Source organism: Argiope bruennichi, chromosome X2 (genome assembly GCF_947563725.1).
Source record: "Argiope bruennichi chromosome X2, qqArgBrue1.1, whole genome shotgun sequence".
Taxonomy (NCBI): Eukaryota; Metazoa; Arthropoda; class Arachnida; order Araneae; family Araneidae; genus Argiope; species Argiope bruennichi.
This window is the reverse complement of record NC_079163.1, coordinates 31,500,837-31,572,925: the sequence shown is the minus strand read 5'-3', so window position 1 is coordinate 31,572,925 and position 72,089 is coordinate 31,500,837. Positions and strand designations below refer to the sequence as shown.

The window sequence follows — 72,089 nt, the reverse complement described above, 5'->3', positions numbered from 1 at the left end:
TTACAAGAATATTACATTGATAGTATTAATATTTTTAAGATTTATTTTGGCTATATTCGACCAAAAAATATTGAACTTCAACAGAGGATTAAGTTCTGACTTTTGACAATAAATCCATTGTGAATTTGCAAAAAAAAAAAAAAAAAAAAAAAAAAAAAAAAAAAGGTTAGTAAATATGTTTCATTAAAAAGAGATGCGTTTTTTTCAAACTATGCAACATATTCTTTTAATCCCTTAGTTTTGGGATATTTGTTTTCCTAAATTAAATAAATCACTACGAAATTGACTCTAATAGAAAAATAATCAATCTCTTTATTTTTAACCATAAATGTGTGAGTTTAATTCTTCAATATAATTAAACATTTTATTGCTCATGAAAGTATACTCAATTTTGACTATTTAATGAGCTAATTAATAAGTATATTAATGTTAAATTTAATTTAAATCTTATATTTTAACAAAAATATACGAATTTTTCGCTATAATGTAATGAGACAATTTTCATATTTCTTTTAAAGATGTATTTTTAAAAAAATAATAAACCTTATTTAAAAACATAAATCTTATTAAAAACCAATTTAAACATAAATGTAGAAAAGAGTTCAAATATCTTTTTCATCTTCTTTACAATGCATTAGTACACATTTTTAATCAAAAACCACATTTTTAACTTCCTTTCTGACCTTCTTACTGGCAATTTCGTCATAAGAAGAGCGACCATTATAATATTGAAGTTTTAGGAATTTTTTTGCATTCTTTCCAGGCGGCGGTGTTACCTGTTTCTTTCCAGTTAACACAAATTGGGTTTTCTATCTATTCCTATATTTCACAGCGGTCGTCTCCACATTTGATACATTTGAACTTAATTCTGCAGTTCCTGGTCGTGTGGTAGAAATCTACCTAGAAGTAAATAGTGACAGATGATTTTTTCTTATATGTTTCGATTTGGATTCTTAGGTAGTTGATATATTTTTCGTTGTAGATGTTGGAAACATTGGTTGTTTTCTTCGACTCTAGCAAGAAAATCGGATAAAGGGTTTTCTCTCGGTAGTTTCTCAGCTGAGTAATTCTATTTTCTGAGCATTTTCTTGTAGTTAATTCACTTACAATGTGTTCTTTGACAGCATCTGCCTGTAGTTCCTTGATAATTACTTTAAAGGGTAATTCTTCTGGGTTTCATGAGATGACAAATTCCTCTTTCCTATCGTTTAGAATTTCAATTATTTTTAGTCTGTCTTCCTCTGTTTTAGTTTGGATATTGACCATTTTCCTGGTGACTTCATTTTTAGCATCTGGGACTTTTCTGTGGATTTGATGTAGGACAATATTAAAATTGCTGCATAATTTCATGTTGATGGCAGATGGTTTCTTAATGCTGCTGTCAATACTGGGCTTATTTGATACAGAATCTCGAATTTAATCGGTGTTTCTATAGATTTTCTCCTTTTTCCGTTATCTGTACTTGGTTACGTTTTTGGACAATACTTCCTGGGAATTCTCATTTTCTTTGTATTCTAAAGTTCTTCTTTTAGCATTATTAATGTCTATTTCCAAGTCATTCTGGATTTCTTCATACCGGTTTTGTTCTATTTCCATTGGGGAAATGCTCTGTTCAATCCTATCGGTTCAGATGTTACTCTTTTTCGTTAAGTTTTTGTATCGGGTTTATGGCAATAGATGGTGCTGCATGGCTACTCAGAGAAGCTTTTTTGGTTGTGGAAACGTTAGGATTTTAATATCGATTTTTTTTTAAGTTGGGATATAATTGAGATGTTGTATAATAGTCAGAAATTTGACTTCTCGTACTGTCACTGCTATGGGTCTTTTCCAACTATTATAAGTCTACTGAAGTCCCACACTGAGCTTCAGAGATGTTTACAACATCAATCGGTCTCTCCTCATTACTAGAGGATGCGACAGAACCTGGCCTGTTATGGTTCCCCTGTAAGAGATTGTTAACTCTCCAGTTGCATGTCCCGAGGATTCCGCGGGTTGTCAATCAGTCCATTTTCTGTTGCATCCCGCGTTTTTCGCAGTTTCGAGTGTTTATTTTTACGATTACAAATTTTTAATATGTTATATTATTATCGTGTAACATATAGTATCAGTTCACTTCCTTTGAAAAATATTTGAACTCTTTTGCAAATATCGCATCTAAATAGCGATTTTAAAGAATTACGCAGCCAGAGGGTTTAAGTTTCGGTAATTACCGTAAGAGCCCCTTGGGCTATGTTTTCTTCTTCCAGGGCCGGGAGTCCGCTGTCCTCTGCTTTGTAATTTCCCCAGTGTACTAGCCACTTTAAGTAGATCGTGTTTCGGCGTATTTTCGAGCATGCTCAGTAAGTGTTCTAGATCTCAATACATGTTTAGTTCTGATTAATTTAAATGGGAAAGTTATTTCAAATCCTTTGGCCGTTACACTTCGATTGAGCTAATAATAGTGATTCAAGTTTTTTCACGTAAATTGCATTTTCTTTACAAAACTTTTAACATTTACTGATAATGATCTCCAATGACATTAATGTTTTTGAAAATGTAAATAAATTCATGTTAAAGGTTTTTTTTTTTTTTTTTTTTTTTTTGCTGGAAACGTTACAACTCCAGGAGACAAGAACGAGAGCACGCACTATTGGTGCGCTCTGGCGTCTCACTTCCTGGAGTTGGTCGCTTCTTGTCTGGTAATGCGATTTTGAAAATCATGCACTACGCAGTGGGCAATTCTCTACTTTCTTTTAAAATACTTTTCAATGAATAGCACTGAATCACAGCCTTACTGCAATAAATAATTACAGTAGGATTAATATTAGGATCAAATTTGTGTTCCGTATCAACCAATATTTTTTAGCTCTCCATTAATATTTTTTTAATAAACACTTAAAATTCATTTCATCGCCTAGTATAATATTCAGTTTTGTTTGACAAACCTGTTGAAGATACATACAATTTAATTCTGTGTTGAAATTTTAAAATCGTATTAGTTATCATTTAATTTAAAAAAGAATGTGGTTGTAAAAGATTGCAAATACTATAGCGAATAGCCGGGAAACAGAAATTCTACTACGTTCCTTATCACAGGAATTACATTCAGCGCAATTTACAAATATATCGAAAGATCATGATTCATTCTTTAAACCGTCCCAATAACTGGATTTAATGACCCATCCATTTAAAAAAACCTTTAATTGAAAACTAATAAACAGCTACTATCCCCCTCCTCTCCTATATCGGCAACAACAAAACGTGATGTTTCAGAGTTCTGCGAGGTGACAAAGGGGTCACAAGAAACCTCCACATAGAATTTGGAATAGCAACTTATAATTTGTGGATTTGATGGAAAGATTAAATTTAATTGAACTAGTTTAGACGAGCGCATAAAGCTCTGATGTCATGATTCGTAGAGGGTTTTTTCCCAATCAAATTTAATAATAAAACAATATTTAGACTATTTATGAGCGATGGTGAACTTTAATTGAATTATGATGCTCGCGCCTTTCTATTGAAGACAGTTTTTTTTTTTTTTTTTTTTTTTTTTTTTTTTTTTTTTTAAATTTTGCTTATTTAAGTTTGAAAGATTTCTAGAAATTTCAGGCTTGTATTAAGAAATAGTTATCTAGTTACGAAACAGGAATAGTTTTGAAAAAACTTTAATTTTTCAGATTGGCAATAGTGCAGCTAATCATTTGTCTTCTTAACGACGGGAAATTAAGATATATGTTGTCAATTTCAACTCTTGTCCTAGAGCTAGGAGCAGTTGGATCTTAGGGTGGTCTTTAAAGCAACTGGTTGCGAATCTGAGGTATTTTTTCAAAGAAATTAATTGACGTTCTCCTAATAAATTTCGGAACAGGTTCAATTTGAAGTCATTATGTAGTAATCCTTCTCAGGTACAGGAAGCATTAACAATCGGCATCATTTTTTTGTTTTTTGTTTTGAAAACTTGCAACTTCTTAATGTTGCTGGCAGAAATGCCTCCCCAAATTTGTGGACAATACGCCATAGCAAGTCTTATAAAATTGCTTTGTAGAGCAGAAGCTTGAGTCTAATCGATAGTTTACTCCATCGAGTAACTAAACTTTTGAGTTTAACAATCGTATATATAGCTTTGACAAGGACGTCTTTAATAGACTATTAAAGGTTAATGTTGCATCATTTGTATTCATTTACACAGGGGATGGGCGCTGGCAGATAATTTGGATTGATCTGAGATCAGGCATTGTCATTTTTTGGGTAAAAATAAGGCACGCGCATTTATTTCGGTTTACTTTTATTTTCCAGTTGATGAGCCAGAAATGTAAAAAGGTTACCTAATGTTGTTGAGTTTCTACAATTGTAATTTTTTTTTGTATTGTTTGGGAATGGCGGTATCGTCTGCAAATATTGCTAAGTAACAATTATCTATTATTACCATTGACATAAATGTTGAACACAGCGTATGTACGCTGTTCAAATTTTATGGCAATATAAACAGAGGTCGCGACAAAGGTTTGCCAACGGGGATAAGCCAAATCCAACAGGGGGTAGCACAGTTCCTCTAATTTGTCTTTAAAATAACTCATAATAATTATATTTTCATTTAATTAGAAATTAAGTATTATTTAGCTTCTTTTTTTAAATTCAGATACTGACTCTTTCTTTTCATTGTTAAAAATTTACAAAGATTTTGTTAAAAAATATTCTCACTTTTACTGGCAATCAAAAGATTGTCAATATTTGCGTCTATTATTTAAGACTCTTGAGATTTAATCGCACTGAGATCAAAATTTCGGAAAAAAAATATAGTTGTATTTCATTTAAGTTTGTAGTATATAGATAGAAACACAGAATGATGTATCATGTTAAATGAACAAATGTGTGCTGTTATCATGGAACCTATATAAAATTAATGTAGAAAAAAATTCAAAAAGTTTTATAAAAGAGTTTTTAGAAATCAAGAATAATAAGTAAAAAATATTGGATGTTTTCTCCAAAAATCGATTTTTTTAGCGTAGTCACCTACCTAAAATAATTTTTACAGGAATTGCAACAATGAGCAGGAATTCAGATGTATTTCGAATCTAAGGTGAATAAGCACATGTGCACAACAGAAATTTACTATAGTTCGGACAAGAACAATATAGAATATGGAAGAGAAACAAAGATGGTGATTCTTAAGAAAATGTGGGAAAATACTTTGTAAATATATGTATAAACTTGCTATTTTATGTAAGATATGAAAAATGTATTTGTGAAACATAGATTACTTAAACATTAGGTTTCGTATGTATTTATTTTTCAGTGTATATTTAGGATTAAAAAACTAATGCATTTTATTAAAAAAACAACATAGATCTTGTATATGAACTCCACTGTCTTCTTTTTAGATACGTGTTCTTGTAATTAAATACCTTTTTCCCCTCGAACTACAGCAAGCTAATATTCTTTCAAAAAATAGAGTTTTATCCCCTCAGCTGCATGCTTTGGTTATTCTTAACCCCCTCGTATACAATGACAAGGTTGAATTGAGTATGAAATTACAAAATTTTTAATTTTTAATATGCAATTAAGTGAAAATATTAAATAATTTAAAATGCAAAGATCACTTGAAACACATCATTACCTCTCATGCCTTTATATTATTCTAGGGACAAAAATAATAATAATTATCACAAATAAGATGAACCAATTAGAAAGTCAATTCGTATGTCAAGGGATTAATGTATTATATATTGTTACGTATTTTTCTACTTCCGCCGCCGGGTTCGTTTAGATAGTAGTAGTGATATGGTGTGAAAACACCATCAGCAGGCGACAATAGAAAACAACGATGTTTATTTACACGAAGAACACGAGTGCAAAGAAGACGAATACACAGACAACAAATATTTGCAGCTGAGACCAACACAGGATAACACACAGCAGCATACTACAGATGACAGTATCCCTCAAGTAGCAATCGTCCACAGTACACAAAGCGGCTAGACAGAATCCAGCAAGAGAGGTGATCCTGGGAACTTCGCTCTACCATCTGTCCAACTGCTGAACTTCTCTCGCTTTAGCTGCCGACTCACTACTTCTCAGAACTGGCTACACACGATATACGACGCTGCCTCCACAGTAGACAACAGGATTCGGCACACAGCAGATCAGTACTCGCCCCACACAACGCTGGTAATTCGCCGTTGTTTCGCTATTCTCTGGAAGACTCGTTACTTGTCGGCGACTCCGACTGCTCGACACCACAATGCAGCTTGAGAGTGCCGGTCTTTTATAGTTCCGGGAGGCGAGGCTAGAATCTTCTAGACCAATCTGGGTGTATCTCGGTTCCTTAGTGGATGGATCGTGAAAATTCTTGAACTTTCGAGTATTATCCATTTTGTCGCCAAAGTCGCCAAATGGTTACCAAGTTTGCCGCCAAGCTCTGGGACCACTGGCTCGGCATCCGACAGCATCTAATACGGATGACTGTAAATCAGTCTTTCTTATGATGACACTATCGGTGCTGGGAAGCCAAATTACACGTTTGTAACAATATGAATAACAATCTTAATCATCTTTTTATCAAGACATCCAAAGTTTATTAAAAATTTAGAACACCTGAAATTATATAGATTTTGTCTCGAAGAATAATTGAAAAGAAAAATGAAAAAGAAGATTTTTAAAAATACGTTTCCCGATAATATAGTTGTAATACTGAATACAGAATCTGAAGAATTAATTTAGTGCAAACTTGGATAGCTTTTTTAGTGTACTTAAAAGGCTATTATACCACATATGTTCATTTTTTGGTCGTCAATCGAAGTCGGTAATATTTCTTTAGTTAATAAATTCAGCCTATCAATAACATTGCAAGAAACATATATTTTACTCTTAAATAACTTTAATTTACACCTATACAATTTACTTATTCCAGTGATTTATAATGAATTCACATAATCTGTCAACAGCAAAGTAATTCTTTTTAGCATGCATATTGCACAAGAATGCTGAGAAAAAAATGTTTTATTAAATTTAGTTTAACTATTAACTAGATTTTAGTTAGAGAATTCTCACGATGAAATAAATAAAATAAATTTATCAATTCGTTACCGAAGAAGTAGCAATTAAATGAATAAAATGACGATTAATTTTAGAATTACTATTCATTGAATAAAAGGGGAAACAACTCTATCGCCGTATTCATGTATAATAGAAAAGTATATTTCCGAAATACTCGATGAAATTAATTTTTTTCTCATAACCTATGATAACATCTTAGCCGAAAGACAAAGATTACCGACAAAAATGCGACATCTTATTCACTTGCCAGATTGTTAATTATTCTGCTAAATATAGTGCAAATTATAAATTGAATGAATGACAGTTAAATCAGATGTGTGAAAACCTGCGGGCTTAACATCGTGAGTTCTTAGTCGACCGATCAAAAATTTTGACAGAATGCGATATCTTATTCGCTTTGTCGGATATATTATCAAACGTATTCCAAATTATGAGCTTGGTGAACGCCATTTCAATCAAAAGCTTGAAAATCTGCGGATTTAATTCCTTTGTGGTGAAACTAATGCCTCCAAGCGACTGCTTACCTTTGCGCATGCGCAAGTAATAGAGTCGCCAGATGAGAGCGGATGTTTGAGGGATTTCCTGTTTGAGGAGAATACGCTCAGACGATATAAGACGCAAGGTGTAAATAAAAGTGTGTGGATTTTAATCGGAATGATTTCTTCGTGTTTTATTTCTGAAGATAGAATTTTAGCAACCTTCTGATAACTGCAATTTATTTCCCATACCTTCGACATCCATCGCATTACGTTCTTAGTCGGCTGATCAAAAATTGTTCGCAAAATATGGCCTCTTATTGATTTGCCATCTCATCAATTATTTTTTCCAAATCCAGTTAAACCTCTTTAACCGTTACTGGATATTTCAAATGTTTACAATAAAGCTTTAAAGTAGTTTTTAAATTATTATATTGGAAACTGTGCAGATATCTCTCCTCAGCCATCCTGAAGTGGTGAAAAGGTTTGCCGACGAATCTCTCAATCTCTCGCCTACACGGGTGGGCAAGCGATCGCCGACAGGGGGCAGTTGCCCCCCCCCTGGTAACGACTCCTCTGAATATAAATCTAGGTAGAAGATTTTTAAACATACGATTTCTAATTTGAGCTAATCCAGGCGACTCGTTCGTCTTAAGAGTTTTCATAAACTCCATAATTTCAATCAGTCCAACAGGAATTAGGTTAGTTGCCTATATCGTTGAAAGGGAACTCTCCAATTGAAAACTTTATTGAACTGAACAAAGGAAACATGTTGAAACATGAATCAAAGTACACTTCAAATTGTTTCTTTGTCTTGGTTATCAGCCAAGACATCCGCTTTCACAAGGGGGGGGGGTGTAAATCTACCTAGGGCCTGCCTTCTGGGGGGTGAGGCGGGTGCTATGCACCCGGGCCCCGCGACTGAGGGGGGCCTCGCCGTGATTAAGAATTAAAATAGTGTTCTGAGCAATAATAGCGTTTACACGTACTGAAAGTATACAAGTTTGTTTCCACGTGGGTGGGTGGGCGTCGACTGACGCTGTTATTAGGCAATGATCGCAGTGATACCTATAAAAAAAGGGGGGGGGTTGATTTATGAATAAAGAAATCCCCTTCAGATATGTTAAGACAGAGCGGCGACAAGAATGAGTCTGGGTTCAAATGGACTTGCAAATCATCAGCTATATGGTTTTTTTTCTGCAACTAATGTAATATTTCTTATGCGTGCAAGCATGTATGTTTGTTTATATTAAGTTGCTCAAACCAAAAGTAAAACGAAGATAAATTAAACGATCAACTCCTAGCAATGCACATTGCATTACTACTTTACCGGCCATGAACGGAATGAAAAGAATCAAGGAAGAAGTTTAAATACAGCAGTCGGTGGATTTGGATATATTCGAAGTTCATAGTATATATTATAGGCGAGTGCAAGTACGCAAAATACTGTTAATATAAGGTAAGTAGATTTACAATACTTATCTAACCTAGTAGGTAATAGCTTATAATATAGCATATAATAATTTGATAATTCATTCTATAAACTGCTTAATACTGTTAGACATAACCATTTCCACGCCAAGGAAATATCCCTCTGGATGTCAAAAAAGAAAATTATCAGAAAAGAAAAGCTAAACTTCAAGAAGTCACAAGTATATCTACTTTTTTGGCTACGAAGTAATTCTGACAAAGGAATTGCTTCAACTTCCGAAATTACAATTCAAACTTCAACTGGGGAAAAAAATTCCGCTCAAATTACATAGTCTTGCCATGAAAATGTTGAAGAATCGTGTGTTTATACAAATGTGACCAAGCCGGAAAATAATGACGAAAATGACAATAACAAATATGATCACGAAAGTATAAATGAACCTGATTTATGGTCAAGTATTATAATTGATAAAGTTAGAATGTTTTGTGCTAAAATCGGACCTGTGCAACACAAAGGAGTTTTTGCTAAAAATGCTGAAGGTGCTAAAAAACTGAATGCTCCATTACATACATTTAAAAAAAATGCCAACTGGTGAAACTTAACTTCGCAGCTGGTTAATTTATTCAAAGACGCAAGACTCCGTATTTTGTTTTTGTTGTATATTGTTTTCCAAAAGAAGAAACGATCAAACTACACGATTTATAGGTGACTATAATAACTGGAGAATGCTGTCAAATGTAATCCAAGATAATGAACGCTCTAGTTGTCATATTAATTCGTTTATTGCTTGGAAAGAATTATTAAAACGACTAAATTTATGTTCTACTAGTGACAAAACAAATCAAGTTGATATAAGTAAGGAAACGGCACGACTTAAATTACTATTTCGAAGAATTGTAGATATGATTCTATTTTTAGCGTGTAATAATCTTCCGCTTCGAGGAATCCACGAAATAATAGGTAAGCCTAATAATGGAATTTTTTAAAGTTTAATCGAATTTTTAAGTAAATACGATCCTGTGCTAATAGATCATATAAGCAAAATAATAAATTCTAAAATATAATTGTGCATCATTTAGCACAAAGGTCACAAGAACAAATTATTTCTGCGTTAGGAAATGAAGTCCTTAACAAAATTAAACACGACATAAAATCAGCTATGTAATATCCAAATGGATTGTACTCCTGATATTTCCCATAAGGAACAAACTTCAGTCATTATTAGATATGTAAATTTTGAAGAGAAAAGGTTAACTATAAATAAGTCATTTACAGGGTTTATTGAAGTAACTGATCTGACTGGTGAATGACTTGCAAAAACTCTATTGGAAAGATTAAGCGAACTTGATTTAGATATTATGAATTGTAGAGGGCAAACGTACGACAACGGTAGCAACATGAAAGGGGAATATAAAGGTGTGCAGTCTAGAATACTTTCTCTAAACCTGCATTCAATTTATGCCTTTATAACACTCCTTTAATTTATTAATTTGTGGTGCCACTTCCGGCAGTATATATTGTAATAAAATTTTGGGGATATTGCAACGCTTATTTTGCTTATTTTCTACATCTTTAAAAAGATGTGAAATTCTACAAAAGCATTTAAACATTACTCTTAAACCATTATTTTACTCTCGTAGGGAAGCCAAAATAGATTCGGTAAAATCTGTGTATACACAGTTTGAAGAAACTTGTAATGCCCTAGAAGAATTTATTGATGCAAATAACGATAATACAGCGGTATCTGAAGCTAAAGTTTATTAAATGAAGTACAAGAAATGTCATTTATTTTATGTTTATAGTATTGTTTGATATATTTTCCAAAATTAACACTATCAATTAACTATTTCAAACAAAAACAATTCTTCTTGACCCGGCATTCAATTTAATTAATAAAATTAAAACTGAAATTCAAAATTTAGCACATTTTTAGACGAAGCAAAAGTATTAGCACATAATTTGAACATTTTCCTGTGAAACAAATTCGAAAAAGGAAAAGATTTTATTCCGATTTAGCAAAAGACGAAGTTACAAAGACCCTTTATTTTTTTAACACTGTAATTGATAGTATTATTGTACAAATAGAAGATAGATTTAAAAGTTTACCAAATAACATTTCTCATTTTAAATTAGTCACTGATATAAATATTTTAGAAAAGCATAAATTAGAGAAATGTTCCAAAAACTTTGTCAAGTTTTATAACAAAGATATAGATGAAAACCTAATCCAGGAAATGGGGTCAATTCACGGTCACGTGTCAGGTACCAAACAAACCGTTTCCGTTCAATTTTCAACCCTTCTGCGCATGTCGGGATGTCTGCTGATAACGTTGATAAAACCATAAATTTAGTAAATGCTACGCTAGCCGATCAATTATTAAAAACTTATGATTTTTTTTTAAAGATATTATTTTGAATTATTTTCTTCACATTTTCGTAGTTATATAATTTTATTTCTTATATTAAAATTTTAATTAGTATTTTCCATGGAATTATTGTTTTTGCATAATTAATTAACGTCGCTTTTTAATTCGTTCTTTATTCTTTCCTTTCCCTCCCCCTTTTTTTATCCAAAGGATACATTTTGCCAAATGACTATGGAAGTGTTTTTGAAAAATTACATATGTTCTTTTTTTACATATTATTTAAATATTATTGAATTATAAATCTTATAAATATAGTTCTTTTTTAAAATAAATTATTACTCTTAGATAAGTTAATATTTTAAAGCTTACTAGTAAAATTATTACATTTTTTTTTCTTATGTAATAATTTTTATTAATATTGAGACTTAGATGTTTTCAGTTTGTTCAGAGGAAAGAACATAAAATTCAAATTAGTATATATTGAATAAATTATGTTTACAATTTTGAATTATGAAATATAAAAGGTATAGATACCTTTATTTAAATCTATGCAACTTATGAATCAGTTATTTCATTTTAATTTGTAGAGATCATTAAAGGAAACAAACAAAATTACAGTTTCATATTTTTTATTTACACATTACAAATATATAGATATAGATAGATAAAATATATATGATAATTATTTGAAAAAATGTGATCAAATGGATGTTTCAATGTACTCACTAATTCAAAAAACTATTTATCCACATGTATTTTCCTAGACACTTAGAAATAATATAAACACAGTATGACAAGAATGTCAATGTAAATGATGAAATCAATTTTATTCAACAGAAACATTCTAAATACTAAACAACAGTTTTTTTTTTATCACGAATAAAATATATATGTCTATTATGTTGAACAATATACTTTTAAAGCAGAACATTTATGAAATTTTTTTTAAATGTTAAAGTTACATCGATAAAAATTACGTTGAATGAATATCATAAAATAAAACATACAATACAATAAATTTAATAAACAAGAATAAGGTCATGATAAATATATACATATATAGAGAGAGAGAAGTTAAATAGGATATAAAGAGTAGTTGAAAGAAACACTTTTATGCTTTCACAGAATTTTATAATTCAAAATTGATATGTTAAAGAAATAGAAGAAAAAAAAAGTGAGACATGCATGTAGCAATGAAGTTGGGAATAAAAATTATATAATAAATGCTGATATGGAAATTGATTTTCAATGAAAAGACCTGTATTTATTAAAGCAGAAATCACTGAGGTGCACAATGGTATAACATGATATTATGATGAAAGTCAATTTCAGTTTAAATACAATAAACTATTGACATTTCATTTTTAACAAAAGAAAAGTTGTTTGATATAAATTCACTTTGAATCCATCACAAATCTGCAAATATAATTTGAAAACTATTAATAATGATTTCTGGAGCCATCCATTTTGCTCTTTTGTTTTTAGACATGATTACCCAGCAATAACTGAATAACATGAATTACTAAAAGGTAAAGAAAACTCTAAGGTTCATAATAAAAAAGTAAAACCTCATAATGCATTTTATTACAATGCCAAAAACTAAAAATCAAATGCAAAAATTATTTGATATTAATTAATGGTTTTTATACTTAACTAATTTAAAAACTTAATTAAATGACATGTGTTTTCAAAACTTAAATATATATATATATAGCATTCAATTTATCAAATTAAGAGCATGTTTAATAAAATACATCAATTATATATATATTATAACAGTCAATAAGAAAATTAAATTTTCAGGAGTTAATAAAGATTTCACTTATTAAATAAATCTTTAAGAAAATTGTTCACATCCACCTAAGTTCAGCATTATAGCAGTTGTTATTTTTGCAGCAGAAGTTTGTTTACTTATATTAATTAAATTTAGATAAGAGTTTTTAGAAAATGCAATGTAATATTCATGTAAACATTTTAAAACCTTCTAAGCATATTCAAAATTATCAGAAATTTCATCAAATGTGAATTAGAAATGCTCTCACGATTTTGTTTGATTGTTTTTGTTGGCAAATCGCTTACCGATTTCTTTTTTTCGAAGAATTTTTCTAAAAAATTACTGAAACATTTGCGATTACTGGAATTCCATTTACGATTTAATAAATGAACACACACTGAATGAATTCTTCAAAATGATCGAAGCATATCACCGACTTCGAAGGCTTGAAAAAATCTATACCAAAGGTACCAACCCTAGGTAGGATTATTGAAAGGAAAATAAGAAAACATTTTATCATGACAGTCACTCTTGTGTGTCGCATTAAAGCATCCATCAGCACACCAGTATTTCCTCTTTTAACACATAATAAGAGGAAATAAAATGACTCAAAAATTATAACTTCAAATGTAAACAAAAGAATCCGCTTCATACTCGGCGGAGAACGTTAATGGCAGACTAATCGACGAAAGCGGTGCGGATGAAACTTAAATGCCATGCGCGAATAGCTCATGACATGTGACTTTTACGTCACATGAATTGACCCCATTTGTTTGCTATGGGATTTGATTTTGAATGAAAGAGATGTAAATAACGCTCAAGACATATTGCAATACCCACTAAATAATAATTATAATGAGTTATTTCTAAATGTATTAACCGTTTTAAAACTTTTCTTTATGTTCTCAATGGGGTCAATTCATGTGACGTAAAAGTCACATGTCATGAGCTATCCGCGCATGGCATTTAAGTTTCATCCGCACCGCTTTCGTCGATTAGTCTGCCATTAACGTTCTCCGCCGAGTATGAAGCGGATTTTATTGTTTACATTTGAAGTTATAATTTTTGAGTCATTTTCTTTCCTCTTATTATGTGATAAAAGAGGAAATACTGGTGTTCTGATAGATGCTTTAATACGAAACACAAGAGTGACTGTCATGATAAAATGTTTTTTTTTTTTTTTTTTTTTTTTTATTTTCCTTTTAACAATCCTGCCTAGGGTTGGTAGCTTTGGTATAGATTTTTTCAAGCCTTCGAAGTCGGTGATATGCTTCGATGATTTTGAAGAATTCATTCAGTGTGTGTTCATTTATTTAATCGTAAATGTTTCAGTAATTTTTTAGAAAAATTCTTCGACAAAAAGAAATCGGTAAGCGATTTGAAAACAAAAACAATCAAACAAAATCGTGAGAGCATTTCTAATTTACTTTATTCATATTTGATGAAATGTTTGATAATTTTGAATATGCGTAGGAAGTTTTAAAATGTTTACATGACATTTTACTACACACATGCATTTCATTGCATTTTCTAAAAAATCTTATCTAAATTTAATTAATGTAAGTAAACAAACTCCTACTGCAAAAATAACAACTGCCATAATGCTAAACTTAAGTGGAAGTGAATAAATTTCTTGAAGATTTATTTAATAAGTTAAATCTTTACTAACTACTGAAAATTGAATTTTCTTATTGACTGTTATATATATAATTGATGTAATCGAAATTGTAAACATAATTTATTCAATATATACTAATTTGAATTTCATGTTCTTTCCTCTGAGCAAACTGAAAACACCAAAGTCTCAATATTAATAATAATCCTTACATAAGAAAAAAAAAATGTAATAATTTTATTAGTAAGCTTTAAAATATTAACTTATCTAAGAGTAATAATTTATTTTTAAAAAGAACTATATTTATAAGATTCAACATTCAATAATATTTAAATAATATGTAAAAAAAGAACATATGTAATTTTTCAAAAACACTGTCATAGTCATAAAGCAGCACCAAACGAATTAAAAAGCGATGTTAATTAATTATGCAAAAACAATAATTCCATTGAAAATACTAATTAAAATTTTAATATAAGAAATAAAATTATATAACTACGAAAATTTGGAGAAAATAATTCAAAATATTATCTTTAAAAAAAATCATAAGTTCTTAATAATTGATCGGCTAGCGTAACATTTACTAATGGTTTCATCAACGTTATCGGCAGACATTCCGACATGCGCAGAACGGTTGAAAATTGAACAGAAACGGTTTGTTTGGTACCTGACACGTGACCGTGAATTGACCCCATTACTATAGCAAGTACTGAGGTTTTCTCAGTAAATTAAATTTAATAAAGAATTATCTTCAGTCAAGCATGTGTTCAGAACGCTTAAATGCACTTGCTATATTAAGCATCGGAAAAAAAAAAAAAAAAAATTGCAAAAAATTGTAATTTTTCTAGAGATGCATAATCCACAATTTTTTGAATAACAAATAATTTTGCTATTGTTATTTTTAAATATTTGTTCCAAATATCTGTTATTTCAATCATATTATTAATTAAAAATTATTACTTAATATTAAATATAAAATTTATTAATTGTAATTAATACTTAATTTGCTAATTTAAGTAACGTGTGATTGAATTAATTTATCTATTTCAGCTTACTTCTTAAATTTGATTTTTTTCAACACTATTTATTTAATTTCTTTATTGGAGTAAACCATTTTCTAAAAAATTTGAATTAAATATATATGTCATTTCTTTAAATTGTTTACTTTAGTTCTATATTCTACCAATAGATGGCGCCAGCAGTAAATGGAATATATGCAAAGTCAAGTCACAAGCAATTAAAAACGATTTGTAGGGAATAGTGCATCATCAAATGCGAATATCGGAAAGTCAAGGTTACTCTCATGAAGTGGAGCGGCGACTTCACACTTTCCAATGAAGTCACCGCTCCGATAAATTTCAGTGATATGCAGTTCAATGATACGATAATTCCAATAACCGGTAGGGATGACGAATATTTTAAGAGCGGTTATTACGTAACCAATATCAAAAAGTCACAAATACAAGTGATCAATACTTTTCAAAGAGGGGTGTGATTCAAATCCTTGATACGATCTTACTGGTGATATTTCGATTACAGGTTTTGGATCACGATAGAAAGTAACAATCGATACGATATCAGTGAAATTTGCCGGAGCAGTGACTTCATTGGAAAGTAACAATCGATACGATCTGTCCAATGGAAGCTCTCGAAAGAAATCTGTGATTGGATTGAAAAGTGAACGGATCGGTTATTGGAATTATCGTATCGTATAATTGAATTTCATATCATTGAAATTTATCGGAGCGGTGATTTCACCGGAAAGTGCGAGGCTTCACTGGAAAGTGCAAAGTCACCGCTCCACTTTACGGGAGTGAGATATTCGTATTTGATGATGCACTATTCCATACAGATCATTTTTAATTACTCGTGACATGATTGACTTTAATTACATGTATTCTGTTTACTGATGGCGCCATCTATTGGTAGAATATAGGACTAAAGTAAACAATTTAAAGAAATGACATATATTTTTATCTCACCTTTTCCAGAAAATGGTTCACTCTAATAAATAAATTAAATAAATAGTTTTGAGAAAAAAAAATTTAAGAAGTAAGCTGAAACAGATAAATTAATTTAATCACACGTTACTTAAATTAGTAAATTTAGTATTAATTACAATTAATAAATTTTATATTTAATATTAAGTAATAATTTTTAATTAATAATGTGATTGAAATAACAGATATTTGGAACGCATTTTTAAAAATAACAATAGCAATATTATTTGTTATTAAAAAAATCGTGGATTATGCATCTCTAATAACCGGTTCGTTCTCTTTTCAATCCATTCACAGATTTCTCCTTTTCTGTTTTGTTCTAGAGCTTCCATTGGACAGATCGTATCGATTGTTACTTTCCAGTGAAGTCACCGCTCCGGTAAATTTCAGTGATATCGTATCGATTGTTACTTTCTATCGTGATCCAAAACCTGTAATTGAAATATCAACAGTAAGATCGTATCAAGGATTTGAATCACACCCCTCTTTGAAAAGTATTGATCACTTGTATTTGTGACTTTTTGATATTGGTTACTTAATAACCGCTCTGAAAATATTCGTCATCCCTAAGCCTACCCCATATTCTTTTCAAAAGCGAAATGGGGTGGACGGTTTTCTAAGAATCACAGACTTCTCTACAGCTCATAACAATCTACCATACTTGGCTCCGGGGTTACGGATTCAATTTGTTCGATCCGCAATTGCCTCAATGATTAAATTTCAAGACTTTCACCACATTCTGCATTTTGCGAAGTTCTTGTTTGTGGGTCACGAAAATGTTGCCGAATTCTTCGAAATAATTTTGGATTGGATTTTTAATTCGATATCCGAAATAGGGTTTAAATTCAGCCAGCTACTATCGATTCGAACACGCATGAGCAGAAACTGTACAGTGGCAAATATTATACCTATATCGTCGCAACCTTCATTCTGCACATGCGTGACTGAAATGTTATAACTGGCTGAGTGTAAACCCACCTTAACTGTATTTGTAACTAATTAGTCGCTTCAAACAAACAGATGAGAAGCTGTCAAAATATATGGTGCGGTCGGTGTTTTTTGGACTTTCGAACCGAATCTGTTTTTTTAGTATATTATGAAAATGTTCTGAATTTAATGTACATTTGAAAGCATTGTGGAAAGAATTTTATATACAGTAAGTTTTTAAATGAAAGTATATTTTCATGTCTATTGTGAAAGTAAAGATTTTCCTGATTAGACTGGATTGTTCAATTTCCAAATTCATTGTCCCAGTTAAAAAAAGTGTCCTAGATTTATAGCAATTTTGGATTTTATTTCCCGTCGTGTCAATGGTAGTCCGAAGTTTAGAATTCAACTAAATTACTTCATACCGCCATTATGCATCCAGTACCGCCATTATTATGACGATATTGCTTCGCTCAGTTATGGCGGGGTGATCGGCTGTACAAAAGTACCGCCATAATGCATTTTTGAAGAATAAAATTTTGGCAGAATGATCGATAGCTTACTGCCTTCAGTTACATGTGAATTTCTTTTAATATTTAAATCTTAAAAACCACAATATTTATTTATTTGGTATTCGTTTTATAGTTAATACCATCGATTTTCAGTTTATTTTTATTTATTTATTATTATTATTATTATTATAGGCAGTAAACGACATAAACATATGTTGAATACGATCTGAACCAAAACAATGAAAAGAAGGTTAATTTTGTCATTTTATCAAGATAATGCAAAAGAGTCCTATTGCTGATTTTTTAATAACCAAATATCTTTTTATAAAAAAATCATGATATTATTTTTAAAGTCTAAGTTTTCTCCCTCATTTCTGCAACCTATGTTTATATCATTTGTTTAGAAAAATATGTTCAGTTGAATATATGAACAGTATAAATTGCATGTCTCTCAGCAAATACACTTATCTACTTAAAATCAAGATATCACCTCAGGCAGGCAGAGCTGGCCTTCTCTATAAAGGGGCCTGGGTGCTAGAAACCATTTGGGGCCCTAAAGTTTTTCTGTACGATAAAAAAATTACAAACACGAACATATTGCATGTTTATTTAATGCACGATTTTGTTTTGCTATTAATTACTTCAGAAAAATTACAATTTTTTGTAGTTTATTTTTCGATGTTTAGCATAGCAAATGCATTTAAGCGTTCTGCACACATGTTTGATCAAAGACATTTCTTTATTAATTTCAATTTGATGAAAGATTACTCCGCCTTAGTTATGGTAACTGACAATGTAAAGAAAAGTTTTAACATAGTTAATACATTCAGAAATAGTTCAGTATAATTATTTAGTATGCATTGCCATATGTCTTGTGTGCTATTTACATCCCTTTCATTCAAAAACCATAACAAACAGAGTTCGTGGATTGGGTTTTCTTCTACATCTTTGATATAAAACTTTACAAAGTTTTTGAAACATTTTTCTATTTTATATTTTTTAAAGTTTTCATAGCAGCGAATAATTTTAAATACTTTTAAATTCATATTCTATCTATACAATAAAAATATCAATTAGAGTGTTAAAATATAATGTCTAAATTCCTCTACCAGGTTTTCTATAACTTCAAATTCTCTTTATTTTGGTACATAATCTTTTTCAAATTCGTTTTTTAGGAAAATGTTCTGAAATTATGTGAATCACTTTTGCTCCATCTAGAAAGTGTGTAAAATTTTAAATTTCAGTTTTAAGTTTATTTTTAACTTAATGCGTGACTGAAAATTAAAAGTAAAGAACAACTGTTTTTGCTTGAAATAGTTAATTGATAGTGTTAATTTTGGACAGTATTGCAAATCATACCATTAAACATAAAATAAATTGCATTTCTTGTATTGAATCCAATAGACTTTTAGGTTTGTATACTGCTGTATTATTGTTATTTGTGTCAATAAATTTTTCTAGGGCATTACAAATTTGTTCTGTGTTTACATTACATTGCTTTAACCGAATGTACTTAGGCTTCCCAAAGAGTATCGCATAATGATTTAAGGCTAACATTTAAATGCATTTGTAGAATTTCCCATCTTTTTTGAAGATGCAGAACATAATTAATATGAATGTTACAAAATGCGAATTAATAAATTAAGAGTGTGATAGGTAAGCCACATAAATTCCACGAGGGTTTTGAGCAATTATTCTTGATTGTACACTTTTATATTTCCCTTTCATGTTGTTACCATTGTTCCTGCAATTCATAATATTTAAATTAAGCTCAATTAATCTTTTCAGTAGTTTTTGCTAATCCTTCGCCATCATATCAGTTACTTCAATAGACCCTATAAATAACTCATTTAAAGTTAATTTTTTCTCTTAAAAATTTACCTATCAAATAATGATTGAAGTTTGTTCCTTATGGGAAGTATCAGGAGTATAATCCATTTGGATAATGTAGTGCATGGTGGTTTCTTTATCGTCTTTAATTTTGTTAAGAATGTCATTTCCTAAAACAAGAATAATTTATTCTTGTGATCTATGTGCTAAATGTAGCACAATCTTATTTTTCAAATTTTTCAGATGGAATGTTCATTGTTCAGAATATTATTTTAGTGTTTGATCATGTTGGCCCCCTCAATAGCGAGGCCCTGGTGCATAGCATCCACTACATCCCCCAGATGGCTGTCCCTGCAGGCAGGAGATTCACATCCCATTTACAAAGTTGCAATGGAGTAATGAAAAAGAAAGATGTTATATTTTGAATGTGCAAAACAATTGACTTTTCCTTAGGAAAGAAAAATAAAACATTTATTTTTTCAAAATCAAAAGTTTTATATCAAAGGTTTTACACTTGAATGAAAAGAAAAACAGTATAGATTAGTGCTACCATTATATTTGCTTTGAAAACTATTTGAAATCTATTGTTTTTGATTTTGTTATAGAATAATTCACCAAGAATACTGTACTTCCAAATAAATATCTATTACAGTCATGATAATTTTATCTTACAATTATCAGCTATAATATCTTTTAATTTTCCCTTATTTTAATATATGTAAAAAAAAAAAATTCCTGACCTTTTTCTTTCTTCCTTTTATTTATAGATAATTTTGTATTGCTTTATAAAGTAATGAATCAATTAAAAATTAATAATAACAATATTATTATTAAAATTTGCTTTAAAAATTCATTCTCATTTGGTTTTAATAGGAAAGTTCAATATTATTTTCCTTATTATTCAGTTAGTATTGAATTAAATTTTTCTTTTATCACTTATATTCATTGTAAATTCATCTGAATTATCTAGATTAGCATAGAAAATATTTTTTAATTTTTAATCTTGAAAAACTGTCATGAAGCTCCAGTGGCATAATTAGATTCAGACAGATTAGGCAAGTGTGCTGGGTATTATTACTAGGGGGTGTAGAACAAAAGAATCAGCAGTATTTAAGATAAATATTTGTTTATTTAAGATTTATTTCCTGAAATTTTAAAATTTTAAATGGTTCTAGTAAAGTTGAGAAAATTTTAGATTTTAAAAAGAAAATTAGTTCTCATGGGGATACTTACAAAGATCTGGATGGTTGCCCAGGGTTATCGCCAAGTAGTAAACAAAGCAAGCGATAGCTTACTGAAATTCTCTTGAAGTTCTTGACAAATAGAAATATGTGTTATTCCTGCTTTGAAAGGATCGATTGTCGTGTAGAAAGAAATACTTATACTTTTTTGGTAAAGTATGCAAAGTTAGCTATCAATAAATTAATTTTCCTTTATGTAAAAAGTAATCTCTTTTATTTCTTTTGATATGTTTGGTTCTACATTTCAGAAAAGGCTAATTTTACTTAATTTTAAATTAAAAGCAGGCAGTAGCAACTAGTTATTCAATTGTTCATTATAATTTGAATAAATATTTTATGGTTTGCTAAGTAATGTGAAATTATAATTTAGATTAGATCCATACTTGATTATGATGATAAATAAAAGTAATTAAATTTTGATTTTTTTAGAAAATCTTTCTGCTTAACATTTTTAAACAGTTGAATATATGGGCCTAGATCAGTAATTCATTAGCTATAAAACATTCAAGACCTTTTTAACAATATTTTAAAATATAAGCAAAATGAAAGAATTTAACTTTTTTTTTAGTTTGTGCATTGTTTTGTGTATGTATTTTCCAAATTATTTCTTAATTTTTGTAAAAATTTAATGCTTTCATCGTGGCAAAAATTACTATTGACATTATGAAAATAATATTAATTTGGTATGTAAATCAACATATCATTGAAGATGGCTGCATCATGTAATTAATAGCTCAAAAATATTAATATATTATTTAAGTTTAATTGCAGTTTCAATATTAACCCTGCCATAAAGTTTGAAAGAGGAATGCGGCAGTCAATCTCAAAAGAAGAAGGAGGGGGGGGGGCAGATATTTGCTCTGGCTTCCATTTTATGTAGGGTGCCTATATGAGTCTCCAAGGATTAATCATTTTTGTTAAGAGATTTCATTTATTTTTTATCAGCAGTTGTTCAACAAGAAACACTGTTTTTAATTATTTTTTGTTCTAAATTTTCAACAATCAGTTTTGTATTTTCTTTGGACAATTTTTTTGTAAAACAAATACATTTATATTTGTTAAATAATTCAGTAGTTGCTAAACATTTACCTTTTGTGAAAGAATACTATTCTTCCATATCAAAAGTTATGTATTCATATTTCTTTTTACTTGGAAATGAATGCCTTTGAATAATATTTATAGTAGAATTTCTTATTAAAATGGTAGTGCATCAAAATTTGCTATGAATTCATAAATTTAGGAGATGATTTTATTGAAATATGTTAAAAATTACCACTAACTAAAATTTTATTAGATTATTGATAATGGATTTAAATATTATATTCAAACTTAAATTAATTAATGATTAAATTTAGAAAGCTGTGGATTATTGAATTTCTCATTGTTTATGCGTTATCTGTGCCTGCTCCGATTAAGTAATATCTTTCCCTCTTAACAATATTTGAAGAATCCTGGGTTGAAGTTTAAAAAAAAAAAATGGCCACTTCAGAATTGCATCTTGAAAAGTTTATTTGAGAAAATATATATAATATGTTGGGTTTCAATAAAAGGTAGTTTTAGGTTAGTATCGTCATATATTTTTACATTGATAAGAATCATTTGGTGTAGGAGAAAAGTATTCACTATTCCAAGTAAAAAGTTTTTTAGCCATTAATAACCATTATTGATTTTACATTATAGGTGAAGATGGAAAAAGTTATAAAGAGAAACTTTATTCGATTTGCTCATGTAAGTAATGTAATGTTCTACTTGTAATGATGCTATTATTAGATATTCATGGTAATTTCTTAGTGGATGGAACATGACTTGTGGCAAATTATTGATACGATTCGTGAGCTACTACTGTGCTCGTTTAAGAAGAATTTTAGAAGAAATATCTTGTTACAATAACTTTGAAAAATAATGAATCAGTTAGGAAAATAGACTATCAATAGTTATTTTTCATATTACTATTTTAGATATAGCCATCAAAGTACAAAGCCGTTAAAGTACATATTATGTTATTAAAAATGCATTATTATTTAAAACTTCTTGCTATAGCAACTCAATCAACAGTACAGCATTCAGTGTTTGAATAAAATTCTAGTATTTGATAAATTAAATAGAAACAGTTGAAGTAATAGTATTGAAATCCTCATTTTCCAACAAATGACTGTTTCTGAATTGATATAATCCCTTCCTATCTTAATTTTTTTTTTCCTTAGTGCATTGATATGCTAAAATAAAAACATGAATTTTATTTTGTTAAATTTTGAACTGGACAAGAATGTATTGAATACATTTGTTTGATTTTTCCATGTTTTTATTATTATATTAGTTTTTCATTTTTGCATTTTCTTTTAGCGAGTAGAACCTATTCAGAGTGTGTTCCTTGAGGAGGGTTGTGAAGCTGAAAACGATGTTCTTCAGGTAATATTTCTTATTTCAATATATAAAAACTATGTATTGTTAATGTTTGACCATTTTAGGCTTGTAAAGATACCTTTTTCTGAAGTTGCCTGGTGCAAGCTTACAAGTTTTATATTTTAGTTCTGAATGGGGAAAAAAGAAATCATTTTCTCATTTTGATTTTGTGCCTCACGGATAACATCCTTTGCAGTGTACATCTTGCATAATGGATTATTAAGGGACTATTGTTTGTATACTTCTTCTAGTAATGATCCACCACCTTCAGTAGGTGAAGTGAAATATTTGATAGTTTTTCACACACACACACACACACAATATATATATATTCAAAATTGTTCTCCTTCCTTTTTTAATTTGCATGTATTTATATGCATCATATTAATATTCTGAATTATTCAAATTCATGTCATGCTTTTACTTTACACTAGTTTTTAAGATATTTAACATTTGGTCTCAATCACCCCTTTTATATGAAAGAACCTGGTACTTGATAAATCTGCCTTATGTAAAATACCCTTTTTCTGGTATATGTATAAGTTGAGGCTGAAATACATCAAGATTAAATCTAATCAAATAAACTAGTATTAATATATCTACCTAGTAATCCTACTGCTAATAAAACCAAATTCATAGATGTACTTCACAATTTCAAAAAGTATCGCTTGGATTGGTTGAAATGTAGTTTAGTATGCCCCGAGTTTGTTGCCAATATAGTAACCCAACAACCTTAATGCTGTTTTGTTTACTAATTTTTACAGTGGTTGGTTGAGGTGTACATGAACTACAACTATTTTATGAAAAATGTTAAATTAAAAATAATAAAAAATATCAAAGATTTTAATTTAATTTTGTATTATAATTAAAAGTTTTTTATTGCTAATAAGTCACTGTAATGTTATTTTTAATGTGAATACGAACAGAAAATATTTATTCTTTTGCAATACTTAACTCTCAGTATGAGTTTTAGAAATCGTCTGAATTAATAATTTAGGGAATCGTCTGCAATGGAATTCCTTGCACTTTTCGTAATTCTTTTCTGTTCTGACGGTTTCCTTAATGTTTCTTTATGTCGCTAAGTGTTCAAGAACAGATGTGTGGTGAATGTGATGGCAGGAAATATTTTGAATTTGCAGAATGGATGAAAGGTGAGTAGAATATATATATATATATATAATATTAACTTGATGAAGTTGGAAAAGGATGCCAGTTTGAAATTTTATATGGAGAGTGGTTTGCTTTTTTCTTTTGATTATGCACTGTTCCTGTTATCCACACAGTTTTAAGTTTAAAAAAATTCTGTCTGATGCCTTCTTCAAATGCCAAAGGCATCGCATGCTCTAAATTTTACTCTACACAACAGACCGGTGCAACCAGTTTGAAAAACTTCTTTATTTCAAAATTGTTAAGATAAGCAGCGATAGTAATTCAAAAGGTTGAAACAATGAAAAATCTCGCATAAAACAATATTTATCAATAAAGATCATAATTTTTATGCAGAAACTGGTAACCGTAACTGTTTTGTAGAAATGTTTATTTTGTCCGCCATCTTTATTGGCGACTTGGCATCCTTGGCCCTGCAAGGGGCACACTAAACTACACTTTTACCCTTAGATTTAATATAAGTATTATTACTCTCATTCTGTACAAGAACATGTTCCTTTGCAAATCATTTTTTAACTTTCTACTTTAATGCTAAATCAAAATAAGAAAGATATTTGGCCATTCATGGCATGATGGAGAATGTTAATTTAAAAAAAAATCTTTATAATGTACATAGTTCAAATTAAATAAGATGACTTATGATAAATTATTTGCATATTTTTGTTTCATACTAAATATTTTTTAAATTAGATAATTTAAAAAATGTTTACTGAGGTTTACATTTAAAAAAATTTTTTTATCAATGCAGAACATCATCAGAATATGGTTAAGTTTTTCAATTTATACTTTTGCTATAATTTTATTTCTCCAACTATCCTTCAAGTGAATTTACCAAGTTAGAATGATTTATTTTGCTGTGTTTTTAAATTATATATCATTATTGTTCGACTTTATACCATTGGTGCTCAATGTTTGTAATTTATTTCCAGTGTTTCTCTGAACTTCAAATGGAATTGGTAGAAGACATGATAAGTAGTGCTTGTGCTTTTTCCAAGCAACGTAAAAGTGAAAGTGTAGATCCAGAAGATCTTTTATCTTATTTAGGTATGTTTTAATATGAGAAATATGCATTTAAAAATGGTTTTATAAAAACATGCTTTTGTAATTTGTATATATCATTAAAAATACCATGCATAGCCAGGAGCGGTTCATGTGTAGATACTGTGGAACTGTAATCACCCCTAACTATTTCAGCTTAAAAAGTTAATTGCTAAATTATTTAATTTTGCAATGTAACTAATTTACTTTCTGATATTTTCAATCAAATTCAGCAAAATAAATCGGTTTTTAGGGGAACGATTTTTTTGGTGATAAATACTTTTTTATTTTTTCACATTGCCATTCTCCTCATATTATGATATTCATGGGCTTTCAGGATTTCTGCTTTAGATATTTATTGAAGTATATAGAACGGCTGGTTAAGATTTTTGTACTGTTAAGGTAGTAATCTGAAGTGTTGCCTTCAGGAGAATTGTTCAAATACTGCTGTTACGCTTTGTTAAAGTCAAAAAATTTTTCAGAAAGTTCGATAGGTTACTGCAATTACTTTGTTAATTCAGGAAAAATCCTGGAAACTATAATATAATAATTTGTTTAATAAATGATTTCGTAGAATAGGGTGTCCTATTTCGAACTTCATATAGATGGTGCTATATGTGCATATTTGTTATGATATTATATTGACAGTTAATTTTTTTGTTTTTTCAAGAAAATAATTACATAGGAAGAATTCTAGTAATAATTTCACAGCAATATATATATATATATATATATATATATATAATATATATAATTTTCACTGATCACAACCTAACTTAAACATCTGGTGATGAAAAGCTTTTAAATGACCATTTATTTTCAAATGTCATTTATTTTTTATTATTGTCTCAATACATAAGCAGGGCAAACTTTCTGACGGATACAGACTGATAGTCCTTATGAGTATTTTGGCAAAAATTGTGGAGCCGTTGATTGCTGCAAGGTTGACCTGGTTTCTCGAGCACCACGGTCGTATCTGCAACTGCCTTGGGGGCTTCAAAGGTTTTCATTTTGCTGCCCAGCAGGTGGCCTTATACATTAGCCAAAATATTAAGGATGATCGCGGCAGTCGCAGATCTGCTTTGGCGGCCTCTGTTGACTTCTCGTCAGCATATGATAAGGTCTGGCACCCTAAGTTAATTTACAAGCTGATTTCCACGGGAACTTGTGGCAATATGTTGTGCTAGCTACGCCATTTCCTTGCTCAGTGGTTTTGTTTAGTGAAATTTGGAAACTCTTTATCTATATTGAAACAAATAGAACCTGGACTTCCTCAAGGTGCTGTTTTGAGCCCTATACTGTTTAATATTATATTTATGATCTGACCAATTCATTGGAAAGTATTCTTGGGATAAAAGCTGCTCTGTTTGCAACTACTCCATTTCTAGCAATGTAGTGTCTAACTCGAAACCCTCCAATAAGAAACATAATTGGAGATGCAGTCCTTCTTTATGAAAAGCCAATTTGCCTGCCCAATAATACTTTTTGGAGGATTACTACACCAATGCAGTCAGAAATCTTAAGGATTTATACAGTATGCTTATTCTGCAGCCACTGATATGAATGTCCACCTCAATCCTCAACTTCTCTGTAGGCCTGCTTGTCCTTTAGGATATGGAGAGATCCTGGTGTGTCTGAAGCTAGATATGCAGATTAACAAGACTCATATGAACGAACGACAGGTTCATGCCATTGCTCTATCTATCATCAAAAACAAATATCCTAGAGACACATGGCTGCATGTCTACACAGATGAATCAATGTTTAACGAAGACGGAGTGGGAGTTGGTATGTGTTGTGATCTTTTTTCATGCTATGCACTAATAGGTGCTCATTCCACCCATTACAATGGCGAAATCGAGGCTATTTATATCACATTAAAGCGACTGGCTATCCATCCCTTGTTTTTCTGCAGAATGGTTTTTTTGTCAGACTCCTTGCCTGCTTTTCAATCTCTTTCAAATAGACAATGCACAGATAATACCCATATATGGAGTGCAGAGAGATCTCAACGCCAATCTGTTTCTTTTCGGTCGATCCCAGCTAATTGTGGGATTCCTAGGAACAAAGCTGCCTGATTTTTTGGCCAAAACGGGTGCAAGAGTCCTCCAGAGACCTTTTGAGAAGCCTCTCATTTCATTCAGTCAAACTCCTGTAAAAAGAAGATATGCCTCCAGGATAAAGCAGAGAGCAGTATGTGACTGCCAGTAAACCATGGGCCTCACTGTTTGAAAATACATAGTTGATCCCAGATTTTCCTAGAAGTGCAGCTGTAGCATTTTTCTGCCTTACTACTGGCCATGTCTGGTTGCCCACATACTTGTATTGACTTGGGTTTTGTAACTCTCCCTTATATCCTCTGTGTGGACAACATCAAATTTTTATGCTACTCATCTTGACTCATGCTCTGCACTTGTGTTTTAAACTGTAAAGTTCAGAAATATTAGAAGGCTAGAGATCTAATGGCATCATAGCCAATCTTTTGGGCATTTGTAATAAATAAATTTTTAAATCAAATTTTTCCTTAATGTCAAAATTTTAAAAGGAATTTTAACAAATTACAGATTAATTAAATAATAAAATTTGAGTAGGTTTTTTTTTTCTTTTCCCCTTTTAAAATTTACATACTCCATAGTTTAAAAAATCCTGAGTTAGAGTAAAACAGTTTTAGGGAGCACAACTTCTTAAAAAATATCAATATTATCCATATTTAAAAACAGCACATATGTAGATAAATATAATAGAATAAATTAATCATTATTTACTGTGTCAGTTTTTATGACTGCATCAGAATTGTGGCTCTTTTTTCTTTCTTTTTCTTTTCAATGATTAAGAAGAAGAAATTATTTTCTTTAAGAAATGGAAAAGATTCTGTGCACTTTTAATGTAAAAATTTTGATGACTAAAATATGTTCTAGTAATATCATAAACATCAGATAGATTTTTTTCTGATTCTATTTTAAATTATTCTAATAAAGAACATTCTTTTCTATTTGCTTTTATATTAATTATAACATATTTTTCTTGTGTAAAAATATGGAATTAATATTCCTACACAAGAATTGATTTTTATCTGACGTTTCATGCTCTTTTTATTGTTTAACTACAGTTATTTGAGTCCTTATACATCAAAGAATATAGAGCAAATCTGAAAAAGAAATTTTGAATTTAAATTTTAATTCAGATTTGTTAATCGAAAACCTCCTTATGTTATGGTTGTATTTTTCCAAATTTGAAGTCGCCATTAATAATTAGATTAAGATAGCATAAATAAAGGAATTTTTACAATACTATTAAAAATAAAGAGATATCCCGGATAAATGAAGGATTTTATATCTAAGCTATAGTGATACAAATGAAATTGCCAATTTGATTGACGAGGAATTAATGCATTATCCCTATCTTACAAAATTATTCTTATTTGCCTTTTTTAAGGGAAATATATAGTTATAGTTATAAACTATAGACTTATAGTTATAAAATAAAACAAAACTACCATCAAGATCCTGTTTCTATTTTATGGCTTACTTGGGGAAATGATAAAGTTTTTATATAAAGCCCATCAGCATTCATCATCTAGAATTTGATCTCCTTTCTGTATTTGTATGAAAAAGAGTTTGTCATCTGTTCTGGTTGTCCAAATAGTTGAATGCAGTTGTCTTCTTATAATCTTTTGTTCTTTCTCCTTCCAGTGTGAAATCCTGTAGCCTTGGTGTCCTTCCCATTGGTTGACTTCTATGAACACTAATACTACAATGAATAATTAACAGTGAACTTTCTGAGGGACTTAAGATGTAATCTTAAGTTATCATTTCATATCAGTGTTAAGAGCTTCATGAAAATCTTTAATAAACTAAAAAGAAATGTATTCATTGAAATGCTTGGCTGTTTCTTGTGCTGTATCTGAAGTTTGTAGCTTATATATTGTTGTAGCATACTGTCATTAGACTCTAAATGAAGATGTTAGTGCATCTTCCAACTGTCATTAGACTCTAAATGAAGATGTTAGTGCATCTTCCAACTGTCATTAGACTCTAAATGAAGATGTTAGTGCATGTTCCAACTGTCATTAGACTCTAAATGAAGATGTTAGTGCATCTTCCAATAAAGATTCTAAACGTAAATTAAAGCGAGCTTGTATTAAACTTCTGTTAAGAATCAGGGTTTCAAGAATAAAACTGATTTCTCTTTTCAACTGATAATTAATGTACTCTTCTTCGTAGTTTATGAAAGTAATGTTCCTTATATAGAGGCATTTGTACCCAAAATCAATGAATGGAATGAAAGTGTTTTAAATTTATAAGATGATGACTTGTGCAGAAAAAAAAAAGCCAGTAGGGGAATTTCAAGGCTTTAGCATTTGAATATTTACATGTAACTTTAGTAAAATGGGTATTTGTGTAAGAATGTATGCATAAGAGAGAAAGAAATTTATTAATTCACATACAAGTCCTAAACATGCATACAAACAAAATCATTGGCAGTTAGATCTCGCTTCCTGAAGGAAACCATTACTGGAAGAAGCTAACACAACTTGCTACTGCAATGCTTGATAACACAATCACCTGTGATCAAACTGGAAATCAAATCTAACACTTAGAATTGTCATGAAATAGTTTGTAAATTGGATAGGAATTACAGTAATGTCAGATAAATATTATGGTACATTCTTCTTCTATCCATATAAGATCAGTCTTATGCAGACATTAGCAACTGAAGATCATGATATGTGCTTAACTTTTGCAATAACATTTCTCATTTGAACATGATTAATAATCACTCACTGAAAAATATGAAGAGAGGTTTGATTCTTCTGAATGGATTGATTAGTGCTCACAATTGTAAAATTTGTTCTTTAAACATCCCTAAATAAGCCAATAAGAGCTGCTGCTTTTTTCCAAAGTAACTGTGGAAAGTAGTTTTAACGCATATTACTAAAGAGTGTATTATTTTTCTTTGCCACTTTAGAAAATATAACTTGCTGCATTGCTATCTAGAAGTGCTGAAAAAATTTATTTCCTAAAATACATCAAAGGTCATTCTTGAATTGAACAATTTAATGCAGGATGGAGCAAGCAATCATATCTACACTAACATTTCACTGATGAAAGTTAAATGCCTTTTCTTTCCATTACGGAAAGAATTTCATTCAGCAAAAACTTTATATGACTTTAGTTTGTGGTTGATAGGTGAAATCAGCTGTGTTTTGGTAGCATTGCCAAATTAACAATCATAAAACCTAACATCAGACAGGATTCTGAGTTTAGCGTGTTGCAGACAATTACTGGGATTCGTTACGCTATGGTACCAAGCATGTTCACTACCAGTTTGTAATTTATATGGGCAATAAATACTGGCATTCATATAAGTTGTTATTCATTTCTGTTATTTACAAAGTACTTTTCTTTTAATAATTATCTGTGGCTTCATATGTGTTACAGTTGTAAATCATGCTGTAACTTCTAAACTGGACAGTGATTCACTGGTATTCTTACCATGTTTCAGTAATATACAATTGTTCTTTGTTTGACGAGTATCTCTCATAACGAGCAAAACAAAAAAATATGACTGTTTTAATGATCCATGTTTTAAAGAAAGTGTGACAAGAAAACATCGTGACATCACATGCAGGCTTGACCTATATCTTGGATTTCAATCAGTATTAAGCACTTATTTGCAAGGAATACTTATTTCCACATGGAATAAGCTTTGATTGGTTAGTATTGTCGAACACATCTCTGAGGAATTTCAGGAAGTGTATGCAGTTTTTGCCTAAGATTATGGAGCTAGAGTTGGATAGCAACAATTCATGAGCTGTAGGAAGAGCATAGCAAAAACTGTTGAAGAACTAATGGAGCTATATTCTGTGTCACAACAACAAGTTGCAGGTGAGATTTAGTCAGAAAGAAGGTGATTACAGCCACAGCCGATCAAGAACGTTCCATTGAAACATAGAAGATGCTGAAAACGTGGGAAAATGTTGCACCTAGTGCTGAAAGGCATCATCCTACTTATGCAGGTAGCTATATGTTCTATAAATTCTTTTCACAATAATACTGTGTCTCGTTTTAATGTATATAATCTCGATATTTCTCAACATAGCCAAAGACAGGTATCTTTAGATAACTTTTTAAAAGCATGCAATTTAAATAATAAATTAAATAATTCTATGTCGGAATATCTTTTGAAATAGAACATATTATCCTATTTAACATAGACACCTATGAAAAAAATTTCTTTGAATTACGAGTAAGATTCGAGAAGAAATTACGCTTGTTAAGTGTGAGGTTTCTCTGAATAATTTCTGAAATAATCTGCTTTATTATATTGGTGACTTGAATTAGATATATTTTTAATAAAGAAATATGAATAAAACTTGTATAGTTTATTAATTCATTTAATGGAAAATTTAAGCTTAAAATAATTTTTTCCTGCACTTTGCATCCTTAATTTTTTAGATATTTATACATTTGCTCTTTAAAAATAAAACAAGAAAATGTGTAGTATAGCAAATAAATAAATAAATACATAATATCAATGAAATAAAAAAAGCATAGGTGGACTGTCATTTATCAGTTTTACTAAATATCAAATCCATCCTTGGTTTCTTTCAATCAAAAGAGTCAATAACTTTTCCTGGATATTCATGACAGTTGGTGTTTTGTCCATTGAAAATACAGTTAAGCTATGAAGTTCAGTAGTATTTTTCAGATAGTCTTAATATTTTTTAAGACTAAAAAGTAGCTTTCAGTTTATGTATTCATAGAAACTAGAGATTTTTTTAAATCAAAATAGTTACTTCATTAAATATTCAATATAAAATTTCCTGATTTAAATTTTAAGGTGTTAACTAATTTGCAGTATGCATACATTTGGATATATTTTGAAAGGCTTGTAGTTCAGTCTCAAGATTTTATTATTATTATTTATCATAGAATAGGCTTTATTCATCAATTTCTTCTCTGTAAGAAGTTTATTCTTGAAGCAAATGTATTATTTAGCACCTAAACTGCTAGATATCTAGTAAAAGTTTCTTTTATACCTATATTCCCTGTTCAATTGCCATCTTTATTGTCTGATTATTGTTCACATTAATATGACTGTCTTAAAATCTCATGTTGCTTCAAAATGGGACATTAATATAATTAAACTAAACTGTCTTATTTTCAAATCATCGGTTTTAAAATTAATGGTATACAAAATGTTGCTAAAAAATGTTTTCTCACTTTAATTGTTTATAAAAATGTTATTTACTTTTAATGTTTAAAGCAAAATACATTTACTTTCTTTTTTTTGTACTTAGCTCATATTTTCAATTTAATACCTTGCCGATCTACACTGTGTTAAAATTATAACTTTGAACAGACCTTTAAAAATATTTCATTTCGAATTTCAGCCCATACCCTTTAGTTGGCTATCTTCAATTTTTAACAATTGCTGATTTTGTACCTTAAACTTTACTCTTAGGAAAATAGTACATGAAAAAAATCCGATGGTTGATTGGCTCTATCATTTCAAATTAATCATTTTTGAAATCAATGTTTTTCACATTTTGGTTAGTCACTACTGACAAAATTAAATTTTCTTATCTAGATCATCTTGAGTATATAAGTTTCTTTTTTATTTAAACCGCTTCAAAATATAATGGATATTATTTTTTGATGTTATTCCTTCACTAGCAGTATGGTGGGATAATGTTCCTGGCTCTAGATAATATGTTTCCAACTTCTTTTCTTCCATATCTTTGTCACTCCATGATTTTTGGAACATTGAGCATTTTGATCAATTCTGTCTACTTCAAACTAATCTTTAATTGGTTTTATGGCAAGCCTACAAAAAAGATCATTCAAAAATCGTATTGCGCTGCTGTTACGTTTCTTCATTCACAGTTGTACTTCAAAACAAATTTTCTTTTCTTAAAACATTATTCGCATTGAGCATTATTATTGTTACATCTGCAATAAAAATAAAATTCATTGTTTTACCTACTAATAAAAAATGTTATAATTCTTTTGTGACATCATGTATTTGTAAATATTCAAGACATCCATTTTGCCAAAGCATTGTTTGTAAAATATGAACTCTGAATGGATAATCTAACTATCTAAGCTGGTTATATAATGACATTTTTTAAACTGATACTTTATACTAACCTAAAACTTACAATGTAGAAGAGAGATTGATTTTGAAAAAATACAGTGGATGAAGAGCAGGGAGTTGAGTATCTTCTTGTATTGTATTTTTTTTATGAATGTACTGGGATGTTTTTAAATATGAATTTAGTTATATTCTTTTAAAAATAGATTGCTTCAAAGTGCTTACATATGTTCCATGTAAATAACGCTAAATAATAATGGAATTGCTTGTCAAACATTGCTGCATTCCAGTAACTTCACTTTTGGTAGGAACTACAGATTCTATTTTTTCATAACTCGGTACAAAAGAATAAAACTGGAAATTAAAGAAAAAGAAAAAAAATGTAGCAAGTTTTCTTTTTCCCTTTAAATGTCACTTTTATTAGTTTACTTTTCATATAGAAATTACTTTTACTTACAGAAATTACTATTATTAATTTTTATTTTCATTAAGAAAATGCATGAGGTTGTTGATAAAGTATTTAAATATTGCATTTAAAATTTAAATAGATTATAATATTTATACATAGAAGGAAAGCAGGAGTTGCTGTAGTCTCAAAGTATCTACTTATAAACTGTCTCTGATTTTAAAAAAATCATTTATTATCTTTAATTATTAATTTTTTGTCTGGATTCTCCATGCTTTCAAAATTCGAAATGTAACATTTGATCTCATTTTCTTTGATTTTAATTCCAGGGAAACTCCAAGTAGAGAAAGTTATAAATCTCCCTTTGTGATAATGAAACATATTTTTCTGTAACTAATATTGATAATTAGGTAATGAAAGGTTTTAAAGGTAATTTCACTTTCTTAGCATAGAAGTTTGCAATATATGAACATTAAGAACAATATGAATATAGCTATTGTTCTGAAGAAGCTTTTGTTAACTTTCTCAGCCAAATACTAATTAAAAAGTCTATTTTTTTAGGTATTTTTCTTAGATTTGATTAAAAAATTATTGTACTTTATCAAAAACTTCTGAAATATGTGACTTCATTTCTACATTAAACTTAAAAAATAGACTAAACAAGATTTTTTATAGAGAAAATTCATTAAAAAGTTTAAAAAAAAAGCCACTTTTATCATTATGCTATAAAGTATAATTTTTAAAAAAATTTACTTGTTTTCTTCATTTTAGTCTTTTATTTATAATTCATTATTTGAATATAACTTTATTTGTACACTTTTCAAAGGACCTGAAAAATAGTTGTGTAAATGCGAGAGGGAAATGTAAATCATGGGAAACCATTTTTAATACTTTATCTGAGGGGACAAATATTGTCATAGAAATCGTAAAAATTGTCATAGAAAAACTTTAAAGGCAAGAACTTAAAAACGGGATAATGTGTACATATTTAAAACCTTGTAATTAGTTTTTTTTCTCAAATTATGTCGGAGGTTCCATTAGTGTGGAATGAAATTTTAATGTCTTAAAATATTAAAATAGTGTTTAATAGTAATAGTATAAAATGTTAAAGTAGTCATAAAGAATGCAAGAAAGTACAGCATAATTCAGAACTCTGGCACATCAGAAAATGAGTAAATATTTATTACAAAATTCTATTTTTAAAAATATGAAAGAATATTAAATAAGTGTTTAAATACTAAAACAAGCAATAATAGCAATTCTAAATTCTTTAGAGTATAATGCGATACTCATACTTTACCTTATTCCAAAATAGATCATTTTCTCAATTATAATGGAAATTTTAGTTGGGTTGTGTTGACCTGGGGGATATGCTTATGTCTTGAGATTAAACCATTAAGAGTTCAAAATCTGTCCGACTGATGAAGATGCGTATGTGTAGTTGGTGCATTTTAACTCCTTAAAACATCTTTAAAATGTACTCATTTTCCAAATTTTAGTACATCAGCAATTATGTTTTAAAATTGAATACATATTTACATCTTTACAAACATAGTTTCAAGGGTAGAATAGCTGCAGCCATCCATTTGTAGTCTTGGTTTGGGATTCGGTACTTTCAGGTTTGAAGCTTGATTCCATTAAAGATATTCAATGTATATGAATTGTGGCTCAATTGTTTTACTGGTGTATTTCGTAAGCTTAGAAGGAAGGTGTTGGCTTAAATTTGTTCACATGGTTCAAAATTGTAAAGTCTATCTGAAAAACTTCAAAACAAGAAGTTAATGTAACTAAATTAAATTAGACTGAAACATATCAGATTAGATTGTGTAGAAGGTGTTGAGCTTCCAAACTTATTACTTGGCCTATTCTTGATTCCTAGTATCTTTTTGTTTTTTCCTTATTTATCAACTATAAATTATTGTGCTATATCATGTATTTATGCATGATGTGAAATACATTACGAAATATTATTCTGCATTTAGATGTAATTAAATACCCGTGAACCTTATGTTTATATCTTATTCTTTTATATAAATTTAATTAATCTGTAATGTATAACATAATTGTATTTATATTTCTAAATTGAATTTCTTATGTAGTTGTAGTATGAATAAAAGTCCTTTTTATCATGGTACTAAGAGTAATCCATTTTTAAAATTTTATATTTTTAGGTGTATATTGGAATCTAGAACCATTACTTGTATCTGATGGTTTTTACCGAGTTGAAGAAAGAACTGATGCTGTAAGTTATTTTCCATTGTTTTAATCTATTGTGGCAAAGAGGAAGAACTTATTTTGAATTTTAAACCATCATTCCTTCAAAGAAACTTAACATATTTTCCTTAACATGCATTTTCCTGGTGTACTTTCTTAGTAGTGAATGTTTTTCTCTAAAGCTACAAGTTTTCTTCTCTATTAATATGAATTATTTTACACTAAACTGTGTTGGAAGATTAACTTGAAGTAGGTTATATAATAAACTAACCTGGACTGGCATTGCTCTATGTAATGTACTAGAAAACTAGGCATCGATCGGCTGTGGTTAAATATTAAAGAGCATTTATGTGAAGTAATTAATGAGTATTTTCCATGGGAGTAATGAACACTTTGATTTCCGTTATTTTATTTTCATAATATTAATACAATATTGAGATTTGTGCACCTAAAATCCTATCTTCTGATTCTCGTCTCTGCCAGAAATTAGAGTCCACCTTATTGCAAGTGCTTTCCTCTTTAAATTTTCAAAGTGGTGCATCTTTCTCATGAGTAAATGTTAGCTTTTTCTCTAGGTGCACATTGCCTTTGCCTTCCTCCTGATTAGTTTCATTTATCCAAAACTGAATGGCTTTAATAATTAGGAGTTTTAAAAATAAAACAGATTCAAGTGCCTTTATGAGCAAAATTTTAGATAAAAAATTTCCACAGAAAGCTTAAAATTGTTTCTGTAAAATTTAAGTACTTTTAGAGCATTATTACTGATTATTTCAAGTGACTTCAATAGTAATTTCAGTTGCCAGTGCCTTCTCTTCAAAATTCATGACTCAGGAGTTCAAGGAAACAAGTTTCCTGCCATTGTACTTTTTCATTCTTGTTGTGTATTTCTACATTTATATGATCCCCTTATTCAGTTTCTCCTTATTCATTTATATATATATAACATATTTTGATTGAAGTGGAATGCAGGTTCGAAACAGTGAAGAGACTTCGTATTTTTAATTACGTTTTATTCTATTCCGAGTGGCAAGCATGATTATATACAAGAAAACGCAGCGCAGCACACACAGGAGTAAGAAAAGGGAAAAAAGGGACGAACAGATGATGACTTGCCTTATATAATATTGGATTACTGGCCAGGCGCCAATTCAATACGCGTGTGACCTTTGACACCTTTTGAAGGGTAAAAGTATCACTTTCATTTAATACGTAGTACTGAGGGCGCATTATTTTTACAAAGGAATTAATTAAACCGAAAGTGGAATTGGATCACGAAATATGAGAATATTTTAGAATGAAGTTACTATGGGGTAAATTAAGATAAAATCTTGGAAATTAATTAAATTGAAATTAGAATTAAAATATCATTACACACACACACACACACACACACACACACACACACACACACACACACACACACACACACACACACACACACGCATATATATATAGTAGAAAGAAGTGATTAGTTGCTGTGAATGTATCAGAAAATAATATAGCCGACTTTAAAATTTTTTTAGTGAAGTTTTCCTCATAAAAATGTGTGTAATGAATTTAAATTACTAAGATTTTATTTTATTTTATCAAGATTGAACTTCGCTACTATTTGGGAATATTTATATATGAACCATTGAGTCAATTTCGAGTCCTCTATTGGAGTACCCTTACTTTCTGAACGTGTGTGTTTAAAACGCTTTTTGATTTAAGGGGGAAAGGGACTGTATATTTTATGCTTCAGGATGTTACAGAAAGATTTTTTTTAATCCATTATTAAGATTTCTTTGTAAGAATTGTGAGCATCAGGAGATTCATTTCAAAGAGGAAGGCAGCAGGCAAGGGGCAAAATACTGCTTGAAAGTGAACAGACCTTATATAGCTTTAGAATGGAATTGTTTAGAGAAAGGATTTTTATTTATAGCATATAGAATATCAACATGGAAAATAAGATCCTGTACAACTTCAGTACAATGGCAGGAATGATTCATTAGCAAGTCCCACTTTCAAGGGATTAGAAAATAATTATTTTTAGAATGAGAATAAAATGAAATTATCATGCATGTATATAAATAGTTAATATTTGGCCAGTTTTTTAATTTTTCTTCATTTGGTGCCTATTGATTCCTTCATTAGTTTTCCAATTAAGCATAAAAAAAAACTAAAAGCATTATTAATAGTTTTGTTTGACTGATGCAAAATTAAACAATTTATGCTATCTTCTCAATTAAATAATCATCATTCTGAGCATCATTCTTCATAGTCATCATTCTTTTTTTTCTTCTTTCCAGCTCTCTATACCAACAGAGCCTCACCCAAAACAAACTAAATTGAAAACAGAGCGCCCAACTACGTCAAACATTAAAAAAAATCCTGTTAGGAAAACCAGGTCTGACCAGACATTTAAAAACAAAAGTAGTAAGTTAAAATCAAAGATTAACACAAAATATCAAGATTCATGTTCAGAACATCGACCACCTTTGAACAAAAAACCTGAAGTTGATGTAAAAGTTGAAAAACAAATCGAAATGTTTCATTCATATTCAAAAGTTCGTAAAACACCTGGAAGAAAAAGTAAACAAGAGGTATCCAACTCGGTTGAAACACCAGCAGAAGCACGAAAAAGGCTTGCCATCATTTTGCTAAGAATAGCTGGGAAGCACTGAAAGGTATGCTAAATTATTTTTTAGATTTATTTATGCTTTTTGTAAACTGCACATTTTTCTGAGCTACTGAATTTATAATTTTTATTCATAGTTTTATAATTATCATTGTCATGGCTGTGGTAGGCCTAATTTTGGCAGTATGCCAGTAAGTAATAAATTTGTTGAGTGAAGTCCATTATTCAAGAATAATGGACTTAATCCATATTAACTATAAAAATAAATTTATTACGATTAACATACACAATAAAGGATCAACAATTAAAAATCAAATATTTAAGAGGCACCTGAAATGCGATAATACAAGTAAAGGCACGTCTACTCTGCATGAGCAGGACTTGTAAAGTGAAGTATTTTTTTAAAGATATAGGGGGCGACTTCATACATTGAAACAGGAAGTGGCAGGTGATACAAACATCCCGCCCCCCTGTTGAAATACTGATTTCAATGGATAAATGAATACAAATTTGAGAAAAAAAATACACAATACATGTTAAATCGAATGAAATAGAAGCAAATTAATAATAATAATAAATAAATAAATAAGTAAATGCAAATGCGCTAATATATATGTAATACAAGAATGATAATTGATGATTAGGAAATTTTTTTATACAGTAGATAAAATACAAACATCTCTATTTCTTTTAATTATTTTTCTATCAGGAAGTTTAATATTCACAACTCTAATTTTACTATCTTTTCCGGGAAAAACGTCTAATTCTACCTGTGATACATTTGGTACTTGGAAGGGATTCATTTTAAACAAAAACAAGAGTGCCTATTTCAAAATTTTTGTTAAATTTCCATTTGTTCCTATCTTGTAAATTATTTAGGTAATCTCTCTTCCAAATTTTCCATATCTGTTGACATAATCAAGTCATTCTTTGCCATTTTAATTGGGTGGTATTCTCCTTAAAATCAATAAATTGAGGTTCTACTATAGCGGTAACCAGTCTGTCAATTAGAAAGTGGCCAGAAGAAAGAGTTTCAAAATTGTTAACTTCAGAAGAAAGTGGTGTTAGAGGGCGTGCAACATAGCTTTTATTTCAGCAAGTAAAGTGATGAAATCTTCAAGGGTTAAATTTGAATTTCCAGCTATGCGTTTTATATGGAAATTAAAAGGTTTCACTCCCGATTCCTACAATCCACGAAAATTAGGAGATCTAGGAGGAATGAAATGCCAATCAGTATGTTCATCATTAAAATAACTAACTAATATTTCACCAGGAGATTTAACCAATTCGCATAATATTTTGAACTCTACATTTGCACCTACAAATGCTTTACTGTTATCCAAGAAGATTTTAGAACTCTTACCTCTTTACCCAAAGAACCTTTTTAATCAGGCAATGAATGCTCGGGAAGTAAGAGCAGATACAAATTTCAATTGTATCTTCCGTAGCCATGCATACAAATATGCAGACACAAATTTTATTCAGTACTCCTTCATTCTGGTTTTTGTATTTTAACAAGAATGGACTACAGAAATCTACTCCACAGTTGTTAAAAGGGAAAGTGGAAGTTACCTTTCCTTTGGACAAGTACCTATTAATTGATTTGGCACCAAAGGTTTATTTTTAAAACAAATTATACAATTATGAACAATTTGGTGTGTTAGATTACGTTAGACCAATACGTATTATGAACACGGTATAGCAAATTGTTAGAACCAACATGAAAGTATTTATTATGATATCTTAGAACCATTAAAGTTACAGCATTCTTAACTCGGTAACTCTATGGGACATTTTTCATTGAAAGGCAAAGATGTGTTTTGTAATCTACCTCCTACAGGAATAATATTATTTTCATCAATAAAACAGTTTAAAGAATCAAGTTTGCTATTACAAGCTACAGGTTCACCTTTGAATACATTTTTAAATTCACTAGGAAATTCTATTTTTTTAACAGTATTTATTGGGATGAAGCGAGCGGACTATTTTTCTCGCGTAGGAATATCTGTGTCATTACATTTCTGGCTCGTTCCGGCGCATTCCTCCCGCGAACTGCTTGACATGATGCTTTGTGTGTAATTATCAATACCTGTGTTTTCTATATCTAATAAATGTGCTGTCTTCAAGAGCCATGCTGAGATTTATTGAAAAGTAACAACAAATTTGTAGCAGAGCGTGGTTCTGGTTCGTGGAAAACTAAGTGTGGTTATATTTCGTTAAAATTTCTAAGTGAACTGTGTGACTGAAACGAAATTTCCAGCATGGATAAATTAAATGTCCCTGAGCTGAATGGAACTAATTATTTTATTTGGTCGACGAAAATTCAGGTAGCACTGAGTTTGAAAAGATTGGACTGTGTGATATCCGCGGTGAAACCAGATAATCTAAGTGAAAAAGATGCAACAAAATGGAACCAGAAAAATTCTGATGCCGTTGCTTATATTAAGTTATCATTGTCAGACGAACAGGCCCTATAGTTCGCAGCAGAGGAAAATGCAAACATTCTTTAGGATAAAATAAAGTCAACATTCACGGGTCAAGCAGAATACCACAAAATAGATGCTGGCAATGAATTGAAAAATCTTCAAATGAAAAATAATGAATTGGCAAATGGTTGTTGCCAGAGCAAGAGGAATTGCTACGAAGTGTCATTCTTTAGGACTGGATGTCACACCTAGGGAGCTCGTTTACTATATAGTGCGCTGTCTGAAAGGAAAATTCTCTAAAGTACGAGAAATTCTCAAAACCCAACGTAACAAGTCAATGGACGAAATATTAGAAATTTTACGTGAAGAAGAAAATACCTGTTATTCGCCGACGAGTACTCGCGCTGAAGGAATCAATGCGGAAGTGTTTTATTCTAGAAAAAACAAAAGTTCTGGTGTAAGGCTCTGTTACATCTGCAGACGTCCAAATCATATCGCCAAGGACTGTTTCTACGGGAATAAAAATACCTGTCGAAGTGCTCAATGTAATGAAAATAATCAAAGGCGAAATACACAACACCGTGCCAACCAATCAACAAAACGACGAAGTGTTAGTGATAATGTGTTTACTACTTCTCATCAAGAAGAAAGCCTAAGTGATAAAATATGGTTGCTGGACAGTGGAGCGTCTTGTCATATGGCCAAAGACAGTATGTGGTTTGAAGAAATAATCCCTGAAAAAAGGGATATTTATTTAGCAATTAAAGACTAAAATTTTGTGTGAAGGAGTCGGAACAGCTAAAACAAAAACTGTAAGTAATAATCCTACAAATTTAACAATTACTAATGTTAGCCATGTTCCTGAACTAAGATATAATTTGTCAGTAACTTGTTTGATGGATAAGGGTTGTAAAATTAAATCGAATAATAATTGTATATTGATTTTTGATAAAGACAATAATTTAGTTACTAAAGCATTTAAAAATAACAATAGATCGGAATTACATTTGGAACCATTGTATAACTCAATGTTATTTTTCTAAGCAATCCACTAGTAATTATGAGATTTGGCATGACAGATTATGTCATTTAAATCCTAAGTATATGTTTAAAATGAAAGATTATATTGATATTAATGATATAAAGGATTTTAGATGTGAAACGTGATATAAGTAAGATAACCAGAAAAACTCATCCTAATATTGACGTAAATCAAGGGTCTGAAATTCTTGAGTTGATTCATGCTGATCTGTGTGGTCCTATTCAACCTGAATCATTTGGTGGCGCAAAATATTTCTTGACATTGGTGGATGATTTTTCTAGCATGTATTTTACTTATTTCTTAAAAAATAAAAATGAAGTGTTTAATATATTTTCGCAATTTAAAGCCATATATGAAAATTTAACTGATAAAAGAATTAAAAAATGAAGAACTGACAATGGCTTAGAACAACTTGATACTTATCTTCCTAATTCAGGGATATTTCACGAAAAAACTATCCCATACAATAGAGAAAGTAACGGTAAAGCTGAAAGAGCAAACCGCATTCTTTTAGAAAGGACTAGATCCTTATTATATGAAAGTGAACTTCCTTTAAAATTTTGGGCCGAAGCTATTAATTGTAGTACCCAAGTGTCTAATGTAACCCCACGTAAAGGAAAAGAAAACATGCCCCTTAAAATTTGGACAGGTAGAAAACCGAAATTAAATGATTTTAAAAAATTCGGCTGTGTGGCTTATTTTCACGTTCCGAAAGTAATGAGAAATAAATAGTTCCAGGAAAACGTGTAATAATGCTAGGATGCGCTAGAGAAAGAAAGGGTTATCGAATTTATGACATTAAAAGCCGAAAAATAATAGAAGAGAGATCAGTTAAATTCAATGAATCTTTAAAAGGTAGTACTTATTTGGGGAAAACGAAAGCAGAAACGTAGGATATTAATACACTGCTTGAAACTTCTCCAACGGCATGTAAAATAAATAAAAAAACAAGAAGTGAAATATCTAGTTTAGAAATTCCTGCCGAATCGGCAGTGGATGAGAATAGTAATTCATCTATTCTATACCATAGTAGAAGTTCACGTGAGACAGACAGGCGCTACAGGGGATGAAAACGAAACACCAGATGTTAAATCAAGTAGTAATAATATCTTAAATCAGATTACAGTGAGACGTTCGGAAAGGCTCAAATCTAAACAAATGTCAGCTAATGTAGTTTATAACATTCCGAATACATACTTAGAGGCAAAAAATAGTGCTGATTGGAAGAACTGGGTAAGAGCAATGAAAAATGAATTAGATTCGTTAATTAAACCCGAAGTTTGGGGAATAGTAAATAAGCCTGCAAAAACAAAATTAATAAAAAGCAAATGGGTATATTCTTTAAAACAAGATAACTCTGGTGAAACAAAATATAAAGCGAGACTTGTAGCAGCAGGTTTTAATCAAATAAAAAATAAAGATTATTCCGAGTCTTGTTCACCTGTTGTGAATATTGAATCTTTCACAATGTTAATGGCACTTGCATCTAAATTAAATTTATTTTTTAAGTTCTTTGATGTTAAAATTGCATATTTATATAGTGATATTGAAGAAACTGTTTATACGTTATCTCCACCTGGTTATGAAAAATTAATTGGAGATGAAAAAGTTTGTAAGTTTCAAAAGAATATATATGGCTTACCACAATCTGGTAGAAACTGATATATGACTATAAAAGGTGAATTAGAAAAATTAGGATTGATGCAACTGGCCTCGGACATCTGTATGTTCATTAAAACTGTTGGTAAAAATATTTTTATATTATGTATGTATGTAGATGATTTAGCAATTTTTTCTAATAATGATGAAATGTATCAAGAGATTGTAAATAGCATCAAAAGCATATTTGAATTACATGAGAAAAAAAACTGGTAAATATTTAGGTATAGAAATTGTTAAACATGAAAATGGCATTAATCTGTGTCAATCTGAATATATTGAATGATTATTGGTTAAACATAATCTAGAAAAATGTAAAAGTGTTAAAACTCCATTTGTAAAGGGAGAAGATAAGAGTTTCTCTTCCACAAATGAATGGTTGATATCACGATGTATCAAGAATTAACTGGTGAACTTTTATATTTAGCTAATAGAACGCGGCCTGATTTATCATTTGTAACAACATATTTGTCACAATTTAATCATAAACCAGAAAAAAGGCACTATAATTTGTCTAAAAGTGTACTAAGCTATTTAATGGGGTCAAAAGATAAAAAAATTGTTTTCTTAATGCAAGTTTTGATGCTAGTTGGGGAAATGCAGAGAAATGGCAAATCATTTTCTGGTAGTGCTATTGTATTAGGCAATTATTTAATTTCATGGAAATGTCATAAACAAAAAGTGTCAGTCTGTCAACATGTGAAGCTGAGTTATTTGAAATTTCTGAAATATGTAAAGACATTATTTGGACTGTAAACTTATTAACTGAGTTAAACTGTAAACAATTTATAAATAATGCTGTAACTTTAAACTCAGATAGTCAAGCAGCAATTCAGTGGATTAAGTGCACCAGGTCTTCAAATAAATCAAGACATATGAATTTACGTTTTCATTTTATGAAAGATTTGTTGGAAGATAATGTAATTAAATTATAATATGTTCAAACAGAATGTTTAATTGCAGATTTTCTTACAAAAGCTGTAAGTGTAGAAAAGCTAAAATAGTTTGTGAAAAATATTTCGTTAATTTCTTAATTTTTGTATGCACATATAATTTTTTGTATTGTTGTGTGTATTTAATTTTTATGTGTATTATAAATGCTTGAAAATGTCACTCGCCGGACGGGTGGGATGAAGCGAGTGGACTATTTTTCTCGCGTAGGAATATCTGTGTGATTACGCTTCTGCTTCGTTCCGGCGCATTCCTCCCGTGAACTGCTTGACATGATGCTGTGTGCGTAATTGTCAATACCTGTGTTCTTTTCGTTTTTTATATCTAATAAATGTGCTGTCTTCAAGAACCATGCTGAGATTTATTGAAAAGTAATAACAGTATTTAATAAACATATCTCTGCTCCAGTAAGCTCCTTGTGAGTTAAAGGCCCAATGTGTTTGTCACTTGGTGATTTGGCATTTTTGATAAATTTGAAAATATAACCAAGAATTCGAATTAATTTACAAACGTTATTAGTTACAGAAACAATTTTATGAAATAAATCAATTTCAGCTGAGAGCAGTAGAGTTTTATTTACAGAAGTTTTAAATTCCTTCTTAATGTCATCAATATAGTTCTGAGAATGTTCAGCGTGTACAAGCTTTGAAGAATCGGGGTCCTTCCACCATAGTTCATTCTTGACCAAGTCTGGGGCATTCAAACCTCTGGATTGGATTGGATAGGATATTGTTGTTTATTGGCGCAAGAGCCATATCTGACTATACTGCGCCAGACATATGGTTAAAATATAGTCTTAGACTTTACGTCCTACTGTTGATTAAATAAAACTGATAAAATTGCAAAGCAGTAACTCTTAAAATTGTAAACAAGGTAAAACCAACAAAGTTAAATGTTAAATAAAATGGTAAAATCCAGTTGCTTTTAAAAATTTAAAAAGATTTTTGTGGGGACGTTCCCCCACGAGCATTTGCATGTTCAGTGTTGAAGCACAGAAAAAACGTAAACGATAATAATCAAAATTAGGACACTCTATTAAGAGATGAAGAACGGTTAAAATCACTTGGCATCTAGAGCAGATAGGAGCTCGATTACCGAATAAAAGGTGTTTATGAGTAAAACGAGTGTGACCAATGCGGAGTCTAGACAATTTGACGTCTAGCTCTCGCACTGGTAAACAAGGCCAGGATGAAATTATAGGTTTTACGTTATGAAGTTTGTTATTAGTATGATTGTTCCATGATTCCTGCCAGAGTGAATTCATACGACGTTGAAAAATATTTTTTGCATCACAGAACGGGATGTCTCGCTGTGAAAGCAAAGATGCACTCTTTGCTGCATTATCCGCCAGCTCATTACCAGTGATTCCGACATGACTCGGAATCCAACAAAACAATATCTCAAAATCCCTGTTTTTTAAAGTCCTTAGAAGATCGAGGATTTCCAAGGCAACCGGGTGAATCTGATTATTACAGTTGGAAAACATTGTCAGTGAACTCATGCTGTCAGTATAGATACAGAATTTACGATCAGAAGAGAGTGAAATCCTCTGAAGAGCATAAAAGATGGCTAATAATTCAGCGGATAAAACAGATAGAGAGGAATCTAGACGGTAACTAAATGTGTCGGTATCAAAGACAATACCGCAACCAACATGATCGTCTGATTTCGAACCATCCGTAAATATTTTTAAGTAATCTGAATACTGGCAGCAATGAGAATAAAACAGATTCTGATAAACAATAGGGGAAGTACTCTGCTTCTCAAAACCAGAGAAGGGATTTAAAAATGAAAACTGAGGAATATTCCAGGGAGGAAAGGAAAATGGATCGTATGTCTGGATTACCTTATCATGAAGTCCATAATCATGAAGGAGCAGTTTAACTCTCTCGCAGAATGTAAGTACGTGAGAGCGACGAGCATTATAAAGTCTCCGAAGACTAACCGGAAATGTCAAAGAACACACAGGATGCTTCGGAACAGACAGTGCTCGAAGATAATATTGGGCAGATAATTTTTCACGCCGTAAACTTAGTGGTAGATGATGGCAGAGAACATACAGACTATTCACAGGCGAGGTGCGAAATGCTCCTAAGCTAATTCTCAAAGCAGAATGATGTATGGTATCAAGTCTACGTAAAACCGTAGGACGAGCAGAGCCATACACCATACTTCCGTAATCTATACGGGATAAAGTCACTGCTTGATAAATTCTAAGCAAGGAAGTTCGATCTGCTCCCCAAGTGGTTCTGGACAGTACCTTGAGAATATTTAATGACCTATCACACCTCTTCCGCAAATGTAGGACATGCGGAAGGAAAGTGAGCTTACGGTCAAATATTATCCCCAAAAACTTTATTTCATTTACCACAGGGATGGTAGCACTATGAATCTGAACTTTGGGATCTAAATGAATACCCCGTTTCCTACAAAAATGGACGCATTTACTTTTCTCTGGAGAAATCGTATGTCCATTTTCATTGCACCAATTTACAAGTTTGTTTACAGCAACCTGCAGTTGTCGCTCTATCAGGTGCATATTGCTCCCTTGGCAAGAGATCTGGAGATCATCCACGTATAATGTGCCTTGAATAGATGGAGGTAAAACATTAATTATTTGGCTAAAATGGACAATAAAAAGAGTAACACTAAGAATGCTACCCTGCGGGACACCTTCAGTTTGAATAAAATCATTTGAATAGACGTTACCAATGCGAACTTTAAACGTTCGACAAGATAAAAAGTTTTTTAAAAATATCGGTAAATTTCCTCTAAAACCATATTTAAAAAGCGTTGAGAGTATGCCGTGACGCCACGTACGGTCGTACGCTTTCTCTATATCAAAAAAAATAGATACAAGGTGATTTCGCCTCACAAATGCATTGATGATTTGCGTTTCCAGAAGGACGAGGTTGTCAACAGTAGACCGTCCCCTACGGAAACCACTCTGCAACTGAGAGATACATCCTTGTTTTTCTAATTCGAAAATCAAACGAGCATTGACCATACGTTCTAAGGTTTTACAGAGACAGCTCGTCAAAGCTATTGGTCGGTAGTTCATAGGATTGGATGGTTCTTTGCCGGGTTTTAGGATTGGGATAACAATAGCTTCGCGCCATTGTGAAGGGTACTTCTGCTCGGTCCAGATTCTGTTAAATAATAATAACAGGTTGGAAAGGGAAGTGGTATTCAAATGACGGAGCATGTTGTATGTAATCCCATCTGGTCCTGGACTGGTGTCATGAGATTTAGATAAGGCCTTTACGAGTTCAAACATTTTAAATTTACAGTTGTATGAAAACTTGCGACGGTCATTAAAATGCAGAGGCAACCGTTCCGCGGGATTCTTAATCGCCAGAAACTCAGGACCATAAGAATCTATTGCGGAAACTTGTGCAAATGCTTGGCCCAGGATATTGGCTACTTCTAATGGAGCAGAATGTATCCCACTTCCTGTATTTAAAACAGGAATGGAAGATTCACAATAAATACCATTAGCAGCCTTTACTTTTTTCCACAACTGTTTGCTAGAGGTCGAAGATGTAATAGACGATACGAATTTAATCCAGGAATCCCTCTGACTCTGACGACGAATGCGACGAGCTAGCGCTTTGGCTCTTTTAAAAGCAATGAGATTTTCAGTTGTCGGGTACCTCCGAAAGATGTTCCATAGTTTTTTCTGCTGCTTGTGGCTGTCGCGACAAGCCTCATTCCACCACGGTCTGCGAAATTTTCTGAGACGTGGGGAGGTCTTTGGAATGGTGGCATTTGCGGCGTTTAATATGGTGTCAATAACAAGTTGCATTGCTTCCGTAATGTCGAAAGTACTGACCATGGTCTCTGTGATATCTGCCAATTGAGTGAAAGTATCCCAGTCTGCCCGCTGGAATAGAAAACGCGGAGGACAGAGAGTCGCACCGCCGCTATCAGCATGGGAGACAATAATAGGGAAATGGTCACTATTATGTAGATCTTTGCTAACTGCAAAGTTCAATACCGGCAAGAGTTCAGGAGAGCACATGGCTAGATCAAGGCTATGGAAGCTACGTGTGGGTTCATGGAAGTACGTCTTCTCATCATTATTGAGCAAACAGAGACAATTGTTAGAAATAAACTGTTCTATCTGTTGCCCACGAGAATTTGTACTTTCCGAACCCCACAACGTACTATGGCCGTTAAAATCTCCAAGTATAATAAATGGAGAAGGAAGTTGGTCCACAAGGTTATCAAGATCTTGCTGACGAATGACATCATGAGGCGGTAAGTAAATGTAGCAGACTGTGACCAAAATTCGTGTATGAACCTGAACAGCCACAGCCTGCAGAGAAGTGTGTAATAGGAGAGGTGTACTCGGATATAAATTCGACGTGAAAATACAAACTCCACCAGAAGGATGAGATGCTGTTTCTGCATCTTTACGAGCACAGTTATAACCGCGTATTTTGATGGGGATATTAGGTGTCAAGAAGGTCTCCTGAACACCAAAACAGATAGGATGAAAGTTGTTAAGGATGGTCTTAATGTCATTCAATTTGGACCGAAGGCCACGACAATTCCATGAAACGAAGGTACCCATTAAGTAACTTTTGCTTCAAATAAAGGATTAGGAACAGTGTTGAGAAGTTGCGAAGCATCGCAACTCATTTTAAGTTCTTCATCCTCTTCTTCAGATGGATGAAGTGCGATTAGGTCTACATTTTTGGATGTGCCACCAAAAATGGACGTTAGGTCTTTGTGGACTGCACCTTGATTTGCGAGTCCCAAAGCAACCGAATTGCGCAAGGTTGATTTTCTAAGTTTTGTTCTAATATCCTGTGGAGAAAGACCGCGTTTTGAGAGTTGTAATTTCAAATGCTTTCCAGATTTTGTTTTATTTCTTTTAGGTTTGTCAAGTTTCGATAATTCAATTTCATTGTTTGTGGAATGCTCTGTTTCTGAATCAGTTGATTTTTCAAGTGTTTTTGTGTGTGTGGCAGATTTTACACAATTCGGACAAGAACAGTTTACACAAAACTGTTTCTGTACCACAGAAGCATAGGTTAAACCAGGCGTAGGTGTTTGAGCTAGTATTTTACGTCTAGCTTCAGGATATGTAATGTTTTCTTTGAACTTAAGAGTGGTTATTTGTTTCTCGAGAGTCCAACGTTTGCAAAGTCTCGAAAAGGAAGCATGATCTTCACCACAATTGACGCACTTTTCTGGCGCAGTGCACTCCTGGCTTTCATGACCTTTTTCAGCACATCGGGCACAAGTTACTGTCCCGCGGCAATTAGCTTTGGAGTGGCCGAAACGTTGACATTGGAAACATCTTAAGGGATTGGGTATATATGCTCTAACAGGTAATTTCAGATATCCGGCTTTTACAAATTCAGGCAGTTTAGGCGAATGGAAAGTGAGGATGAGATGTTTTGTATTAATGAGTTGCCCATCCCGCCGAATGGTTATGCGGCGTACATGAGTAACTCCTTGCTGTTGAAATCCTTTAGATATTTCTTCCAGAGAAACATTGTACAGCTCTCCACAGGTTATGACACCTTTTGAATAATTTAAGGAAGAGTGAGGGGAAACAGTAACTGGTATTGTAGCTAATGCTTTTAGTTTGGTTATTTGCTGCGCTTGCTTCTTAGAATTAACTTCTATAAGCAAGTCCCCAGAACGCAGTTTACGTATACCTGCAACATCACCGACGGTTGCTACTATGGCTTTTTGTACAAGAAATGGTGATACCGAGTGAAAAGTATCTTTGGAATCGGAAACTCTTTTAATGGTAAAAAATGTATCGAAATGTGAAATGGTTTGCATTTGATTCGGTAACATTTGACGCCCACTGAAGGGAGAATGGTTTTTTTTGCCCATACGATATTGATGGGGCTTCGGGCCCCGACGGCACCACCCACCATGGAGTCCAACAAGGGAAGGCAGCCACCGGCTCTGGCCAATCCCAGCCTCGGCGCTTACCCTAGCGCTAGCCGGAACCTATACGCTCGGAGTTACCCCCGGGGACAGTGACCACCCTTAACGCCAAGCCCAAGGAGTAACCCCTTCGCTTGATCCCTGGCAGACTAGTAACTCAGGTTGCTAGCTACCGGCCGATTGATACACCGGGGACCACAGTGCACCGCCCGTCTAATGGGTCGCCACGCACGGCAAACACGTGGGGGTATTTGCTGTCCATGAGAAGCAGGAAGCAAACAGAGCGGCAACAGCTTCTCATGGAGAGCTCCCTCGCCTACCCTCGAGGGAAAGAAAAAACAAAGGCGACAGCAGAAGGCGCAGAGGAGAGTAAACCTAAAGGGAGTAAAGATCCCTGGGTGCCTCGGGATTGGGACACCCGTACTCACCTATAGTAGGTGAGCCCCTGAGGGGCATTCAAACCTCTGGAAAGGAGGTCAGTTGGATAATTTTCAAACGATATATATTGCCACAAACAGTTTTTAGTTAGTTCTTGCATTTTGGCCACTCTGTTAGTGATAAATGTCTTGAGAAGGTGAGGTGAAAACCTTATCCAAATTAAGGCAATTGTGGAATCAGAATACAAGGTTATTTCCGGAAGATCAGTCTTGATTGCAGCCACAACTTTGTTTACTAGCTTGGGCAGCAAGAGGCAGGCCGAAAGCTCCAACCGGGAAATGGATAGAGTTTTGAGCGATGCTACCCTTGATTTGCTACATAGAAGGTGATAGTTTTTGTTACCATTTTTTGCTTGAACAGAAACATATACTACAGCTGCAAATCCCTTTTCCGAAACGTCGCCGAATACAAGAAGCGTGATTCTTACAGGAAGCTCTAATAGGACAAATCTTGGGATTTTAAGTTTTTCTAAATCAGGTAAAGATTGGACAATTGAAGTCCATTCGTTGTAAACGGCTATAGGTAGTTTCTCATGCCAATCTAATTTAAGTAGCCATAATTTTTGCATGAAGAATTCGGCTTTACTTATTACAGGTCCTAAAAGACAGAGAGGGTCAAATAGGCATGCGATCTGAGAGAGGACATCGCTCTTCGTGAAGATCGAATTGGTAGGAAGAGATACTTTGAGACAAAAGGTGCCTGAGGAACTATTCCACAAAACCTAAAGTTTTTACAGTTTTTTCAGATAACTGATCGAAATTTAAGTCAGGAAACTCACTGTTTGCATGTGAGAAACACCATTTGTGCAAGCTCATTTCTGCACTTTTAAAAAGAAGAATAAGTTCAATTTTTAATAGTTCAAGTTCATGGAGACTGGAGCATCCAATTAAGACATCATCCAAGTAAACATCTTGCAGAACAACATTAGCAGCAATGGGAAAGTTGTCTTTCTCATCCACTGCAAGTTGCTTTAGAACTCGCGTAGACAGGTAACATGCGGTTGTTGTTCCATAAGTGACCATTTTCAATTTATAAATTTGAACTGGTTAATTGGGACAATTTTTCCAAAGGATTTTCTAAAATGTCCCTGTTGGGATTTATTTTAATTTGTCTAAACATGTGGTATGTGTCACAGCTAAAGAAATAACGATGTTTACGCACATGAAGCATTATAGAAAATAAGCCTTCTTGAATTGTACCTCTTTTATACAAAACATCATTAAGGGAGATATTTGATAAATTTTGTGTAAAGAACTTTTAATTTATCATGTTGCAGAGGTCTCCAGAGTTGATCAAGGCGTTTAGACGCAATGATTTTAGAATCCCCTAAATTTACATTTTCTTAAAATATTTTGTTTGAATGGTAGCAAAACAGAATATCTACCACAAGGTTTCCTAATGTGCGTTCTTTCCCATTGATCTTCGCGGTATGAAAGTTCATCGTTAATTTAGTTTGCTCATCAGAAATACTTTGTTTCCCAAAAAGAGCTTAGGGTGTCATCTAAGTTACTTAAACCCTTTGAAAGGAAACAATGGTTTGGATAGCAAGATTAATCATTATACGATCCTGCGACAATAAATCCATATTTAGATTTTACTTATCTGAAGTTACAGTTAGGCAATTTTATTTGTTTTGGACCAAAAAAAGTAGCAAAAAAGAGTTTATTTCCTAACAAGTAAGAAATTTCTGAAGGTTGATTAAAATCTTTATCCACAAGAACACAACCTGTCGGAACTGTAAGTTCCGAAATATTTATCTTTTTTGAAGGATGTATTTTTGTTATCTCTGGAGTAAGGAAAAAGTCAGCATTCAAGTGAAATTATCATCCAAGTTCGAACAGCCTTTGCAAAATGATTAATTCTTGAAAGAGAATTATTTAGACCTTGTACAGTGGAGTTTGCTTTTATTTTATTTAATCCTAACATATCTGCTGCCTTCAACGTTAAGTAGTTATTTTCTGAAACTGAATCAAAGACGTAACTAAGATTTATTTTCCCTTTTGGACCATGAATAAAAATCATAGCAGTATTAAGCAACCCTTTGCTAATAGAATCGCTTTTGGAAGCCAAGGTCACTGATGAATTATACGCTTTGTTCGCTGCAAGGGAATGTATTTTTTGATTATTAATACATTTGTCTTGCCACCATCGTCCATAATACACATTTGTATTCGATCAATTATGTCGATGTGCTCATTCCCTTGGCTGCGCTATGCTGTCAAGGGCCAGCTTGCTCAGCCGTCGATTATACGCTTTGTTTACTTTCGTCGTTGCTTAAATTTCACTTCGCTGTTGCTTAACTCGAAAAATTGTAGGATAATGTCGAAGAATACATTTTTCAAATTTGGGACGAACCCTTTTTTAATCACGGAACTTTCATAATATTAACCACAAATATCTTCACCAATTTTACAGAACTCCATGAAATTTTTTCCTGTGCATTTATTACGATATAGCGTGCATTTTTTTTTTTTTTTTTCCGGATTTGACCTTTTGGTTGATCTCCTTTATTTTGTAATATCCTCATTTTTTTCGCTAGGGTCGCTGTAAACTGTCTCAATAAATTCAGTTTATTCACTTTACTGTAGGCACACGTTATTTCCATGGCTGTGCAAGACGCTGTTTTGAATTTGAAAGGACTTCAGCGATTACCTTGTGTATGTATATATAGTGATTCAAATTAAAGTATCCCTGTTTGGGACGCCCTGGCAAGAGAACCAGTCGATGTAACGTCTTCATATTTGGAGCATAATACATTTCAGGCAATAGGAAATCGATTGGTGCAACTAAAAAAATATTTCAAAAAGGGTCTCTAGGTGAAATGTAACTCTGCGATCGGTTCAAGGTAATGAATATAAAACATGACACCAACAATAAAGATCAGATTACGAGGTAAAAATGCAATAAACTTTAATACACAACAAAAACTTTCGTTACGACAGAAATTTCAATGATAGTAACAAACGGAAGACAGCAAAAACAGTTGACGAAAGTTTCACTGGTGGTTTTCAATGTGCCCACATTGCTTCAGAGCTAACATGTTATATCGTGTTATAATATGACTCATAGTGGCATGTAGCTGATCGGGTTTTTCAAATCCGACAGACTTCCTATGTTTCCTCGATAAAATTGAGGTAACCCTAAAGCCAAAAATCACAGATCAGGTGAACGTGGAGGCCATCTTGTAGGAAATGTACGACTGATAATGCGATCCTCAGTAAAATGACGTCACATCAATTGTTGAACCACACTTACTATGTGAGAAGGAGAAGTACCACCGTTTTGTTGGAATATTGTTACAGTGAAGCATCCACACTTCTGGAGTTCTGGAATGGCAGAAGTTAGCAATATATCTCGATAACGTGTTGCGGGTACGGAACAGGTTGTTGGTTCCTGCGTAGTGATTTCCTCAAAGAAAAATGCCCCAATCAAAAAGGTCGCAGTGAAGCCGATCCAAACAGTAACATGCAGTGAGCATTCGCAGTGGACCAGATACTGCAGTTTTGTGTGTTCACTGTTCCGCACATGTGAAAGTGAGCCTCATCGGTCCGTAGGATGTTTCACGGCCACTTCTGTTCCATCTCCATCCGTCCAAGAAAGTTAAAGCAAACGTTTCACGCACATCGTTATCGGTTGGTTTTAACTCTTGCAAGCGACGGATCTTATAAGGATAGGCTTCAAGTGCTTTTCGCATGTACCTCCAAACTGTAATGTATGGCAACTTCAGTTGCCTTGATCGGCGCGAGCACTAGATGCCCCTACTAGAATGCGAGAGCTCAAATATTCCTACAAGTTCAAATTAGCTTGCTCAACGACAGAGGTTGCGACATCTTCAATCACCTGGGGTATCCGTGTTTTACGTCCACGGCCTACTTTAACAGCCAAGTTGCCTGATTCTTTGAAACGTTTGACCATTCGCCGCAGAGTGCAAGGTGTTATTGGGACCCGTACGCAAAGATTTCTGCCCTCGGTATAAGTGAAGCGCTTTGACAGCATTATTGCTGTTTTGGTGGAATAACTTTTGTAACAACGTACGCTCTGGTAAAGAGAGAACCATCATCGTGGCCTAAGAATGTTCGGAAACTGTACGCCCAGCTTTTTATCTGTTATGTTATCCAGTGCAGCCAGCAGTGTTGAATATTGGAATTTTTATCTAGCTAGCGAAATTTCTGCGTTAGTAATGCAATAATGGAGTTTATTACAGATACCTCGTTTTCTGTCCTTTATTGTTGGTGTCATGTTTCATATTCATTACCTTAAACCGATCGCAGTGCCACATTTCGACTATCGGACTTTTTAAAACTATTTTTTTATTGCACCAATCAATTTCTCATGGCCTGAAATGTATATCCTCCACGTTACATCGACTGATTCTCTCGCCAAAGTGTTCCAAACAGGAATACTTTTTATATAAATCACCCAGTATATATAATATAAACACTTGAAAGGAACTCTCAGGATTTTTAAGTAATTTGAATGTTCATAGGTATTTTTTAAGGTTTTGTTTATTACAACATATCATCTGAATGAACGCTTTAAAATATTTTTGCGAACTATTTAATAAAAGACTGATGAACTGTACTTTGGGAATCTATCAATATTCAGTATAGTTAATTCAAGGTTAGGTCATGTTATTTAGGGTTTTTTTTTGGCACAAAAGCCAAATCTGGCTGTGCTGCACCACTCGAATGGTGGGAAAAATGCAATTCACGTAAAAAAGTAGTAATAACAAATTTATATATAAAAAGTCAAATTTCGAAATGCAACATATGTATTAAAATTTATAGTTAATTCAATGTCAGTAACTGGGAATCAATATTTGAAATCTGAAATGATTAACAATACAAGAAGAATGAGAAAAGGAAATTCTGCAATAAATTTTTTTCATATTAAATTAATGGCTGTTTACACTCTTTAATTTCAAAAGTAGAAGTGATTTTGATTATATATAATCTTGTGAGATTACTGTTGTTGCAAGACAATTTTAAATTACAAAGTTTTTGTATCAACTACTGTTGCAAAAAAAAAAAAAAAAAATGTTTGGTAGAAACTAAGAGCAACCATGCTAATCATCGTTTTTAGATACATCTAAAATTATTTAATGCACTGTACCCTGTGTGGTTATACACTGGTGATGTCTTAAAATTAATAAAATATCTTGAAATTTAGCTCAGAAGAAATTGTGCTGTTGAACTTAGACATTTTTAAACTGGTGGGACCACAATTAAATCTATAAATTCGAATTGTGATCTTTTAAAACGAATTCTAATTGGATTAAAAAATAAGTACAGTAAGAGATAACGACAACTTTATAATTAAAAATAGCAATTTAATTAGATTTATTTTAATATTTACAATAATTATAATTGTAGTTTAAAAAAATTTATTACTTTGAAAATAACTCCACTTAATAAATTTTAATTATGAAACTAATATTATGAATACAAAAATTGTGTGTTTAAAGTTTTCAGAAAGTGAGCAAATATTTACTCCTTTTTGATTAATTACAGTATACTGTGTTTGATTGACCGTGATTATTGAACGTACTATAAATGTAATTCTATGTAACTTAAGAAAATAATTCAGATACATAGTTTTTTTATACACTTTAGTGTTGACTTTGAGTAAAAATGATTTCTAATCATAGATGGAATTTTAATATCATAGGAAATTCAAGATGGCAGAGGGTTAAAAAATCAAATTTCTCTAGAATTTGCATAAAAAAATCTGCAAATTAATCGAGTCCTTTTACCTGAAAACTATCATCCCATCCTTTTTTGCATTTTTCTATCAATTTTGGAATAATTTGTAATGTATCTATATAAATATTCGCTTAATAATGTAGGATTTTTTTTATTCACCAGATTCCAAGCATTGTCTTCTCATCAGATTATCCTTACTGCAAAAGCAAGTAGAAGTGCATATCATCTTAGCTGCTCATACTTAATTTTTTTTCATGAATACCTTGTAGTAAGTTCTATGGTTTTGCATGTATATGTTAATTGGCAGGATTGAATTGCCTGTATACCTGTTTATTAAATGTTTTTAATATATATGTGTCATTATTTTTCTAACCATTAGCTTTCTGGTGTTTAACTTGTTCGCGTTATTTTATTCTTACCATATATGTTAAAAATGCAAGCATATAGTTATTGAAATCAGAAATGTTGAGAAAAATTTTTATATATCATTTTATAGCATATTTCTTTTCTATGAAACAATCTCAATTCTATTGCTCCATATCCAGTCCACAGGTACTTTTCATTACATTTCATTTTATTTCATATCTTTAATCTTTAAAATACTAATTTTCCTCTTTCTTCTGTTATGATTCAGATTCAGCAAAAAAAAAAAAAAAAAAATCTTGCTATACCCTGGAGAAAGTCGAATTGGTGAGAAATGAAATGGGGAAAAGAAAATTAATACAATTGGATTCATATTTTCTACTCCCATAAAGGACTGAAAAGGCATTAAATAGGGCGAAAGAATGTTTTTCATTAATTTTTAGAATTTCGCTCTTTCTATTTATTCTAGTATTAATTGTTAAATACTCAGCGTAGTTTAGTTTGGCACAAGGACCATAGATTTGGCCATGCTGCCCCAGACTGGGTAAAATTCTTTTAAGTTAAAATTTCGAAATTCATTAGCATAGGAAACAGTGTGGAATAAAAAAATAATAGTAGATAATGTTCAAAAAAGAAAGGAGAATAGACTAAATATGTGAATAAAAACCAATTGATTTTAGAAAGGGTAAGAGGTTATCATGTGGAGTTTTTCCAAGTGAAGTAGATAAAGCAATATTATTAGTTTAAAAAAAAATGTAAACGCTATGTATAAAAATTTGGGCCTTCAGAAAGTATATGTTTGGCAGACATAGTGCAGTTGCACCGAGAACGCATTGGAGCTTGTTCTCCTAACAGCAGATGACGATGTGTGACCCACTCGTAATCTAGCTAGAACTGTATCCGCTTTTTTATTAATTTGTGAAGGCCAAAGTTCGACAATAGGTTTAACTCCATGAGGATTGTTTTCGCTTTCAATATCCCACTCTTTGCCATTTGTTTAAAAGAAATATTTTAATATAAGAATCAAGCTTTTTCAAATCTGTCAAAGGTGTAGTGGTATTCTTTGTGGCAGTCGCCAATTTGGCAGCCTTGTCTGCTCTTTCGTTGCCCACAATCACAACATGGGATGGTACCCAGCATAATAAAACATTAAAATCTTGGGATGCTAGTTTAGTTAAAATATCAAAAACATTTAAAACCATGGAATGATAATGAGACTGAGGATGAAAGGATTCAAGAGACTAATACACTAAGGAAGTCTGTAAATGATGAAATGCTTTTGCAGACTATCAGAAATTTTTCCAAGTGCATATAAAATAGCAGGTATCTCTGCTGTGAACACTGGTCAGAGAGAATTAATTTAAAAAGAAAACACATTAGCTGGGAAAATAACTGAAAAAGATACGCTATTAGCCATCATAAGGCTGCCTGTGTTCAACAAAGATTTGTTGATAGGTGATATCCGATGTGTCAGATTCGGTAAAGCTTGTGAAAGGGTTTAATTAATGAAAACAGGAATTTTCCTAGGAGGGAACTCATTTTTCGGTTGAAGGGTTACCTTTAAATATAGATTTTAATCTGCAAGAATATTATGTACTCTCTTATGAAATACAGGAATGAATGATTTCCTGGCTTCGGCTAATCGAATCAAGAATGGGCGCAATTTAAAACCATGAAATGGATTATTCGTATTCGATTTAATCATAAAATAATAGTTCAGAGAAAGCCATTGCCATCTAAATTCAAGGGCAGGCTCAAAACTATCAACATACAGGCTTTTAATGGGTGAAGTCCTGAAAGCTCCTACTAATAAACGAAGAACTGTGTAGTGAATTGGGTCCAGTTTTTGCAAAATACTTTTCCTGGCAGAGTCATAATCGAGCTTAGAGAGTAAGTACCATAGCTTTGTAAATCTTAAGCATGGAGATTCCCCCAAGCTGTTGTCGTTAATGCTTTCAGAATATTTAGAGATCTTTCACCTTTTTTTCCGTAACTGCTGTATGTGAAGCAGGAAGGTGAGCTTTTTTTCAAAGATAACACCTAAAAAACCAAATTTCATTGACAAATGATATATTTTCTCCATTTAATTTTAGTTCAGGGTCAAAATGGATACTGCGTTTATGACAGAAATATACATAAGCGGTTTTCGATGTAGAAATAGTAAAGCCATTATTGTTACTCTATTGAGTAATACTGCAATCTGCAATTGTCTTTGGATAAAATTCATATTTATTCCTGCACAGGTCGTCAACATATAATGATCCTTTTACAAAAGGGGATAGTTGTTTTCAAATGTTATTTATTTTTATGTTGAAAAGGGTTACGATTAAAACACTACCCTGGGAAACATTCTCCACCCCCTGATTTTTTTTTTTTTTTTTTTTTTTTATCAGAAAGCTTTGTTTCTACTCTGATCTGAAATTTTCTTGAGTTTCAAAAAGTTTTTTATAAAAATGGGAAGATTTCCTCTTAATCCGAGATCATGCAGGTCTTTTAAAATGCCATACCTCCTAGTTCTGTCGTATGCTTTTTCTATATCAAAAAAAGACGGCAACTAAATGTTTTCTCCGTAGGAAAGAGAGGCGAATATCAGTTTCAAGAGCCAAAAGATTATCGATAGTGCAACGACCTTTTCTAAATCCACTCTGGGATGGGTGGAGCAATTTATTGTCTTCCAAGTAATAAATTAATCTGTTATTTATTATTCTTTCCAGTAACTTACAAAGACAACTTGTCAAAGTTATTGGACGTTAGTTAGATGGGATTTGTCTGATCTTTGCCTGGTTTTAATGGAGGTATAATTACAGCCTGTTGCCAAATTGTAGGAAAGTGGTGTTCTTGCCAAATATGGTTGTACAGATGCAACAGATACTTCTGTGACTCTATTGTTAGATGTTTGATCATGGTATAGGTGATATTATCTGGACCAGGTGCAGATTCATGCATCTTTGAGTGGCTTGTCTGAAATTCCCGTAGACTAAAATCACAATTATAGGTCAGGTTAATTTTAGAATTAAAATGTAATTTTTGTTTTTCTGCTTTCTTTGTGTTCTCCAAAATCGTAAGGGGATAATTTTTGCTGCTACATGTATGAGCTAAAGACGAGACGATGGTATTTGTAATGTCCTTTAAGGTGGGTATTGTTCTACCTTTATCAACTAAAAAAGAAACACTATTAAATTGAGAGACACCAGAGATTTTTTAAAATTTTATACAGTTTTGTAAGTTTTTTTGATAGATATAGTTGATGTTATGCCGGAAACAAACTTCTGCCATGACGCTCTGCGGCTAAGTCTTTGAATTCTTCTAAATTCCGCATTAGTTTTTTTTTTTTAATAATAATAATACACATTTCGGTAGAGGCACGTCTGCGGAATATATTCCAAGCCTTCCTTTGTCTCTTATAAGCCTGCTGACAATCGGCATTCCACCAAGGTTTATTTTGTTTTCTGTAATTACCAGTCGTCTTGGGATGGATGGATGGATGGATAGTGGGATTTAGTGGCGCAAGAGCCAAATTTGACTATACTGCGCCAGTCGTATGGTTAAAATATATAAGGTGGTTTTTATGCAAGGTTCTGTAGAATTAAAAACTGATTAAAAAATTGCAAGGTCATATCTACAAACATTGTAAAAATTGGTAACAAATTAAAATGTCAAATAAAATTGTAAAAGCCAATTTCTTTTAAAAATTTAAAAAGGTTTTTGTGGGGACGTTCCCCCACGAGCATTTGCATGTCCACTGTTGAAGTACAGAAAAACCGTAAACGATGATGATTAAAATTAGGACACTCTATTAAAAGATGAAGAACGGTTAAAATCACTTGGCATCTAGAGCAGAAAGGAGCTCGATCGCCGAATAAAAGGTGTTTATGTGTATAACGAGTATGACCAATGCGGAGTCTAGACAATTTGACGTCTATCTCTCGCACTGGTAAACAAGGCCAGGATGAAATGATAGGTTTTATGACATAAAGTTTGTTATTGATATGATTATTCCATGATTCCTGCCAGAGTGAGTACAGACGACGTTGAAAAATATTTTTAGCATCACAGAACGGGATGTCTCGCTGTGCAAGCAAAGATGCACTCTTTGCTGCGTTATCCGCCTGCTCATTACCAGTGATTCCGACATGACTCGGAATCCAGCAAAATAATATCTTAAATTCCCTGTTTTTTAAAGTTCTTAGAAGATCAAGAATTTCCAGGGCAACCGGGTGAATCTGATTATTACAGTTGGAAAACATTGTCAATGAACTCATGCTGTCAGTATAGATACAAAATTTACGATCAGAGGAAAGGGAAATCCTCTGAAGAGCATAAAAGATGGCTAATAATTCAGCAGATAAAACAGATAGAGATGAATCTAGACGGTAACTAAATATGTCGGTATCAAAAACAATACCGCAACCAACATGGCCTTCTGATTTCGAACCATCCGTAAATATTTTTAAATAATCTGAATACTGACAGCGATGAGAATGAAACAGATTCTGGTAGACAATAGGGGCAGTACTCTGCTTCTCAAAACCAGAGAAGGGATTTAAAAATGAAAACTGAGGAATATTCCAGGGAGGAAAGGAAAATGGATCGGAAGTCTGGATTACCTTATCATGAAGTCCATAATCACGAAGGAGCAGTTTAACTCTCTCGCAGAATGGAAGTGCGTGAGAGCGACGAGCATTATAAAGTCTCCGAAGACTAACTGGAAATATCAAAGAACACACCGGATGCTTCGGAACAGACAGTGCTCGAAGATAATATTGGGCAGATAATTTTTCACGCCGTAAACTTAGTGGTAGATGATGGCAGAGAACATACAGACTATTCACAGGCGAGGTGCGAAATGCTCCTAAGCTAATTCTCAAAGCAGAATGATGTATGGTATCAAGTCTACGTAAAACCGTAGGACGAGCAGAGCCATACACCATACTTCCGTAATCTATACGGGATAAAGTCACTGCCTGATAAATTCTGAGCAAAGAAGTTCGATCTGCTCCCCAAGTGGTTCTGGACAGTACCTTGAGAATATTTAATGACCTATCACACCTCTTCCGCAAATGTAGGACATGCGGAAGGAAAGTGAGCTTACGGTCAAATATTATCCCCAAAAACTTTATTTCATTTACCACAGGGATGGTAGCATTACGAATCTGAACTTTGGGATCTAAATGAATACCCCGTTTCCTACAAAAATGGACGCATCTACTTTTCTCTGGAGAAATCGTATGTCCATTTTCATTGCACCAATTTACAAGTTTGTTTACAGCAACCTGCAGTTGTCGCTCTATCAGGTGCATATTGCTCCCTTGGCAAGAGATCTGGAGATCATCCACGTATAATGTGCCTTGAATAGATGGAGGTAAAACATTAATTATTTGGCTAAAATGGACAATAAAAAGAGTAACACTAAGAATGCTACCCTGCGGGACACCTTCAGTTTGAATAAAATCATTTGAATAGACGTTACCCATGCGAACTTTAAACGTTCGACAAGATAAAAAGTTTTTTAAAAATATCGGTAAATTTCCTCTAAAGCCATAGTTAAAAAGCGTTGAGAGTATGCCGTGACGCCACGTACGGTCGTACGCTTTCTCTATATCGAAAAAAATAGATACAAGGTGATTTCTCTTCACAAATGCATTGCGGATTTGCGTTTCCAGAAGGACGAGGTTGTCAACAGTTGACCGTCCTCTACGGAAACCACTCTGTAACTGAGAGATACATCCTTGTTTTTCTAATTCAAAAATCAGACGAGAATTGACCATACGTTCTAAGGTTTTACAGAGACAGCTCGTCAAAGCTATTGGTCGGTAGTTCAGAGTATTGGATGGTTCTTTGCCAGGTTTTAGGATTGGGATAACAATAGCTTCGCGCCATTGAGAAGGGTACTTCTGCTCGATCCAGATTCTGTTAAATAACAACAACAGGTTGGAAAGGGAAGTGTTACTCAAATGACGGAGCATATTGTATGTAATCCCATCTGGCCCTGGACTGGTGTCATGAGATTTAGATAAGGCCTTTTCGAGTTCAAACATTTTAAATTTACAGTTATATGAATACTTGCGATGGTCATTAAAAAGCAGAGGCAACTGTTCCGCGGGATTCTTAATCGCCAGAAACTCCGGACTATAAGATTCTATTGCGGAAACTTGTGCAAATGCTTGGCCCAGGATATTGGCTACTTCTAATGGAGCCGAATGTATCCCACTTCCTGTATTTAAAACAGGAATGGAAGATTCACAATAAATACCATTCGCAGCCTTTACTTTTTTCCACAACTGTTTGCTGGAGGTCGATGATGTAATGGACGATACAAATTTAATCCAGGAGTCCCTCTGACTCTGACGACGAACGCGACGAGCTAGCGCTTTGGCTCTTTTAAAAGCAATGAGATTTTCAGTTGTCGGGTACCTCCGAAAGATGTTCCATAATTTTTTTTGCTGCTTGTGGCTGTCGCGACAAGCCTCATTCCACCACGGCCTGCGAAATTTTCTGAGACGTGGGGAGGTCTTTGGAATGGTGGCATTTGCGGCGTTTAATATGGCGTCAATAACAAGTTGCATTGCTTCCGTGATATCATAAGTACTGATCATGGTCTCAGTTATATCTGCCAATTGCGTGAAAGTATCCCAGTCTGCCCGCTGGAATAGAAAACGCGGAGGACGGAGAGTCGCACCGCCGCTATCAGCATGGGAGACAATAATAGGGAAATGATCACTATTATGTAAATCTTTGCTAACTGCAAAGTTCAACACCGGCAAAAGTTCAGGAGAACACATGGCTAGATCAAGGCTATGGAAGCTACGTGTGGGTTCATGGAAGTACGTCTTCTCTTCATTATTGAGCAAACAGAGACAATTATTAGAAATAAACTGTTCTATCTGTTGCCCACGAGAATTTGTATTCTCCGAACCCCACAACGTACTATGGCCGTTAAAATCGCCAAAAATAATAAATGGTGCAGGCAGTTGGTCCACAAGTTTATCAAGATCTTGTTGACGAATGACATCATGAGGCGGTAAGTAAATGCAGCAGACTGTGACCAAAATTCGAGTATGAACTTGAACAGCCACAGCCTGCAGAGAAGTATGTAATAGGAGAGGTGTGCTCGGATATAAATTCGACGTGAAAATACAAACTCCACCAGAAGGATGAGATGCTGTTTCTGCATCTTTACGAGTACAGTTATAACCGCGTATTTTGATGGGGATACTAGGTGTCAAGAATGTCTCCTGAACACCAAAACAGATAGGATGAAAGTTGTTAAGGATGGTCTTGATGTCATTTAATTTGGACCGAAGGCCACGACAATTCCATGAAACGAAGGTACCCATTACGAAACTTTTGCTTCAAGTGAAGGATTGGAAACAGTGTTGGGAAGTTGCGAAATATCGCAACTCATTTTAAGTTCATCCTCTTCTTCAGATGGATGAAGTGCGATTAGGTCAGCACTTTTGGATGTGCCACCAAAAATGGATGTTAGGTCTTTGTGGACTGCACCTTGATTTGCAAGTCCCAAAGCAACCGAATTGCGCAAGGTTGATTTTCTGAGTTTTGTTCTAATTTCCTGTGGAGAAAGACCACGTTTTGAAAGTTGTAATTTTAAATGCTTTCCAGATTTTGATTTGTTTATTTTAGGTTTATCAGGTTTCAATAATTCAATTTCATTGTTTGTGGAATGCTCTGTTTCTGAATCACTTGACTTTTCAAGTGTTTTTGTGTGGGTAACAGATTTAACACAATTTGGACAAGAACAATTTACACAAAACTGTTTCTGTACCACAGAAGCATAAGTTAAACCAGGCGTAGGTGTTTGAGCTAGAATTTTACGTCTAGCTTCAGGATAAGTTATACTTTCTTTGAATTTGAGAGTGGTTATTTGTTTCTCGAGTGTCCAACGTTTGCAAAGTCTCGAATAAGAAGCATGATCTTCACCACAATTGACGCACTTTTCTGGCGCAGTGCACTCCTGGCTTTCATGACCTTTTTCAGCACATCGGGCACAAGTTACTGTCCCGCGGCAATTAGCTTTGGAGTGACCGAAACGTTGGCATTGGAAACATCTCAAGGGATTAGGAATATAGGCTCGAACAGGTAATTTCAGGTAGCCGGCATATACAAATTCAGGCAGTTTAGGTGAATGAAATGTGAGGATGAGGTGTTTCGTATTAATGAGTTGCCCATCCCGCCGAATGGTTATGCGGCGTACATGAGTTACTCCTTGCTGCTGAAATCCTTTAGATATTTCTTCAAGAGAAACATTGTACAGCTCTCCACAGGTTATGACGCCTTTCGAGTAATTTAAGGAAGAGTGAGGGGAAACAGTAACAGGTATTGTAGCTAAGGCTTTTAGTTTGGTTACTTGCTGGGCTTGCTTCTTAGAATTAACTTCTATGAGCAAGTCACCAGAACGCATTTTGCGTATACCTGCAACATCACCGACGGTTGCTACTATGGCTTTTTGCACAAGAAATGGTGATACAGAGTGAAAAGTATCTTTAGATTCAGAAACTCTTTTTATGATGAAAAATGTGTCAAAATGTGAAATGGTTTGGATTTGATTTGGTAACATTTGACGCCCACTGAAGGGAGAACGGTTTTTTTTTCCCATACGATATTGATGGGGCTTCGGGCCCCGACGGCACCACCCACCATGGAGTCCAACAAGGGAAGGCAGCCACCGGCTCTGGCCATTCCCAGCCTCGGCGCTTACCCTAGCGCTAGCCGGAACCTATACGCTCGGAGTTACCCCCGGGGACAGTGACCACCCTTAACGCCAAGCCCAAGGAGTAACCCCTTCGCTTGATCCCTAGCAGACTAGTAACTCAGGTTGCTAGCTACCGGCCGATTGATACACCGGGGACCACAGTGCACCGCCCGTCTAATGGGTCGCCACGCACGGCAAACACGTGGGGGTATTTGCTGTCCATGAGAAGCAGGAAGCAAACAGGGCGGCGACAGCTTCTCATGGAGAGCTCCCTCGCCTACCCTCGAGGGAAAGAAGAATAAAGGAGACAGCAGAAGGCGCAGTGTAGAGTAAACATAAAGGGAGTAAAGATCCCTGGGAACCTCGGGATTGGGACACCCGTACTCACCTATAGTAGGTGAGCCCCTGAGGGGACCAGTCGTCTTGGGTATTGATTTATCTGCTGCTTCAGTTATGGTTTCGACAATATAATTAAGTGCATCTTCGATAGTGGAAGGTGTAATAATTTCAGAATCGATATTATAGGTAGTGAAGTGAACCGTTGCCAGTTGGCTGCATTAAAAATATATTTAGGGGACCGGAAATTACTATTTGGATTATATCTGTTTTCGGTTATAATTAATGGGAAATAGTCACTGTTATACAGATTATTGTCAGCTGTTAAACTCTAAAAAAGGCAAGAGAAATGGAGAACAAATTGTGAGGTCAACTGAATGAAATGTGTGTGTAGGTAAGTGAAAATGTGTTTATTCCTCGGAATTTTAGAGACATAAATTATGATCTGAAAGAATTTTTTCAATCTGTGGTTGGTTGGTAGTTAGTGTTTTATGGCGCAAGAACCATACTTGATCATACTGCGCCAAGCAAATGGTAAAATAATAGACCAAACTATATAAAAAAAAACACATGATAAAATATAAAATCAAAAGTTATCAACATACAAATTCCAAAAAAAAAGTTCTAGTACGTACAACGTTAATAAATTTAAATGAAACAGTGGTGTAAAAACGCATTGCATTGAAGCAATGTAAAAATCAGGCGTTAATGAAAGTTAAAAGTATTAAATACATGTGTAAAAGCTAATGTATTTTAAAAATTTAAAGATGTTTGGGTGGAATTTTTCACCCACCAGATCTTGTAAAGTTAATGACGATGATTTAAAAAAGTTTAAACGGGAGGAATTAAAAGATGGGCACTCGATTAAAATATGATTAATGGTAAAATCCACATGACATGCAGGGCACTTTGGTGCCGCCTCGCCAAAAATGAGATGTTTATGCGTGTAGCGAGTATGCCCAATGCGGAGGCGAGTCAGCTTGACATCAACCTCGCGTATAGGGTGATTAGGCCAGTGTCCAATAACTGGTTTCACAGAATGAAGTTTATTCAGGATCTGCAGATCCCATGTGTTTTGCCAGGTAAAATAGACGTGTTTATTAAAGGCCTTCCTAACATCACTGTAGGGAAGACCTTGGTTCAAGGGCGACACTGCAGATTTTGCAGCAGAATCCGCCAGTTCGTTGCCATAGATTCCTACATGACTCGGGACCCAACAAAAAAGGATATCAAAATTTTCATTTTGCAAGGTGTGCAAAGTGAACAGAATTCGTATAGCAATTGGATGTATTTGATGATTGTGATAGTGGGTGAGTGCCTCCAACGCACTCCTGCTATCAGTGTAAATAATGAATTTACGCTGTGTGGAAAGCGAAATTTTCCTGAGAGCACAGAAAATGGCTACCAATTCAGCAGTAAAAACTGAGCAACTGTTGTGAAGGCGGTGGCTCAGTATATCAGACGGAAATATTATTCCACAACCAACATGGCCATCTGATTTCGAGCCATCCGTGAAAACAGGCAGAAAAGATGAATATCGATAGCGATGTTGTAGAAAGAGCTGTTTCAAGATTATATGAGAAGTGGAGGATTTATCAAATCCTCTGAAAGCATTAAGAAATGTAAATTGCGGAATATCCCAAGGCGGAAATCTAAAAGGGTCAACTGATTTAATATGAATATCGCTCAAGTTTGAGTCATGCAGGAGCATTTTGACTCTTTCACAGAATGGTAGAATATGTGAAGGACGGGCGTTATAGAGGCGACGCAAGCCTACTGGTAGTGATATTTCTCTTAATGGGTGATTTAGAACCGATTGTATTCTGAAATAAAACAGAGCGGACAGTTTCTTACGTCTTATATAAAGGGGTAGCTCATGGCAAATAACGTAGAGGCTTTCTATTGGTGAAGTACGGAACGCACCAGAGCAAATGCGCAAAGCAGAATGATGGACGGTATCCAGTCGCCGCAAAACAGATGTGCGGGCGGAGCCATATATCATGCACCCGTAATCGATTCGAGAAAGAATAACTGCTTGATAGATGCGAAGAAGGGAGGTTCGATCGGCACCCCAAGATGTTCTGGATAGTACCTTTAAAATGTTTAAGGACTTCTCACACTTCTTCCGCAGGTGTAAAATATGCGGAAGGAAAGTAAGCTTTTGATCGAAAATCACTCCCAAAAACTGTATTTCTTTCACAACAGGAATGGAAACATTTCTAATTTGAATGTTAGGATCCTGATGAATGTTTCTTTTACGGCAAAAGTGCACACAGCGACTCTTCTCTGGCGAGATATTGTGTCCATTCTTATTACACCAAGCCACCAATTTGTCCACAGCATTCTGCATTTGTCGCTCTATTAAATTCATATTACTACCTTGGCATGATATCTGCAGATCGTCAACGTAAAGTGTTCCAGTAACAGATGAAGGCAAATGATTCAAAATCTGGCTGAAATGAACAATAAAAAGTGTTACACTGAGGACACTTCCTTGGGGAACTCCCTCAGTTTGAATAAAATGATTAGAATAAAAATTGCCAACTCGAACACGAAAGGTGCGATGTCTTAAAAAGTTTTGTAAAAAAATGGGTAAATTACCCCTAAAACCTAGGTTAAAAATTGTATTAAGTATGCCATGGCGCCATGCACGGTCATATGCTTTTTCTATATCGAGAAATATGGAGACAAGATGATTCCTTTTCACAAAGGCATTTCTTATTTGTGTTTCCAATAAGATAAGGTTGTCGAAAGTTGATCGACCGCTACGGAAACCACTCTGCATAGGGGGAATGCTTCCCCTTTTCTCCAATTCGTATACGAAACGAGCATTGACCATGCGTTCAAATATTTTACAGAGGCAGTTCGTAAGGGCAATCGGTCTATAATTCAGAGGGATACATGGCTCTTTGCCTGGTTTCAATATTGGAATCACAATAGCTTCACGCCATTGTGAAGGGTATTTCTGCTCCGTCCAGATTCTATTAAATAGTAGCAACAGATTGGACAGAGATATCCTATTCAAATGGCGCAGCATATTGTAAGTAATTCCATCTGGCCCGGGACTGGTATCTTTGGTTTTAGACAAGGCCATTTCCAGTTCAAATATCCTAAATTCACAGTTGTATGAAAAGTTGGTTCGGGATTTAAACCGCAAAGGCAACCGTTCCGCGCGATTCTTAACTACCTGAAATGTCGGACTATAAGAATCTATTGCGGACACTTGTGCGAATGCTTGACCGAGAATGTTAGCCACATCTATTGGGGCAGAATGTATGTCATTTCCTGTTTTTAAAATAGGAACAGCAGTTTCATGGTATATCCCATTAGCAGCCTTAACCTTTTTCCATAAAAGTTTACTGGAAATAGAGGATGTGATGGAGGAAATAAAATTAATCCATGATTCTCTCTGACTTCGTCGCCGAATGCGCCGCGCTAGTGCCTTGGCTCTTTTGAAAGCGATGAAGTTCTCTGTCGTTGGGTATCTTCGAAAAAGGTTCCAACGTCTTTTCTGGTTTTTTAAACTGTCGCGACAGGCATCGTTCCACCACGGTCTACGAAAATTTCTTAGACGTGGGGAAGTCATCGGGATACTGTTATTTGCTGCGTTCATTATGACTTCAACAACGAGCTGTATTGCTTCCGAAGTGTCTGGAGTATTGGCCATCGTCTCAGTGATGTCTGCTAATTGTGAAAAAGCATTCCAGTCTGCTCTCTGGAATAAGAAACGCTTAGGACGAAGAGTTGTACCGTCGCTTTCAGTACGGGAGACGATAATAGGAAAATGGTCGCTATTATACATATCGGTATCGACAGTAAAAGTCAACAATGGCAGGAGTTCGGGAGAACACATGGCCAGGTCTAGACTATGGAAAGTACGTGTAGGTTCGTGAAAGTATGTTTGCTCGTCGTTATTGAGCAGACAGATGCAGTTATCAGAAATGAACTGTTCAATCTGCCTCCCACGAGAGTTCGTATCATCCGAACCCCACAAAGTACTATGTCCGTTGAAGTCGCCGAGTACAATATAGGGCTTTGGAAGCTGGTCCACTAACTTGTCAAGGTCTTGCTGATGTATGGTATCATGAGGCGGCAAATAGATGCTGCAGACTGTGACTAAAGTTTGTATGTGAACTTGCACAGCCACAGCCTGCAGAGAAGTATGCAAATTGAGAGGTGTACTGGGATAGAGATTTGAAGTAAAGACACAGACACCACCAGAACTGTGTGATCCTGTGTCTGCATCTCTCCGAACACAGTTGTATCCGCGTAATTTGATGGGAATATTTGGTGTCAAGAATGTTTCTTGAACACCAAAACAGATGGGATGAAATTTATTAAAAATTGATTTAATTTCATGAAGTTTGGAGCGAATGCCACGACAATTCCATGAGACGAAGGTACCCATTAAGAGAGAACTTTAGAGGAGGAAAGAGATTGAGCATTTGTTGTGGTTGCAGGATCTTCGCAACTCATATCAAGCGAGTCTTCATCCTCAGATGGATGGAGCTTGAAATCGGGGTTGTTAGATGTGTCACCAAAAATGGACGTTAAGTCCTTATAGACAACACCCTGATTCGCCAACCCCAAGGCGACTGAATTTCGTGAAGCAGATTTTCGAAGTTTCACAGATAGATCCTTTTGTGAAATACCACGTTTAGCCAATTTTAATGTCATTGAGTTCTTCGTTTTTTTCTTCCGGACTTTTTTAGTTGAAATATCTATTTCAGGAGATTCTTGAACACTTTTTATTGAGTGATCAGAATCAGAATTCGATGTCTTTTCAGGAAGTTTCATACTTGTTTCTTTCTTACAATTGACACAAGAACAGTTAGCGCAAAAGGATTTTTGTACAATGGCAGCATAGCTGATACCGGGAGTAGGGGTCTGATTCTGAATTTTACGCCTGGCTTCTGGATAAGTTAAGTTTTCTTTTATTTTTAAAGTTGTGACCTGTTTTTCTAAATGCCAGCGCGGGCAAGATCGAGCATATGAAGGATGATCGCCACCACAGTTCACGCACTTCTCTTGTGCGCTACACTGCTGGCTGTCATGCCCTTTTTCGGCACAACGGGCACATGTGAGTGTCCCGCGGCAATTAACTTTTGAATGGCCAAAGCGCTGGCACTGGAAGCATCTCAATGGATTTGGTATGTACGGGCGAACTGGTAATTTGATATAGCCTGCATATATAGATTCGGGTAAATTAGGATTGTGGAAAGTAAGTATGTAATGCTTCGTTGGAAGTAGTTGACCATTCCGCCGAATTGTTATCTGGCGAACTTGCGTCACGCCTTGTGGCTTCATTTCAGAGGATATTTCTTCTATAGAGACATTAAATAATTCTCCGCAGGTAATAACACCTTTGGAGAAATTTAAAGATGTGTGCGGATTCACAG

At 33.2% G+C, this 72,089-nt stretch overlaps 1 protein-coding gene and 1 long non-coding RNA gene across 4 annotated transcripts; one reads left to right on the top strand and one right to left on the bottom strand.

Annotated features, from left to right (window-relative positions):
* Positions 1-17,675: 17,675 nt before the first annotated feature.
* LOC129960254 (uncharacterized) lies at positions 17,676-57,632 on the top strand. Of its 3 annotated transcripts, XR_008783564.1 has the most exons (9): positions 17,676-17,854; positions 22,889-22,936; positions 23,552-23,617; positions 25,708-25,822; positions 29,509-31,835; positions 36,491-36,561; positions 38,822-39,199; positions 54,168-54,236; positions 57,444-57,632. It is a non-coding gene; the product is annotated as an uncharacterized LOC129960254 (long non-coding RNA). The 3 variants fall into 3 exon arrangements; XR_008783563.1 differs by lacking the exon at positions 54,168-54,236 and having other exon boundaries at positions 17,677-17,854; XR_008783565.1 differs by lacking the exons at positions 22,889-22,936; positions 54,168-54,236 and having other exon boundaries at positions 17,677-17,854.
* A 7,348-nt stretch (positions 57,633-64,980) lies between these two features.
* On the bottom strand, positions 64,981-66,063 carry LOC129959697 (uncharacterized). The gene is made up of 2 exons (XM_056072587.1): positions 65,428-66,063; positions 64,981-65,214 (listed from the first exon to the last, which is right to left on the bottom strand). The coding sequence occupies exons 1-2, from the start codon at positions 66,061-66,063 to the stop codon at positions 64,981-64,983; spliced, it is 870 nt and encodes a 289-aa protein (XP_055928562.1).
* Positions 66,064-72,089: the final 6,026 nt, after the last annotated feature.

Coding starts and splice junctions, on each gene's coding strand:
- LOC129959697 (XM_056072587.1), bottom strand. CDS start 66,063: ATGCGTTCTGGTGACTTGCTCATAGAAGTTAATTCTAAGAAGCAAGCC. Junction 65,215..65,427: donor GTTTAACTTATGCTTCTGTG/GTACAGAAACAG, acceptor CTTTCTCCACAG/GAAATTAGAACAAAACTCAG.